Raw genomic sequence first — 72,089 nt, 5'->3', positions numbered from 1 at the left:
GTTTTAAGCTAAATAGTTCTAGTAAAATAACAAATATGTTCTACAATGACAATGATGTTATACTAGGCCTAATTTCATTTCCATCCAAGTCTCTCGAAGAGGAGGTCAAAGGGTTTCGATGTGGATGTGGCCTGTGGTCCCAATGTAAAAGGTACCCCAACCATAGCTTCTAGTCGACGTAGCTCATGTTCCCTTATCTTCTTAATCTTTTCTACTCCGTGTCGACTTGTTTTGAAGCCCAACATCCGAGGGTGTTTGGTTGTTCTTTGCATTCCTGCTTCCTCAAGAGAGAGGTCGAGCGGCGTAAGTGTATCCACATTCATCGTCTCCCCCTATTCCTAAAAATTTACAGTAGTTACATGTTGATGAATAGTACAAGGGTTATGGTTAACACTTTGTAATTTATTTTCCCTATGTTGTTTTAGCTCTAAGATATACCTACCTAGTCTCTTTACATCTGGGGTATCTAATAGTTTGGAGAGGGTGGGAGAGGGTCCTAATATGTCTTGGTATTCCGCCCGTATCTCGGCATAAGTTGGGCACTTGCATGTGAAGTGATAATCATCCTCTATCTCTATGTGGCGTAACCTACATAGCCTTTCCTCTCTAGGGACTCTATTAGCCCGACCATTCTCAATCTCAAGTTGGTGAGATGATATCCTAAGTTGTCCAATGGCCACCCTTACTGCATTTGATAAGAATGTATCTAGATATCTTGATCGTGTAATAAAACCTAACTTAGAGAAGTGCAAGAAGTGTTCCTTATAGTACAACATTTTAGATGGGAGTGGCTCTCATGGGGTGATCCATTTATATCGAGTGTAAATTTGCCATATTTCTTGGCGTATCATTTTATTACAGTCTTCATGAGAGATTAGAGTTTAATCAGTCCCATGGTTGTACTTAAGGGAGATTGATTCTTCAATTAAGGACATGAGATGCGTAAATTGTAATAATTGGTGGAATCATATGCCAAATTAGGCCTTGATAAGAGCTCCTAGCATGAGAAAATCAATAATACACATTAAATTAGCGGATGCATAAAGAAGAGTTACCATTGCTCAGTTTTATTTCACGACACTAAAGTAGCATTAAGTTTAGGAAAAAATTCAATAAATCAATATAGATGTCTCTCTCAAGTACTTGGGCTGAAAAAAGAAATGCAATTTCAATGTCATGTAGCATTTTCTCCATTTATATCTCTTGTTATATATATGTTAAATTTTCAAACCGCCGTATCATTGGTTGTGACGATAAGTAGGTCGAAAACACAACCTAACTTGCTAGCGTTACCGATAAAAAGAAATGGAACTCACAACAACAATACAATCTCCATTAATAGTTGGTTTATACTACAACGAAGAAGATGGAATACAAACAACAAACTCTTTTATATGACACTTGGAAAGGAGCTAAGCAATAATATATCGAATATGAAACAAATAAGAAGAGTCCAGTAAATCTTGTTTTCATGTAAGAGGGAGCCAAAAGCTACTTGAAGGCTAGCTAGATATATCTTGTTTTCATGGAGAGGGAGCCAAAAGCTACTTGAAGGCTAGCTAGATATATTGCTTCACAACGTAATTATAGAGGTTGATTTACATATTTTCTCATTTTCATTTCCTTTTCTAGGAGTATTCTCTACAAAAACAACTTTATATTCATTTCTAGAGCACAGGGACCACATGGAATGACAAATTGTGGGATTCGTTCCAGCTCTTCATGGTGATATAATGGTGATATGTGAGAAGCAATCTACCATGGAAAAATAGGAGTACAATTAGTTGGATATCATAGTTTCTTTTGTCATATCATCGTAAATTGTTCCGAGCTTGAGGATCATGTGGTTTAGTTTTCTAGTAGTAGCTTTTTGTCTAATATGATTTTGGGTTTAATGATGGATCAAGAAAAGTCTCGTGGGTGAGATTGGCATTGGAATGAGACATCTGCAGTGTCACGAGGATTCTCCTTGCCAAATCATCTCATTCTATGGGTAGGAGACTTTGGCATCCCTCATTGTTTTGTTCAACACACATCCTAGAAAAGACAATTATGAGTTTTTTGTCTCCCTCCATCTCAATGCAACTAACCACCTACACCCACATAAAACACCCTCCTCCTGTTGTCATCGAAATCTTGATACAAATATGTTTTGTTTCTTGCATATAAATAAAACTAGTTTACCATTTGTCGTAACCATGTATATACTCCCGTCAAACTTCATGCGGATGACCATGTATATGTAACCACTGATGTATGTAACACAAGAAGCTAAAAAGAAAATTCGTGCACACGTGTCATTGGCCTTGCCCATGTATGGGAAGTATCAAAGATCCTTCCCAAGGAATTCTTGAGAACAAAAGAACATGGATGTGGGGTCATGGATGTTGTCCCAAAAATGACGATGAATCATGAGGACCACACAAGGCCAGAGGCAATACACAAATGGAAACCATGGTGGTGGTGATGATCACTTAACATGCTTCAAAGTTACCAAATTGGTTCCGTTCGAAGCAAAACACTGGACTGTAAGCATGGGAATGGAAAAATTAGTTAAGCATGGGAATGGAAAAATTAGTGAGATGACCCTAAGGGAGATTGGAGTGAAGGTGGCGTTTCAAACCGTATAGTCATCGATGTGTGCATATGCTAGAACCATAGTCATTGATTTGTGTGTATATGCAAATAGCGATGTATAGATAACCCTCTCTCTCCAAACCAATTACGAACATAAAAATTATAATTGTTTGCATATGCAAATAGCGATATATAGAAAACCTTCTCTCTCTCCAAACCAATTACATACAAAAAACCTATCCATCTCTATTCTCTTGGAGAGAGGAGCCATAATGATAATATGCAAAATTCAATTGCACATAAAACCTAGAAAGCTTACCATTTGCCAAATTACGTAGATGTCATTAAGACAAATCGTATAGATTAAAATTCAAAATGCGATATAAATCTTCTATCAAATCTAACTTTTACTTTAAAATGCGATATACATCTTCTTTCGTCAAATCTAAGTTTTTACGTTAAAAACTTGTCATCATAGTCATTGCACTTATTGGAGTGACAACAGCTATCTATATTCAAGCATACACAAAATCCGATCAAAGGGAAACATGCACACTACATCCTTCAAGGGCCTAATTTACAACTTAATGGAAGTTCCTTTGAATTTGAAAATCCCAATCCTCACTTTGCTTACTCAAAACTTTTACTTTAAGTCAATCATAGAAGCACATATGTCGAACATTTTGGAGTACATATTCATGTGGTTTATGCAATAAAAACCCCATCAATGCATAAACCCCATGCATACCACTACAATCTTGTTTAAATTTTCTAAAGCAAAATTAGAATCAATTTGCAAATGGCAATCAAATGTATAAATCACATTACCATCAAACACTAAAATCAACATCATCAAACCAATCACTCACATTACCATAAAACACTAAAGTCAACAAAACCAAACTGAACGAATGAGATGTCGCTACGACAATCAAATAATCCGATCTCTTGAATAAATATCATTCACTTAACTATTACATCATTGCGTCCATATATATCCTTCTATACTCTTTACCAAAGTTCTTTTATGGATATATCTAAATATATATATACATATATTTGGCAAGTTGACATTGCATTTGCTTTCATGGCAACTATTCCTACATTAAATTCTCCATTATTAATACATTCATATGTAAAAATCTCTCGAAAATTTCACATCACATAAGCACGCGCCCCCCTTCAAAAAGATCATTAGCTCGATTTACCTAACCAAGGAGTTTTAGTTAATCATTCGGAAACAACCCAGAAACATTCAAGACCTGACTAATACCGAAGCATGTTAGGAAATCGGCAACATTCGGACATATGTCTTTGCCGAGGACGTGAGCGTTCTCTATCATGTAGTTGTTCCGGCTGTTGCTCGTGACGCGGAGCCTGGTGCCTGTGTGGAAGGTGGGGATTAGCGTGTTGACAGGCAGGGCTCGCAGGTCCGAGAATGACAAGTTGCTGGGGATCATGTGGACCTGGACAAGGTTGCGTAGCAACGACGGAGACGCAGACAACAGGGGCAAGCTCAAGGCAACGTTTGCAATGGCTTGGTCATTGGGGATCAGGAGTGTCACAGGCGGTCTGACTACGTCTCGGACGTATGTGATGATGAGTGCAGCCGTATTGAAGCCCTCAGCCCGAATCGCATTGATGAGCCCAAGGACCACTTGGTTGGGCAGGGCCCCGGGTGCCTGCTGCTCTTGTGCATGGGCTGATGCGAGAAGCAACATCCATACCCCCAAACCGAGGATCGACCAAGAAGTACTCCCTTTCATCATTGCTTCCTTTTCTTGTGAAGGCTCCTTAATTGTGGGAGAGAAATCTTATAGTGATGGATCAAGGACATATACAGATATCTATCTATTTGCCTATATCATTGCATCACCATGAACAAGAGATTGAATGTATCTTAATGTAGAAGGGAAATTAAAGCATCGGAAACCTAAGAAGATACAAGAGACAGAATCTAAATCAAGGCGATGGAAAACATAATAAAGAAGGAATTAATCAAATGAGGAAAACGAGTCAGAACATAAAAGATTGGGAGAGAATCGATGAACAGAGAATGCGGAGGAAGGGGCAGAGAAATTTACGTGGAAAGCTAAAGGCATTAAATTATGCATGCACAGAAACTTAGACACAATCCTTCTAGAGAAATTCAGGGCTGATTTAATAATAAGAACATAAATGTTTAATAAATAAATAAGTAATAAACCCACGCGGCTAATTTAGCCGACCATGCAATCTAAATCATGCTTACCAAATTTAGATACTTTTAAATTAGTAAAGAATATACGTAGCGAATGTTGTTCTTCTAGTTACATATACTTGTCTTTCTTTCTTTGGATCTCCTCTTTTATGTCTTAAATTTTAATCCTCCCTCTTCATTCTTGCCCGCCCGCCCGCCCATTTGTTTTCCGAAGTCCTTTCAAATCGTAGTGTCCAATCATCGATTTCGGCATATGACATCTCGACAAGACATCATGTGGTTAAAAATGATAATGCCAATGTGTTGTTGCTATCCATACCCCCCAAGAGAATCTAGAATTATAAGATTCAATGCATACCCTCGTGGTTTTTAGAGTTCACCCACACTTACTCATCATAAGATTAGGGGAAAATATCTACCTAATGATCATGGAGGATATTTTTCATGGAAAAAGAAAATTATGGTCATGCTCATTAACACTAGCTATGAGAAAGTTTTGTAAGGTAGGTTTGTATAACCCATGGATAAACCGATAACTTTTTTGTTGATCATGTTGTCACTTTCCTCGCACTTATTGTGGAGACTTTTCGTCTCATATATTTAGTTGTGGATTGTTTCTTTTGCTTCTTTTTTTATGGAGAATAGTGATTCAATGGGATTCCACTTCATCCCTCTTCGTTTGAAGTGAAGTTGTGTTGGAAACTCTCCCTTTATGTAAATGAAGTCATTCTAGACTTCAATTGTGACTAAACTTTCAATAAGATTCATCGTCTTAGGGAGAGGGTTGCCCCTTGAGGTCCGTTAAGGTCAACAACATTTGGATAGAATGGATTTTGGCAACTAAATTTGGATCAGGCATGCCAATGTTTGGGGCCACCATTTCCATGTTGTGGGTGCTCCATGCTTAGGTGAGCACTGGAGTTCTAATGGTTTGGATCCTTTTAGTGGTTACTCATTCCTAATAGAGTTGCTAATTAAGTTGAAGTTATTAAGTACATCATGATATCTATGAAGGTGTCAACATTTCTAAGTGGACCAACATGCTCTTATGAAATTCCATGCATTCTACTACCATAGACTAGATTGGAGCTTTCATCTTGTTAGGGCTTTCACGCTTGGTTATGAGAATCTCATCGTTTTTTATTATTCATGAGGTCTTCCATGTTTAACTTTTGCCAAATCTTCCCAAATCTTGTCAACCTCAAGAACCAACCCATTCTAAGAACCAAACCATTCCATGAATTGATTACTGTTTATCAGTTAGAGCCTAGGCCCTACACATTGGTTCTTGTTGAGTGTTTTGACCCTCTACACGATGGTTTGACACGACAAGAGTTGGTGTGGTTATCTATACCAAAACTTAAAGAGCTTTTGAGTGAAATCATGGAAGGGTACAATTGAAGCTCTTAAATGTACTATTATTCATTGTCCTAAGATTAGATCGTCTCGAGAAAAGAATATAACTACGTCTCTTAATTATCGATTAGTATTAATCAATAGTTATGGCTATATTTGTGATAGGTAAAGTGATTAGAAAAATGCTTAATCAACGAGACAAAAAGACAAAAAACAAAAAATGTTCCCAATCGGGCTTACTAATTGCAATTTATGAATGGAAATCAAGACAATAAATAAATAAATATCATAAATGATAAGGGTAATTTAAGATGAAGCTGTAGGGAGTTGTTCTTCTTCGCCTCCTTGGCACAAACTTAGTTGTGGGAGCTTATGGAACGCTCATCATTAGTTTCAAATGGTGGATCTAGTCTTGTTTAACATTGCCGAACTTGTAACATCTTTCACCAATCTTGTCAAAAGATACTTCTTACTCGAGTGTTCTTCTTCAAAGCCACCTCGAGAATGGTGCGAGGGGACGTACCATCGTCTCCCGTTTTTTGGGTTAGAGTGAGTGTAAACCACTCCCAAGCTACTCTACGATTAATCACTAATCATACTCTAGGCTTAATCACTTGTGGAAGATAAATTAAACACATAACTCATGTGAGACTTTACCACAACTTGAGCACCCGGGAGAAGAGTGATTAGGTGAGAGATCACCAACATCGCTTCGTTTCCATTAATCCACCATTGCGAGTTACAAGTTTATGATGAAATAAAAGGTTAGGCCTATTAACTTCTAAAGTTCGTCAAATGATTTAAGGAAAAGCATTGTTTGCCTAGAAGTTTTGTGTCTAATCTCCTCCATTGATTTCTCTGTGGTACGACTGTGAGTGATAATGAGAATGAGCTTCTTTTATGTCTGTTTGTCTCTGTCTACAGTCTGCCTGACTGTCTGTCTTCTCAGGAACGGTTTATGTATGTATATGGACACGACAACAAATTGCAGAGTTATGCCATAGCCATGTTATGAATCATCTTCAAACAAACGTTCTATCTTCTTCTTTGAGTGAGAGAGAGTAGGCGCAAGCGGAAGCAGGAGTTATGACAGGAACAGAAGCACGAAGGTTTTAGGGTTTCCAGTTCCTTCCTTACCTACTGAAGTCGAGGGCATCCTTTGTTTTCATGTCTGAGACGCTGCTGGAATAGACTCCATCAGAACCACGGCGTCCGGAACATGCTCAACAGCATCATGTTCACATCCTCTTGCCTAGTAATACACACACACACACACACACACACACACAGAGAAAGGAAGAAATGAATCCTTTCTTTTTCTGCGCGTGTCGTCTCCTGTCTCTCTTTTCTCATGGAAGTCTTACCTAGGCGCTCCTATGTCTTTCTTTTTTGTTCTCCTTCCCTTTTCGGCTCATCATTGTACACCATCTTTTGGCATCTTTCCTCATGTCTGCTTAACTCTTGCAGATGGATATATGCGACGATAAGGATCTCGTTCGACAGGATGATGTGGCTTTGTTGAGATGACAAGGTGCCGTTACCCAGAATGTGTCTAGCGTCGTCTATGATCACCTAAAAGAGGTAGGATGCATCTATAAACTGTGTTAGCAAATATCTGCAAAATATTGTATTAGGTAATGATCATGGCATTTCAATACGATGTGGTAGTGTGCATTCACTTTGATATAGATGTCTACCAAGAATTATGTTTGACAATGATGATGGACATTTGATCAGAAAAGGTAGGATATCATGCGTCAACAACTAGTCTTTAAGGCCTTTGCTAAAGATAATGTTTGACGATCATATTGAAACTATTATGGGGAAATCTTCATCCACTAGTTCATATATATGCAAAATGTAATCTTTTGCAATGATACGGACAAGATGTCAAAGAATCCTCAATGCTATTTGGAACAAAATTTCAAGAAGGGGTCCTCTTAAGCAAGAGGTTGAGGAAACAGCTGGAATATGACGGAATTGATAATTTGGAGAGAAAGGAGGGAGTGAGAGTTATATTCCATACTTGCCCGGAGGAGAGGATTTATACAGTAAAATCAGAAAATAAACATGCATAAATCTCATAACTTATGGTTTCCAGCTGGATTACACATTTTGATTGCTCACTTTCTTGGACCAGCATCATTTATCAAGCTCAGTGATACCATTTGCATCTAAATTATATTCATTTTATATTCTTCATTTTTCCTGAGGAGACTTTTCCAAACCAAGATTAATGAGAAAAGAAATATAGATTTTGTGACATGTGATTTATGGCTACATCATCCTTGTCTTTATGTTTCAATGGTCTTTCCTTCTAATTGCACAAGTGAAGAGTGATATTTTACTGGCCTTTTTCTGTAATCATGAGTTGGTGCAGATTTGTGAATATCATAGACGCGATCCTAATGCTAGGATGATCGACGCTCCATTATCAATTTGGTATAATCTCTGCCATGATTTAATAACTTTTTGTTTTCCTTCTTTCTTCTATGGATACTCAACAGGATGCTGAAAATGCCAATGGTTTGAAGTCATGATTTGGATCTACATTTCCAGATAGATAGATGAGATTCATAGTTCATTTGCCATTACTATGTTACTAAGAAAATTTAATTAGCTTATCATTTCCTACTTGTTTGTTAAAGGTTTTAGGTTGCACGGCCTTTTGGCATTTCATGGAATGCAGGCAGGTGTACTGGAGAGAGAGGAGTCTACTCTATTGATAGCCCTTGTCTTTGACAATCTTGTATGTTGTGACATAATTTCGTGGACATTGTTGGTTTCAAGGTATCTCAAAGATTCAAAGGTCTTGTTGTTGGCAGAGATCAGTTGAACCAAGCAGTCCATCTGAGCTTGTATCTGCAGTTGTAAATTGTATTATGGGGGGAGGAAGGAAATCAGCTACTGAGCCAGCTTCTTCAGGGTTTTTTTTCCCACATATCCTGAGTTCTCCACAGGTACATCAATAGTTTATCCTGAGTTCTCCACAGGTACATCAATAGTTTCTCCAAAACATATTACCTTTTTCTTTTGAAGCTTAATGTCTTCAGTGTCCGTCATTACTAGTTCGTGGTGTATGTAATATGTATCAAACTGAGTTTATCATGTTTGGCATGCTCTTACTAATATCATCAAGGATGCTCGATGTTTATCTACTTCCTTTATTTTCTCCTCTATAGAGAAGCATGTGCAGCACTGCATATTGACAAAATGGGGAATTGGTGCACTTATATGGGGAATTGGTGCACAAAATGGGGAATTGTCAGCATTTTATTGGTTGTATGTGGAAGGGTTGCCAATATTGCTGTAATTGGCTTCCATGCTTTCTTTCATCTGCTGAAGACTCTCTTCATAGTAGATTAACGAAGGTTGTATGCATACTTGTTTGGCTCCTCAATACACTTGTCCGTGCACCTTTTTCTTGTAGTCATTCAATGTAAATAATGTTTGGGCAGGTTCTTCTAGAGATTATCAAATAATTTGGGAACCACTACCTTTGGGATAATCGATTAGGTGAATATAAGTATACATACATACATACATAATTACATTCATACATATCATTTCATATGCAGGCATATATATACAAAAATGCACTTACATATGGACATCTGTACGATGATATGCACACATAAATCCTTACTTATAAACATGCACTAATACAAACAAGGATACATACATACGTACAAACATACAAGCATATATTTGTACAAATATACACACATGTAAATATGTCAATTATGATTGTGTTGGTTTCAGGAAGAACTCTTGCATATTTCGGTGAGCTTGTGACACCACCCCATTATCCATAGAGACATAAAATCCATGAATACCAACTACTCTGAGATAAGACCCTTATCCAATGGCCCTTCACCTATGAAGCAAATGAGCAAGCATAGCTACGTCCATACAAACTCAGGAAAAAGTTAATTCTTAAATGGTTTAAAATAATTTTCAAAGTAGTTTAAAAAATAATAATAATTAAAAAATAATATGTATTTTGGATCAATTTGGTTGTGGTGAGAAAATAGTGTTATACGACACTCCACTTGCATTGCTAAATGTATTGCACAATGACAATATGAAAGTGATGCAATTGGCGAGACAACTTTGCATGACTAATGTTTTCTTTAATAGTAGTGATCCCTTGTGAGTGCAAGGGTTGATTTTACAATATGGCAAATTCATTACACAAATTTAAATCTAGGCATAAACCCCCCTTGGTGCCACCACATCTTAGATCATTCGCACACTATCCATTGATTTTGACACCGATTCACACCTTATCAATTAAACACAACAATGAACATTGTTTTCTACCTCTTCCAATGATTGGCTTTATAACAATCATTAGAGGATGTGTCCCACCCTCCTATTCAATTAGCCAACCTTTCCACACCCTAGCCCCAGTAAACTCATATAGAAATCAATATGCTACAAAACAATGGGAACTTCATTGACGTCTTAGATCCTAACACTTAATTCCTTCCTTGACACTACTATGACTTCTCCTAAACTAATCTTTATTTGAACATTTTGGTTCCCATTTATATGATTATCCTAGTGGGGGTCTTGATTTCGACCCTAGTAAAGGCCTCACCAATTGCCAAATGATCAATCTTTAGATGAAGGTAACTATCCTATTGTCATCCTTTGAATGATACTCAAAACCATGTTCAATATAGTAATCATCCCACGCTACTCTAGCCACAAACACGCCATACCCTCCATGTTCATTCAGCACACCACCATCATTATTTTTGGGTTAACATGAAATTGTATTTTAAGTTCACCACACTCATGCAAGACATCTAGTGGACTCCCTTTATTATTCAATGTAGTCTCTTGCTTGTCCACCAACTTGATGTTACCGCTTACTACCCCTTGCTACTAAAAATAAATTTCACATCTTTGAACTTAGGATTACATGTTGAGCAATAGAGCAATTGTATGAGATATGAAAGATGGTAAGTTTCATTAGCATCGTATTTTTGTTTGTATTTAGAGTGTTGCCAAACAATAGAAGATGAATATGCACACGTGGCTTGAATCTCGTATATATATAGATTCCATATGATGTCCATTATATGTTATAGAGGGAGATAGTGTCATATTCTTTAGTTTAACCACCTTGAAGACTTAATATTCCAATCTAGGATATAATGGTCATAGGCCACATGTATATGTACAAAAAACATGGTCATGTTGTAATTTGTGGGGAGGTACCCTCTATGAGGTAGCAAATGCATAGTCGGCTCATAACGTGAAGGGACCTTTAAGGTTTTCAACGTTAATAAGAAAAGCAAGAAGTCTCATATAAAAAAGGACATTTGATCATTATTCTCTCCCCTTTGCATCCACTACGAGCCACTTTCTTTCATGTAGCTTTATCACTCTAATTAATTACGATATACATGTTTTTTTACTTAGCAATTATCTATTTATTGAGACATTTCTTATGTTTCTTATCTAGTAATGATCTATTTAACTAAGACAAACATATTTCATAGAAACTTAATTCATATGCAATGGTGTGTACTAGATAAAATATATTTCACATTTAGTTGTAGTCATTAAATACATGAAAAAACTAAGAAATTGGTGTTGGAATGTAATGAAGTAAATTTTTAAATGTTTGCACCACTGATTATGTTTTCAAATTCAACGAAGGTAACTATATATGTTGATTCTAATTATGCGAGTAATGTAGATAAAATATTAGCAATGCTTTAAAAAATCAAGAGACAATTGATTTCATGGAAGTCTATCCTTTTCTCTTTCTACGTTTAAAACAATTTGGCTATGCTTTAAAGTTTGAGGGAGGATTGTTTATCCTAGATTCTTTAGTTGCTCTCTCACTATGGAAGCGGAGTTTATGACAACCACTGAACTAGGAAACACAACTTCATTGTTGAAGTATTTGATTGAGGGACTTGCGCAGACAGAAAAGATAGGTTCTAGATTGATAGTCAAAGTGATATTTTCTTCCCAATAATAAGGTATTGAGATATAGATGTTTGATTTCATAATATTAGAATGTGGATAATGTGAAAACAAAATTATACAATGATAGTCATGTGCCCTAATAGCATACCAAAGCATTTTGCTACCATAATCATGGTCTAAGGGAAAGGTACCCTTTCTTATATGATATAAACTCTATGTTCGTAAGGTTCTAGCTATGTACAAGGACCGAAGGGACCAGATGTGAAGTCTATATATCAGTCTTGTGGCTCTTGATGAGCTCTCCACCTAGGGAGGAGTTCCAATAAACTCTAAAATGACCAAGGTCGTAATTTTGGCACCTCCAAATCCATGCAGGAAGTTATAATATGAGGCAACCAAATGGTGCAAGAATTTGCAACCAAATGATGTGGGGCTTCGTGCAACCAAACAAGATATGAGTTCATTCTACACAAGATGAATCATAATCCCAACGGAGTAAAAAAAAGCCAAAAGATCACAACAACATAGATGAATGTCCTAAGTTACACTATTTGTAATTTGGAGTATCTCATCATTTATGTTCACAACAATGATACTAGTGACCATGTTAAATGGTTATAAGCTTATATAGTATATAAAGATATCTAGCTACAAGATATTTTTGAAGGTCTAATTTATTATTCCAAAAAGGCACAATTAGGAAAATTTGACCCAATAATATTAGTTATCAAGAACTTTTTTGCACAATATTGTACAAATTTGCATGCAAGGTGATAGTCTCAAGAGTTAGGTCAAAGAATATATTATGATATAGATTTATTGTCATGCTCTCGAGGCTTGACCCATGGACCCAAAACGTGAAGATACCACCTCCTATCCATTATTTGAAGGGATCACATAAGAAAAGGATAAAGAAAGTACATATTCATGTATAAACGTCATGTATGGTGTATGGTAACATCCATATGAAAAAGTAGTTTATCTAAAAGAAAGCCTAGGACCGGGGGAGAGGCATCATCTACGAACATACAAATTTCAGAGCACTTTAAAAAAAAAAATTTGATGGCTCATGGAACTAGCATACCCATATGCAACCTCCTCCAGCAATAGCCCCATGCCACAATTACCCTTTATCAATAAACATCATGCTCCCTTTGTCTCACCGAGAGAGAGAGAGAGATGTTCCTGGAACCTTCCTTAAAAAGTATTCACTAATAAATTAGACATAACTATGTATTTTCCTCTTTGAAAACATCATCAAAGTTCCTTCTATAATGAGATAGAACCTTCAAAATAGTTTCATTTATTCGTTAATTTGTAGAGTAAATTGTCAAAATGCCCACTTTACACGTAAACATGTTCACAGACTTGTGCACACATACAAATGTCGGACTTGATGAACAATGAAGTGTAGTATGGGTACCATTTATGATATGGGATAATTGCCCATACATGTCATTAAGCATCTGCAATCCTACTCAATTGACTATAGAGTTCTTAGAACGCTTTTGATTATGACCTACATATTGCCCACACCTAGAACACATGTAACAACCTATTTATTTGAAGATCCTCGTTGTGAATCATCTCCTTGTGAGAGGTATGAAACTTCTTGTACGCTTTTTATTGTCTCCATCAATTATTTTGAGGACCATCTCTATACGAAATAGTGGCACTCACTTCTCTTTACCGTGTGGGTGTTCCCTGAACTTCTCCGTATATTTGGTCGCCAGAAAGGTCCAATAAGCTTCTTTAGTGCCCAATTGTTCAACACCACTACATGTCTTCTCTCTAATTGTACAAATTTCACATCTCTAAACACCATGGAACACATAAGCAAATAAATTCTAAGAACATTCAATGTCTTTTCATTACACTTTGAATCTACACTTTTCTGAAGCTATCAATATGAATTCATTGTATGATGTAATAGCATATATGTTAACAACATTCTTTAGATCAAGTAATGAATGAATTTGGTTTCCTTTTGCCAGTTCCATCACCAATTTAAGAAATGATGTAAACTCATGAGGAAAGCCTTCTCTATTAGATTGCGTCTTTAGGAAATTGAAAACGCAAAATTGTTTAAGGAAAGAAAATGTATGTTTGGTCAAGGAAAGAAATGACAACTACTTTTTTAGCAATACATCAAAAACACTGCAAATGGTGGATCTAATTGTCGATAGTGGTGCTTGTATGCAAGAAGGGTGTTGAAATTGGTGATGTGGGGCTAGAATGAAGCTCAAGTGCCAAAGGCTTTTGTGCTCAATTCATTCGATCATTTGTGTGTCGGTATCATACAAACGTTCAAAACTTAGGATGATTTACAATGTAAAAGAAAGTTTTCGCCTTCTCGATGACTTGATGAAGTACAAAATGATGATGGTCATAGATGTTATCAACACAACATCGTTTGTACCATAAGACAATTTTTTATCCCTATGAAAATGATCATATGCAATGATATGTATCATCTTTCTACAAATAAAGGTTTTGGTTCATGAGTTTCCTTTCAATTACAAAGACACGACACTTGTCTTGGTTTTAAGGATTCATTCAACAAACAGAGCATTGATTTGCTCTTCTACTTGATAAGATAGACTACCATTGACAAATCTAGTGAGCTCCTTAAATCACATAACATAACAATAGTCCAACTTTTCATTCTTTGCCATGTGAACCAACAACTCCTTGTCAAGTGTTTTTTCCATTTGTTTATCCTTCAAAAGATCTATACTATTCACATTAAAAGTTTGACAAGAATGGTCTTTACTTGCACATCACACAACATCCATCACACTATATGAAATATTGATACAACTCTTCAATTTTGTTTTCCACAATCAATGACCTCAGATTATAATAATAATAATAATAATTATTATTAGCTTAAAATCAACTGGAATTGCTGCCTAGAATCACCCCCTTCCATTGTTCCTATTATTTGATGAAGTCGCTTCAGACAAGGACAAAGTGCGTACAACTATAGTTTGTCAATGTTGACTATCATTGAACATTTTAATATTGGGGAGATATGATGTTGTTATGAGATTGTATAAGTCTCTAACTAATAAATTATTTGTTATTCATTATACCATGAAAAGAGCGTGAAGTAGATGAAAACATTGCTTAGCATTGATAATGCATTATGAGTGGGTACACAAAAATTATTAGTAGGATATGTAAACAAGGAGAAACCCGAAGTGAATGATGATGAAGACTTTGATTAATTGGCTTGTGCATGAATTGATGGAAGGGGAGGAGGCAATGCGAGGAAAAAATTCTTCAAGACCAAATGTATCTAGTTAGGTTTGTGAAGTGTAGGACGAGTAGTGGATGTTAGCTATTGAGAATGGATAATGGATTCTACATTCTCTACTCAATGGGATATAGAGAAGGGTAGAAAGAGAAAAAACCTTTCCTTAAGGTAAGGTACCACAAATTTGCTAAATTAGGACACATGGCTCAAGGTTGCAATGTGAGAAGACGAGAGGCTAATGTGTTTCGCTTGGAACCACCCTAGAAGGCTTCCTCGCCTTTGGTTGAAGATGAGACTGGAGATATGCTTAGAGGAGGAAGAGGATAGTGTAAGGTCCTCGAGCGCCAAAAACATTTGGTCATGTGTTAGGACAAACACATACTCTAGGTAATAAGAGCAAGCTTGTACATGAGATAACTCAAACAATGTTTATTCTACAACTTAAATGATGTTGAAGGTATATATGTCATAGGGAGAAACAACCATATATGTTTGTCAGAGGGAAATGGATCGATATGTAAGGAATATCTCAAGTGTGTCAAAAACAAAGTGCTCAGAAGATGTACTTCTAATTGTCAAAATCTACTAGAGTCTACTATAAATATCTAGTTGGCAAATTTGTTACAAGTTAAGTGTGAAAACCCACAACATTACATGGGTTTGTAAAAAGATGAGGAAATTTTGTTCAAGGTTACCCATTAGTCATGAACTAGTGTTAGTGTATCATATGCAAATTATGGTGTAGGGAATTTACTTACTTGAGTTTCTTGTATCGTTAAAAAAAGCCCATGGATCGTTGCATGACTTGTCAACATGACTAATTAAAGCGGCTTGCATTCAAGGAAAGCAGTGTCGAAAGTCATTTTTGTAGGGACCCAAGAGAGAGCAGTCTTCTCTAGAATTGATGACAAAAGCAATGCATGATCATCCTACTTATTAATTGTATTTGCATTTGGTTGCAAGTGCCATTGTGCATATAGAAAAGTCGAGATAAATATTTTCCTCACATATCCCAAATTCCTCAATGATCTAAATCTCAATGTCAAAGTAATCAACAAAAATCTTCTTCCCATGGCTAACCCATTCCACATCTGTTGTATTTACAACCTCGCAATGCAATTAGAGTAAACAACAATTCCACATACTTTTTCTAGTACATGCTTGTAAAGTACAATGTATTTAAGACACTAAAGGTCAACTTTTCAACTTGGTCACATCCTAATCATATCCACCAATAGTTGGTGACTTTTCAAAGAAGCTAGCTAGAAATTATGCTCTTACAATGCTAGTATATTCTTTAAGGTTGGTAGAGCGTCACTTCAAAGAAACCTATATTTGCAAGAGGTTTCTTGAAAGGAATCACAAGAGTAAAGATAAGTATTTGAATAAAATTGTAAATGATTTGTTTTACTCATATACAAGAGTCATGGCATTTGTAAAAGTATTCACACATATTTGTTAAGGTGAATTGATACTGCACAAATGGTGTTGATGCATTCATTAGAAAATGTGTGCAAGATTATTGGGATGAGAGACCATCCAAAGAAAATAAGAAAACACCCAATCCATTCAAAGTTTTATAAGAAGTCCAATATTTGTTTCCAAAGAACAAAACTTCCATCCGCTAAGATAATGTTTGGATGTTCAATAAAGAAAAGCATGAGAGAAATGAGTTATACTTATGAGATACAATTGCAACCAATGATGGTAGTTGGGTTGCCAATCATGATTTGCAGACTTCAATTGCATTGACAAAACATGTAATTATTTTAAGTTGAATTTAGCTCTATTCGTTTTACTAAATATATGTGGATGACGCACTAAGAAGTGTCGAATTATAGTGGTTATTTCTTGCTTTGAACTTGGGGGTTCATCTATGTAGGTATAATTAAGTGGTAATGTTTTGGGTTCCATTTACTCGTCTTGCATCCAACTCCTTGTTAACAATTCTACTTTCTTAATAGACTTTTGGGGAACATGTTGAAAGTTTTAATTTCATCCGTTTGAAATCCAAATTTGTTTCCCGTATGCAAGAAAGGGAGACAAAAGTGACCTAATAGCAAATACCTCTATTTAGGTTTTTTAGACGTCAAGAAAAAATTTGGTGAGATTGCACGAGAAAATATGTTTAAAAAGATAAACAAGCTAAAACTGCCTTGTAAGTACATGGATAGTGATATCAAAGCTCTATAAGAAGGCTCTAGGCTAAGAAAGCACGGGAGATGGGATATTGGAAACACTCTCAAGTGACATTGACGTCGAGAAAGGATTTCCCCTCTAACCTATTTGAACTATGCATAGATCATCTAGAGCGAATACATTGTAAAGATGTCCGCAAAGTCAAAACTATCTTCCTCATAAAATGTCTTAGATATCATGGAAAGTAAGTGTCAAGAGTCAAGACCCAAATATTTCACAAAAGCAATGTCTATGGCATAAAGACGATTAGCATCTCTAATGCTTGAGGAATGGAATATTGATTACTCTAAAAGCGTCTAGGGATTTTTTTATTATCAATAAAGTCTGTATGGAATGATTAACCATTACCAACTAGTGAGGAGTTTTTTTCTCTCTTTGTTGTTGGCTTGGTGGTTTAAATTGAGAAAACCCAAGTTCAATCCTTACCATGTGCTAGGCCCCATTTCATAGATCACAATCGGTCTTCCATGGAAATTGAATAGATAGATAGATAGACATCTATAAGTCACTATCCCTATGCCTCTTCATACCTTAAAGAAACATACATTTTTAAACTAAATACAACATATATTACAATTTTAAACCATCACAAAGTAGAGATTAAATCATCGTATCTGAATACAACATTAAATAGCAACATGTTCTTACTTAAATTGTATGTTTATGATGAATGTATGAGAGAGTACAACCTTAAGTTTGTAATGTGGTGAACAGATAAATCATCTTTTGATTGAGTACTACATTCTTCAAATGTTGGACGAATCATCCACCATCGTAACTAGTAATTGTTATCCTCCTCAAAGCTAGTTGTGATTGTTGACTTTGAGTAGTAAAGACTAACCATACTATATATAGATGGCACATGCTAAAGATGGAGGAGGTGACGATGCTGACGTGAAGAGCATCCAAATCTAGGTAGTCTATGATAGTGTTTGTATAAGTATATTGTAGGCCAAGCCTCTATCAAACCTTCTAGGCAAGGTCTTCATGTGCAGTTCTCATTGTAATGTTAACTAAAATAAATTGGGACAAGACAATATATTGTATATGTTAACCAAAATAAACTAGGGCAAGAAAATATATTGCATACGTTAACTAAAATAAACTAGTACAAGAAAAGATATTGTATAGGGGCATGTTAGATATGAGCCAGTTTTAAATGTACGGACAAAGGTAATCCTATGTAAGTAACGTGGAATAACCTCAAAGGCCCGTAGATGTTAGACACTTCTAAAGTACAAGCACATGTCTCGGTGTAATGTGTGGCCTATAATTACCTTTAAAGTATAAAAGATAAGCCAAATTACAGTTTTTGTATATCATACGGTTCTATGTAAACTTCTTGCCAATGTTTATTATGGCATCAAAGTACAGCAAGGTACGAAACCTACTATTAGGAACCTCATACTCTAATGTGCCTTGAGATGAATGTAGTGAACTAATAATGATCTCACAATGTCTGTCTCGATGTCACACAACCAGCTCAAGTATGGCTTCATCTACCTTTCTCTCCATCTATTATCAAAAAATTGAATTGATACCTACAATCACTCCATTAATCATTGTTATTTCATGTCTTATTATAATGAAGTAAACAATTAAAATATGATCTTTGCATTGCACATGCATACACTATCTCTAAACTCGAGGTTGGGTTTGAATCATTCCCGTTTATGGCTTGATTCCTCACTCATATATATGTGTTAAGACAGGTGGAAATTTTAGAACCTTAAAAAAAAAGTTGTGGTTTTATATGCCCTCCAAAGAATGTTGTTTTATTCAAGCTCCAAATTGCCCATGGATTGAAATTCTAGGAGCGTCTCACCAATTGCTTTCAAAAGAATGTCGAAATCCAAGGTCTCCTGTTGAGCGCAACTTAAAGTATCTACCATAAAAAACACCATTTTCCCTCAATACAAAAGTATACAATTTCATACATAGACTTCTTACAAGCCCTCATATTTCTTGATGAAGTGTGAATGTATGCTCTTAATTTTAGCACTGGGTACATTGAACCTAGTCATTTCCTCCGAACCACCCTTGATCATAAAACTTCTAAATATCAATGATCCATCCATGCACAACCATTGTCATGGCTCCCACATCCATCATCCATATGTTGATCGATAATTATTACACACATGTTAATTGTTTAATAAGAAAATTAAACATTTCTTAAAACATAAAGTAAAATTCCCAAAATGCCAATGTTATCCGACTCTAGATATCAATCCTACCAACTAGGGAGATAGTAAACAATTGGTCAACAATGATCATCTCTAGATTGTGAGGTGCGTTTGACGATGACAAGCTTGCGAGACAAGTGAGCCATGTAAGTTGATGTGTCATAATGTAAAAAATTGTGGTTGTCAACATGATATGCAATTCCATTAAGCATAAACGTGTTGATCTAGCAAAAGCATGCTCTTGTTGGAACTTATGATATGAAAGAATAGCCAACTCGCAAAGAAGGAATCGCCCAACTCCATCATCAAACATAACCAACTCCCTCTCTTCTGGCTCATTATAACTCCTCTATTGTAATGATGATTAGAGAGCCTCCTAAGAACAAATTTGCACCATGTGAAAAAACGTTTGGAACCCAAGTACAAATTTGCTTGCTCTCATCTTGGTGGGATAACAAACCCACAATGGTAAAACCATTGTATTGATGAGTTTTGGTTAACACCTCTTTTGCAAAGATCATTCATGAGCACAATTTTGGCCTCAATCTTGGGTGTTTTAAACATACAACTCATTTCATTTAAGGGAACTAACCTTAGGCCAGCCAACATTCTTGAATAATTCTCTGGAAACAATTAGGGAAGATGAGGCGATTGGGAACATGTTGGGCTAGTGTTGACAGCGTAGAGGTCAGGTCATGACTATATGATCTATCTCATCACGACCCGAAAACGGAGGGTTCCTTTGGAATTTCGAAATCCTCTCATTGAGATCTTTCCAAGCGGAGCTCGTAGGAGAACAATTTCGGTATACGAATGACGAGAATTCGGGTATAAATGGTAAGGCGACCAATGAGTGCAAATCCGAACCAAGCGCGAGAAGCTTCTCGGAAGGTGAATGAAGGAAGGTAGGAGGAGACTCCTATAAGGGGTAGTTAAAAGAGTGTATGATCTATCTATCTATCTATCATATGGTGTGTTATGTATGTATGTATGTATGTATGTATGTATGTATGGTAAGGCAGACACATGAATAGCATGGTATGTGTTTGTTTGTACACACAGAAATTATCTGCATTTATAAAGTTGTGGATAAGCTCACCATGTCTTCTTTAGTTTAAAAAACTATTTCATTTCTTCTAGAAAAGAAGAAGAAGAAGAATCATCTCATCTTTATCTTCATCCTCTTCTCCTTCTTCTCCCCCTTTTCTTTGTCTCTGTGGCTGTAGCTATGGCTTTGGCTATGGCAATATCGCCCACATCGCTTTGAACCCTAATTTCCCTGAATCTTTCCTTTTCTCTACCTGTGGCTATGGTTCTTATGAGCTTTTTGCCTCATTCCGTTTCATCTGACCTTAGCTTTCATCCTCTAGTTGAGAATATACTCCCCGCCTCTGCAAAGCTTGTGATGTGGAGACGCTTAAAGCTACAATTATATCACAGAGGGATCACGGATTAAGCATTCTTAAAAACAATTGTTGCGCCAATGTTACGCTTCATGGCCCCTTCATCGACACAGAGGCATGATGATGCCCGTGTCGTCTCAGGAAACCCTAAATTCTCTTTCAAATTCAATAACTATCCTATACTGAATCAGGACTGTGGTCTTGTTCCGGGCAATTCTAGAGAAGAGACTCAATATGTTGTCTGGGGTATATCATCCCTCTCATTGTGTTCGTCTCAAAAAACAGAGCCCCACGAGGCGCTTAATCACACTGCAGGCATCTTTCCGTCTGCATGCGCAGCTCCTCCTCTTGTGGGCGATGGATTCTATGGCCGGGCAAGTTTGCATGGTCATGATGATGATGATGTCCGGGAAAGATTGGACGGCCATTGTGATGAAGTGTGGGGAAGTTCAAAGAACAGTAGTTGTGATAACCTCCTTGGAGAAAGTCTAATGGCCATGGCCAATGATGGAAGGGCAAGTGTGGACTGTGGCCATGGCCATGATGTACAGGCAGGTGTGGACAGTATAAAGAATGAATATATTGATCTTGGGGCAGCAGGTTTGCATGGCCATGATGATGACAATGATGGATCTGGTAAGGGCCACACTCCATTGGCCTCCTCAAGCAGAACTAAACATGTGTATAGAGGCCCGGACCGGGACCGGGGTCATCTTCGGGAAGCCACTCTTCTCCCCAAACCTCCTTGCAGGAGCTCAAGTTTCACAGAAGATGTGGTTGACGAAGATCGGCCATGGGGCACCATCTCCCTAGGGTCCAACACTAATGTGACCCAAGTAAAAAAACAGGATGCCCTCCCCAACCCACCATGGAGCTCCTCACCTCTTGATGTGGTTGATGAAGATCGGCCATGGCACTCCCGTCAAGATCAGTCTTTAATATCTGATGGGGCTCGATCTCTTCGTAATGGTCCGCAGGTCACGGGTTTCTCAAAAACCACATCTTGGGGTTTGAAAAATTGCACCCATCTTGTTGTGGTCAATGAGGATACACCATTGGACTCATCCCAATGCCCCCCAGAGCCTACTTATACCACCATGCCGGCCATCTCATCCTCGTCTACCTTATCGTCCTTATCCATTGAAAATGATGAATTGCTTGATAGTGATTCCTTTGCACTAGACATTGAAGTTGAGAGCTCCTACACTGGAAGTATGTCAGAGCTCCCCAACGATTCTCTTCCACCACCTTCTCCCCCAAGGTAAGAATGTCGGATGAAAATTTGATGTGTCACTCACATGTATGCCAATGCCAAAGGAATGTGATGCTTTTAAAAGATGTATTTAACAAAATGCATATTATGCTCAATGCTTTTAAATTATGCTTGTGTGATTAGCACATGTAAAGGAACATGTACATGACACATGTTAAAGATCTTAAGCCATAAAGAAAAAAAACTCAGAGAGCATTCATATGATTCACAGAATTGTTTATGTTGCATCAAGGAAACTTGTTTAACAAGAATAGGGTTTGCATTGCACTGCAGGAAAGGATTATCTCGGTTTTACTCGGGGAAATCACGGTCATTTAGTTGCCTCGGGGATGTGGTTTCATTGAAAGAGATTGTGAAGCCGGAAAATCCATATGCGAGAAAGCGGAAACATAACTTTGGAGGCAGTGGTTTTGATCGGGCTTCTCGACTCCCTCCTTTACAAAAGGGTATCGGAAGTATTTCGAAGAGATCTCTACATAACAGCGGGAAGAGCAAGACAGCATTGGGTGTGGCTTTGAGTTCAATTTTGATGAATGAGGATGGGTCTGCACAAGAGTGTGAAGCTTCTTCTCCACCTTGGGGACAACGGAAGTCGGTAGCATCTAGATCTTTCTCTTTGTCGGACCTACAAGGTGTATGTGGTATCCATGAATCGCAGTGTCGTGGATCTTAATTAAGAAGCCATGTTACATAGTCATAAATGTATAGATCGATATAGTTATGTGTAGGACATAGCATGCATGTCATGTTACACAAAGCCATTGTGGATGAGCTAATGTGGGAAAAAATTTGAATTGATCTATACTATGGTCATGTGTATCATACATATATATATGTAGAGAACTAGATATATGATGCATATTAGATACATAATGAGGATCCTTGTATTCATTCTGGAGACCATATAAGACTCTCAGCAAAGGATTTGCCATGTAATGTGGGATGCACATGTTCAAAGGATCTAAGACACATGTTGCCGATAATCCTTTAATACATATTTTGTTCCTTCAAATTGGTTCGTTTCCTTGTAAATTTTAGGAATCCTCGTTAAATGCAATGTGCAATGGCTTCTATCAAGCTATTGGGTTCGGATCATAAGTTGATAGTCTCGCTTTAATGCCCATTATTGGGTTCGGATCATAAGTTGATAGTATCACTTTAATGCCCATTTTGGCTCTCTGGGATGAAGCTTTGGTGGTTCACGGAGAAGGTTTCTCTCACTTTGGTTTATTCCTCTAGGGTGTATTGAGGCAATGGTTAATCTCAATTCTATACCCATTCCTACTTGGTTTTGACATGGAACTTTCTTCATTTCACTCTTCAAAATTCTAGATCGAATATTTTTTGCTAGCACCAAGATTCAGACAATGAATTGTAGTTGTTACGTCCATATATGGCCACATCTCCTTCAGCACACATTTATCCCATGTGATGAGTGTATTGAATGGTCGTTCGTGCATGTCAACATCCCTTTATAATACAAACAATTATCTCCATGTGGTAGTGTCTTGAATAGTCTTTGGTAAAATCACACCTTCCATTCCAAAGCAATGAAAGGATAATAAATTGGACTTCGTAGACTAATGAAATTTAGCTACTTCTAGTTTTGGGATGTATGCTAGTTTATGAATTTATGTTTGCTTCTCTTGGTGGTTGATCCCTCTAGAGGAATTTATCTAAGCACATTGAGTAGGCAGGAAGATAGTAAATCATGGTATGGTAACCAAAATTGGCCTATGCAAAATGTTGAAGGTATTTGCACCACTTGTTTTGTAATTTGAGAACCATGTACATTTGATAGTACTGGCATTCAAGAGTAGATAAAACAATTATCCCAACTTCACCCACTTTGCTTTACAGTTGAAGTGTGCACCAAGTCCTCATTTATTTGTTTATTTATTGTAACAAGCTTTATAAATACTTTGCATATGCTTTTAAAGTTCTCGCAGAATGAAACCCCTAAAGTAAATGATAATTGAAATCTGAGATGACGATTAGAGGTTGGATCTTGCTCAAAATATCTTTTAAAGGATTGTGTCTTCACTAAAATTTATATGCATGTTGACAATAATGACCCGACGACATAAGGAGTATTCATTTAATTTAAGTTGCTACATGGGTTGGGTTGTTATCCAACCAATGTAGCGACCCATTCAATGGTACACAATTTAATCTTTTTATCTATACCTTATATTATTTTTAGATGAACGGCATGGAGGGTTGTGGACTATATGAGTAGAATGTAAAAATACCTATCATGGAGGGAATGGTAGCGAGTTACAATAGTTCAAGAACATAACACAAAACTGAAACATGAGTTCAAGATGGATGCAACATATGATCAATTAATTTGGAAGATTGGATGCATTATATTTGCTTGTATCAAGATACCCTTATGGATTTTCACAAGGCTTATATTTCAATGCTTGGGATAGATGTGAAGGCTAACGATTTACACATTATATTGCATATATTGCAAGAAGCCACAACATTAGACTTTTCACACAAGGATAAACCGCACTTACCAATAGATTCTAGAGCCCATACACCTCTTTATCATCTAGACCCTTGGTTGCATACAACTATTGATGGTTTGTCTTGAACAAATTCGTAAGTATGAGTATCAACGTTTATCGCAATATTGCATCTTCTATCCCATTCAATTTTGTTATCCCCACATTTCAACTCTAGCTTGTCCCTAAACACATGTCTCTCTTCATTATAATGTGCATTTGTGAACATTGAGAGTCACTTACGAAGCCCTAACATTCACTATGTTTTGTTTTGTTCCCATATGTCATTTGGTTGGTGAACTAAAGAGAAAGGTAGTTCTTGATAATAATTGGATCTACTTGAAAAGCTCAAATGCTTTGTGTGTGAAGATTGTATGCTTATATAACAAAATGCTTGTTGGAATGCATATAAGCAAAAACCAAAGTTGTAGGATCTCTCAAGAGCCCAAACAATGGATAAGGAGGCAAGGTCCTTAAGTAAACAGGGTCAATCGAGGCTTGAGCTACCCATTGAATGTAGGAACTAGCATAGATGAAATATGCAATGAATCAAAAGTGTAACTATTGTTAAAATCAGGGAACATGACGATTCAAAGGAATTAAGGTTTGGATCAATATAATGCATATTCATGAATTTTGAGCATAAATAAGTGATTAGCCTCAAAGTAAAAGTAAGTAAGAATTAAAAGGTGATTAGAATATATTGTTTCAAATGTCAGATATGGCAAGATAAACATTAATGCTACACTTACTTTGATGTTTGATGTTACATTTTTCACCATGTTTCTAATTTGTATGCATTTCCGTGTAGAAGAAACAACTTTTGCCAATCTCAGAGATGCAATGGCAATATCAAACGAACGCTACAGAAGAGGTTATTGCTTAGGGACAAGCCCAATATGCAAAATGTGTCAACACGTTCTTAATGGGCCGTAAACATTAAAGCGCACCTACACATCCTTCTTAATAATTGAAAATTCTCCAAACTAAGAGAAAGAACAACATATTTGATAATTTTACAAAAACCTAAAGGGGAAGTGCGGTGAGCATTATAGCAACGTAATTACTATACATCATCGATCAAACTTTCAATTGGTTTACTCAGGACAAATATCACTAAATCATCAACCAACCTGTCATTGGTTTATTCTAAACAAATATCACTAAATCATCAATCAACCTCTCATTGATTAAATATTCAAGACAAATATCACTAAATCATAAATCAACCTTTCATTGATTAAATATTCAAGACAAATATCGCTAAATCACAAATCAACCTTTCATCGATTAAATATTCAAGGCAAATATCACTAAATCATCATCTACCTTTCAGTGGCTTATTAGAGACAAATATCACTAAATCATTAATCAACCTTTCAATGGTTTATTCAAGACAAATATCACTACTACAAAAAGCTCACACATGCCCTATCCTTGTTCGCCATTGCCGTTGCAATGATACACCACCAAGGAAACAAACAATACTTGTATTTCCAACATCTTTTCAACAACCAAGCTTGAAAAGTTGGTAGCCACGCTTTTGCCATTAAGGCAAAGCTTTTGACAACGCCATTAAAATCATGTTTATCCTTTAATGACCCATAAATGAACTCCTGTGTCTATAATCAAAACAAGTAATCAGGAGGTTACTTGTGTTTTTCTAAAGGTTTGAATACTTTCCCAAAAGATGTATGTCATATGGACAGTTGATGGGTGCTGGACCCATCATAGGTGAAGAGTGGCTTCACCCAACATGTAAAGCATTTGATAGTTAGTACATGCACGTTACTGTATAAAGTTTTCATTAGAAAACTCCACTTCAAAATGACTACCCACTGCTATGATATGAGAATGACACATACAAAAAGCACAAATTAGGATTGACTTCACTGTACAGATTTTAAACTCCAAACTAGCATTCTTATAGTGTGGTGAGGAGAGAACATGCATGAAGTGGTGGTACACAAGTTTCTTCATGGAGGGACCGGTCCAATGGGCCATGATGCAATGGCCAGCTTTCAATGCAGTGCTTTCATGGAACAGCCAAAAACCCGCCCATTACCCATGCACAATGTATTCATGACCCATTTAGATGCATGCACCATTTTACATGGCAATGCATGAAACATCCATGACTTAACATCATGGAACACAGACAGTAGTGGTCCATCCCTAAGACATCTATGGTACATACAAGACATAAGCATCACCATCAGCCACCATTCATGCATTCCATGTTATTATAACAATCAAAAGCAAGCATATAAAAACCAATGTAACACTATGATACAGAGCATAGGCATCCAAGATCAAATCACCTACAGTTTAATTAATACTGAACAAGCTTGCAAATATCATGTGTGGACGAGACAGATGGATTATTATTGCAGTTCCCCGGATTACCTCATTGGCAAGAGCTTGAGAAAGAGCTTCGTAGACTATTTACAACCATTCCTTCGAACCAGCAGTGGAACGGTCACCCGAGAAAACCAAAGAAATGCTCGCCACAAAAAGCTTGAGAACAAAAGAGACTTGGAACAATGTGAAAAGAATACACGAGTGTGCTCAGAAATGAAAGACTTAAATATTTTAAAGGGCAAATAGCAATGCAATGTCTCATCCAGTTTGTGACCTATCACCAATGACAGAAAGGAGCCCTAACCCTAACCCTAACCCTAAATTCACTCAGGTAAGACATTAGGGCTACTCTGCCTGTCTGTCAGAGAGAAGTATAATATTATGAATGAATTAAACACATTAAATAGAATGTATATACGATGATGGTGCTGGCTTTCTCATCATTCTAATCTTCAGGATTTGCGAAGAGGTTGAATAAAGATATGCCTGATGTGAAAAGCAAAGCCAAGAAAGCAAGGAAGGAAGCGACCAGGCCAGCCCCAATTTGCTTGCAGAATTTGCCATAGAGATTGCAGACCATCATCCAGCCCAAGCCATTATTCCCCTGCTGTGAGAACCATGCCACCTGCGTTGTAGCTGCGGATGCAGACAAAATTATGTAGGCCAACACCTGATTCATGGCAAAACCCCATAAAAAAAAAAAGTCAGTACCCAAATCAATCAACCAAACCTAAATTCTCATACAAAGAATTATCGAATTCACGATTTGTGACATGCATAATACTCAGTGGGGCTGATAGAACCATAGAAGGAGTTTATACAGAAATCAACCACAGGCAAGGCTGGATATAAAGCAAAAATCAAAACAATAAGACATTAGAAAACCAGACTGACTGCTTCCGCAGAGAGAAACTAATACCAAACTGACTGTAAAATTAGAGGCATGAGTGACCAGCTACTAAACACAAAAGGATCGAATTATTCGTACATGAGTATTATGAATCGGATTCCTGTAACATCACAACAGGTAGATGCTCTTCAATAGACGCATGTTTTTTCAAATGTTAAGCATGATCATGAGAAAAAAATTCCACGTTAGAGCGAATCAGACAAGGATTTTAGTTATGAAACCTAATCAAAGCAAGATAGCCAGCGGTTAAGCTATTAGAGATTATCAGAGTCTTGTTTGTAAATGCAAAAGCTACCTGGTCACAGAGGAAGATGGTCCATGCTAAGGCTGATTCTGGAGCTATGGATGAGTAATCGATGATGATCACCTTCAGCAGTTGCAACAGGCTATAGACTGTAACTATTCCCAGAACAGCGACAGTATACCTGCAACGATGCACACATTAACATGTTTCTTAGAAACCCCTAACAAGATTAACATGTTTGTTAGAAAACCCTAACAAGACTCACTACTAGCTAAAGAAAGCCATGAAGGTGCACACTTGGAATCAGCAACCACAGAAACAGGTATGGAAGGGGCAAATACATCAATTAAATCAACTGCCTACATCCTACATGGGTTACACTGTAACCTGCACAGAGCAGCTAACTGTCCCATGACAGGGTAGCTGAACAACAGAAAGAACAGTGGCACAAGGGAACTAAAATACACAGCACAAGGGGACGACAAACAGAGGAAATAAGAGAGGAATGGGGATCTAAACAGGAAAGAAACCAACCCTAGGATCCGAAAGGAAGCAGATATTCAAAAGAAGGGAGTGATAGAGAGAGAGAGAGAGAGAGACTTACACGAGGGCTTTGGCATCAGTGAATCGAGCCTCTTGTACAATTGTGGCGGTGTAGACCTGGAAGGAATTGGTCTGTTTGTCTGTGATGAGGAAGACAAAGGCAGAGAGGGAGGCAATGAGAGCCGTTAACCTGAGGGAGAACTCGGCTCTCTTGAGCTTAGACATGGGAACTCCAGGAACAAGGGAGGCATGGCTGGAATGAGTTACGCCGAATGTGGAAGCTGCAGTTTGATGAGAGCTTCCGTTGGTGGCTATGGAGGATGCCATGTCTGGGGCCGTGCCCACATGTGGATGCTTCACAAACGCAACTTCAGCTTGAGCTCCTTCGTCTTCATGCTGCTCTCCCATGATATATATATATATATATGGTGCTTACGCCTGCTGGCTTTGTTATACTACTGACTGCAGATAATAGACAGACAGACACAAAGAAGGGTGAAGTGAGGAGAAGGATAGATCCACTTGGTTACAGATAGATTGAACCAGATGTGTGTTTTGAGTATGCAGGAGACTATGGAGTGAGTCAAAATATCAGTCTCGCTTCCTCTTCCTCTTCCTCTTCCTCCCCTGTTTCTGAGCTTGTCAAGGCAATGATCCAGATGATGATTATAACGATGAAACAGACCGAGGTACCATAGAAACACAGAGAGATTGTGTGTGTGTGTGTGTGTGTGTGTGTGTGTGTGTGTGTGTGTGTGAGAGAGAGAGAGAGAGAGAGAGAGAGAGGGAGGAGGAGAAGCGGGAAGGATTAGGTCACAGAGAGAGAGGATAGGTCTTTAAAGAATCAACAACTCAGGTAATGAAGGCGTGAAGAAAGAAAGAGGGAAGGAAGGGCTCCGGCGGGTGGGGGGGGGGTAGGTCCGTGTATTAATCAGAAACCTCTTTCCTTCCTCTTCTTCTTCCCTGCTTCTTGTTGTTTCTGAGGGCGAAAAAGGAAGAAGGGTAAGCTCCTACAATTACTCAAAACACACACACACTCTCTCTCTCTCTCTCTCTCTCTCTCTCTCTCTCTCTCTCTCTCTCTGCTTCTTTCTCTCTCCTCATAATTAGCTTATAGACTCCCTCTGTGAGTGAGTGGCAGAGAAGAAGAAGAAGAAAAAAGGAGGCGACTTGACCTAAAATCACGACACGTAAAAAAGGGTGTACTGGAGGCAGGGAGGGGAGGGCATCATACTCCTTCTCTCTCTCTCTAGAAACAAAAAAAAAACCCACCCCACCTCTCTCTAATGATGGCGGTGCACCTCTCTCATCTCTCTCTCTCTCTCTCTCTGCCACCAGCCTCCCCCTCGCGCGCATTTAATGCTTCCCAACTTGGAATTAAATGCACTCTAGACTCCTCTCTCTCTCTCTCTCTCTCTCTATCTCTCTCTCTAATCAAAAGCTACGCAGGCTAACCTGCTACACCGTTTCTTTCTCCGTCCAACTAAGCTGTGAGCAGAGCCAGAAAGAAAGCTAGAGAGCCAACCCTCTGCCGCCTAACCTGCTTGGCCTGCTCTGGTGTATGGTATGGTATGGTATGGTATGGTATGGTGTCATATGGTATGGTATGGTATGGTATGGTGTCATATGGTATGGTATGGTATGGTATGGTATGGTGTCATATGGTATGCTATGGTATGGTGTCATATGGTATGGTATGGTGTCATATGGTATGGTATGGTGTCATATTGTATGGTATAGTGTCATATGGTATGGTATGGTATGGTGTCATTTGGTATGGTTTGGTATGGTATGCATTTGGTATGGTGTCATATGGTATGGTATGGTGTCATATTGTACATATGGTATAGTGTCATATGGTATGGTATGGTATGGTGTCATTTGGTATGGTTTGGTATGGTATGCATTTGACCCCACTAGCAAGTATTCATATATTATTATATATATCTGTTGGACTAGGCAGCGTTTGACCCACGTTCACTATTAGTTTTTAATTGCCCCCGACTTATTTCGTTTCTGTAATGCAATGCCCCATCTTGGCATTCATCTTCGTGCGCTTCTCTTTTCTGAACTATACAATCGATTTGCGTGACTAGCTACCCTTTCCATGCACTAATATTTTGCATATCAAGACAATGTTAGTGTTGAAACTTTTTTTTTTTTCCAAAAAAATCACTACTTCCCATTAGTTAGCAAAAGAATTACATCGAAGAACAGCCATAATCAAAACAGCATAATCCTCACCTAACTATTTACAACAAGAGTAACCCACTGCCTCTTTTCACATAGTGACCACCATGGTGACCACATATTCACAACGAAGCCAATGGCGGAAACAGCCATCTTGGTGCTTGGTAATTCCATTTAGGACCAGACGCTGAATTAACCATCATAGGAGAGCGACCCCATTTCAGCAAAAACTTTGAGCGAGCCCTGTCTGCTGCATCCGAGTTCCCTTCAATTGAGTTGTACTGTCCGCGCAGCCAAGATACCAGCTCGAACCAAATGTTTAGCAACACCTCACCGCTTGGGAGTTTTCGCATCTTGGCATTCATCTTCGTGCGCTTCTCTTTTCTGAACTATACAATCGATTTGCGTGACAAGCTACCCTTTCCATGCACTAATATTTTGCATATCAAGACAATGTTAGTGTTGAAACTTTACACCGGTGACCACACAAAATAACACGACCATACAAAATAACACAACCATAGGCAATGTTACTTACTAGCCTAGGGTTGTGTTCTCTTTATGTGATTGCTGATGTAAAACACCTCCCATCAAACCATCAAACCATATGCCTAGCAACCACATTTTGGAGGATGCTCATATACGTGTTCTCCATTTTCAACCTTGTAAAATTTGAGAAATATCCCTTTTGTGTATCTTTTTAGCCACATTAGCCTATGATTTCCTATTGTCTCTCTTCTAAATCATCCAAGAACCAAATTATTGTCATTTTCTGAGCAACCCATCTTAGACCAACCCCTTTCATTTATATGTGTCAATGCTTCCTCTCGTTACCTCAACCATTTGGCAATGTTTGATGCATGGACACACGTTGAATCCTTCTAGTTTTATTCATAAAACTTCTCATGTTCCTCTATGAGTTTGTTACCCAATCGAACAATGCTATTGTAGGTTGAATCTTTTCTTGGCTCAAACTAGCTTCTACCTCTTTCCTCCCTTTCTAACTTCCCCACATTATGCTGAAGTATTACATACAACAACTACTTCCGACACAAACACATGTATATGTATACCCTCACATGTATGTACGTACTTGTTATCTCTGACCGTGAACACGTTCTTTGTCACAAGGGCATAAAGTAACGAGAATGTTATATATTGTGTTGTATATTTTGAATCAAGGAAGACATTGCTTCCTATTTTGAGAGGGGTTTGGACTATTGCACAATTATGTGTAGTTTGACAATAGCAATCGTGGGGAACCATGAGGATCAACTCGAGGCTCCTTAAGTACTCCGCCATAATCAAGATAAAGATGACCCACGAGTCTCTACACTTCAGGAAGTTTTCAACGTTACCAATTCTATCCTATGTAATCTCTTTTTATAGGTATTTAGGATATCCTATCTCTCATTTGTCGAATAAACAACCTAGCATATGCATATTGTTTTGGTCCCGTTGGCCTCTTCAAAGGTATTCATCCACTTCTTCACAGTTGAAATCACCAAATTTGGGACTTTTTTCAATCTACTCTTCTTTATTAATCTCTTTATAACTTATATTTATTATCTTGTTTTTCTTTCCTAGAATTCCTTTCAAACTCAATACATTTTTGGTATTTTCTCCTATACCTTAGCTTGTTGGACTGATTAATTTAATTCTTTTATTTATCTTTTTATTTTATAGTCCAAGCCCTTCCTCATTCTCTCACTACATTACCATATCTACTTCTATTTGAGAGGGCCCACAAAGTGGTCAATGTATGGTTTGAGTAGGTATGTCTGGTTTAAAAGTGTTAATAATTAATGCCTATACAACGTGGATCATGATCGAGTAATTGAATTCATAAAAGTTATTGCAAACATACTTGTTTTGGGCCTTGACTCGAGGGTTAGGTTTTCCATCTAGAATCAAAAGCCCGAGGTTGACATCCAATATATAATTTGTATTTCAAACTCATGGACACCGCTCAAGGTTCTACGTAGATTTAATCTTTTACTTGTGTATTATATGCGTACGTAAGCATCGTTGGTGCAAAATGACAACTAAGAACATTATATTTGGAGCATAGTGGCCAAACTTGTATGTGAACATTGTACGCCGTCCTACAATTGGCCATCCATCAATTAAGTCCCACATTCTTAATTAATCAAGTACCCAAGTGTGAGCAAACAATCCACAAAATTTCCACAAGTCAAAGAATACAACCAAGAAAATATATTATTGAGCAAAACAATTGTGTGCATAATTAATTCTCTTTTCTTTTCTTTTTCCAAAATAGTAACTTCTCTTTTCTTAAGAAGATTAGTCATGTTTTGATTCGCTTATCAAATTGCAATTAATAATAAAGTGGGGTGGTATAAGAAATAAGCAACCAAGACAATGACAAGTTTGCTACACCCAAAAGTGAAATCTTAAATAGAAGTCAAAATATTTATGTTTAAAATCTGTTGCGACAAGAAAAGGTTCCGGAGCATCCAAAGTTTAGGTCAAATATTAAATTGAATTTGTTGGTACACAACATATCACTAGTTTGGAGAGATGTTTTAAAAATAAAAATAAAAATGGGATGTGAAGCCTACAATTTGTAGCTACAATGATAATTGTATGACATTTGCTTGATAAAAAAGAGGACGTGAAACCAAATTACAAGCTCCTTGAGGATTCAAGACATTATGAGAGATAAGCGGGACAACTCAAAAAACATTATGATATTACTAAATGACTATAAAAATATTGAACTATCAAAGCGGAAGAAGGTGAGCACTATAGTGTATTTTGATGTTCTTGTTGGATGCTACTTCTTACTCAAATGTTCCTCTTGAGAACTGTCTCGATGTCGATGTGCATGTACGTACTATGTTTTTGTTGGAAAGATTGGCAAAAGTGGGCGTCAACCAAACTCGCGCTACTAGCGTATAAACTTACGACTTGCACAAACTCTAATCCTACTCTACAACATAATCACATTTATGTGATTAATGATGATCATACTTGTTCTTTAGAGTGCGAAGATACGCGTTCCATCATGACTTAGCTTCCATTAATCCAGTTAAATAATTACAAGGTTAAATAGGTATAAAGATCAATCCTAGGCTTGAGATAAGAAAAGTGATCAGAGAGAGAGAGGCTTTAATACTCTAGGGAATAGAATGAGGAAGAATCCTTACAAAAGGTTTGTAGTTTCATCTTTATAATCCTTCCTTATTGAAGATTATTATAATTATGTCCCTTTTCACAGTTGGGATTGTATAAAGGTTAATAGATACTACAGATTATACCTCAATTACAAGGTTTAGTTCATTCTCTTTGTTGCCCTATATCTCCATGATGTCCTTACAAGTGTATCCTCATAGAAGGTGAGATGTCTAGTGGATACTTAATGTCCCCTTTGACTTGATGCTTGTGTGTACACCACGTACAGTGCCATTAGGAGTGCTATAGGGGTGGAGATTTCTCAATTTTGTGGACATATCAATAAGACTAGGGTGTGGTTGAAGTGTGTGTTAGATGGAGAAGAGGGGTTTTCGGATGTTTAAGTAGGTTAGAAGTGTGAGAGGAGAGTGAATTTGACATGGTTGAGGGGTTTGATGATGAGGATGAAGAGTTTCATAGAAACTAGAAAGTTTCCAGGTTGGTAGGAGTGATGGGTTGTGGCAAAGGTGTGGGTGAGGCAAGGAATGAGACTTTGAAAAACCGAGAGGAAATTGTGAGGAATTGTGGGGTCTCATTATTGGGCCATATCTACATCCTTAATTGCGAAGAGAACGTTGATGTTACTTCCGAAAATGAGAAAGGTTTTTTTCATTGACTTAAAATTGTGCGGACATTTGAAAAATCTGAGCAAAATGCTTTAAGAGCTTCCTATTCCAAATATAGTCTCTTGACAAATGGGCTAACAATGATACTTTGTCTAAACCCTCACCACATGAAGCACGTAGAAATAGGGAGGCACTATCAAATCCTTACACACACCAATCCTAGGAACTACTCCTGTTGAACACCTGAAGTTAGATGTAACTTTGATCCAACAAGTCCAACACCTTTAAGAGTCATTGTCAAGGAGAGAAGGATGTCAAATGGTTGAGCCCCCCATGATAGCTCACTCAAACTTGAAGAAAATCCTCATTGAGGCTAGTGGAGCTCACCATAGAAGAGGTATTGAGATCAGATCCTATCAGTATGAGGTTGGGTTCACCGTGTCACGAACCATGTTCTTGAACCTTTGGGTGCTTAATCCTAGTGGCACCTCCCCTTTCTTTGCAACACTACCCAAGGTCAAACAATTTTGTTGTCACCTCACCACAAACCCACCCCACCCCACGCTTTGTCCTCTTCCTCATCATTGAGCTTTGTCTAATTTCCACAATGCAAAACAAAGGCGTGCCTTGCATATGTTCATATATTTGTCAACCTTCCCAAAATCTTGCCACGTGAACAACTACGAAGGAAGGTACGCATGTCGTGGATCATGGACGACTTCATCAATGATCGTCTTCATATTCTAGATCGCAACACCCATGCCTCCATTCATTTCTTTTCCCTCCTATAGTCTTCCTCCAATCACCTCTTTTTGAAGCCAAGTTTTCCATTAGTTAGATCATCCACACTAGGCCTTGTGTTTGATCTGAATCACGGCCCTACCAAACATCAAATGTCCCTACAATTTATTTTTTAGTTTTTAAATATCGTCTATTGGTATTAAAATTTAAAGTGGCCAAAGGCAATTTACAAAATAGTCCATTATTACATTGAATATTGCATATCCTATTACCATTTTCTATATCTATTAAGCTACCGCAAGCCTTCAAGTAATGAAGGTGATAATGTTTGGGGAAAGGCCCTCATTTTGCATCTGCTTGAAGGAACGAAAGCTTCATGAACTTGATTATGCTTAGTATACCCAACAATGAGCACGTTCCAAGAAACAACATTTCGATTAGGAAACCCTTTCAACACTTTCTCCGCTTTTGCAAGAATCCCACATTTGACATACATAATCCACCAAGGTGGTACCAAGTACAATATCCCCCTCCAATAACTGCGCACTCATGATTGTGTCATGAATTTGCTCTCTTATGTGCATTGTTTATGTGCTTCTACAAGCTTTCAATATACAAATGAAGGTGATTACATCTGGAGAAAGCCCCTCACTTTGCATGTGTTCAAACCGCACAACACTTCATCACATTGCCCTTGTTGGACAAAAGCAGTCCCCAGTATAACGTCTTTATCATGCAAGCCTCTACACACACCTTCCTCATGAATTTGTTTGCCCTTATCTAATGCTCCTATGTTTCTACACGCCTTCAAACTGCAAATGGGACAATGCCATCATTCTGAATCTATTTAAAACATTCCAACACTTTGTGGCCTTGACTCTCTTGTTTCCATTTGATGGGATTTGTGTAGTTTGATAGGTGGGGTGGTAGAATTACATTTGTTAGCATTTTGTTTGTGTTTGGAGGTATGTCACACTATTAGACTATGATCATGAATGGATGTTGTATGCTTAGAAGACATTTTAACTTAGCAAGGCTTTCACTTGCTCTTCCTCTTGACTAAGTTTTGAGCTAAATGACTACTTATACACCTACTTCCGAGACCACGACCATCAACACAATATACACTTACTTTCCCACTCTTTTATTAGAAACTAGGTTAGGGTCGCATGACTCCTCATACACTTACTTCTAAGGCCATAACCAACAACACAATTTACACTTAATTTCCCATTCTTTTATTGGAAACTAGGTTATGATGACATGACTACTCATACACCTATTTTTGAGGCCACAACCAACAAGATAATTTACACTTACTCTACCATAATTTATTTTATTGGAAAGTAGGTACCAAGTGGTCATGACTAGAACTGAGGGATGTGGTCTCTTGTTGGAACCATGCAAACAAGTATTGGGAGCTTGTTAAGAGTACATAGTCAATCTATTAACCATTGTTGCGCACCCAAAAGATCACAATATGGCTAGTCACCATTCTTGGCACAATAATGTTCTTTTGTAGGGAAGTCACAAACCATATGGGGGCCTTAAATTTAAACTTTTTATCTTGGATCTATGGGTCGCAAGTGCACTTCTCTTCATCTATATTTATGTGTAATGTCAGAATACCTTGTTATTATGTTGACTATCCTCTTGTCATAGTTCCCAATTGGCTTATGATCAATATTTAAGGATGGAGATATTAAACCTCATAGTGTTGTTAAAACCAATGAATAGGACATTATTTCCCTTAACATTCCATAAAGTGGGGCACAAGTTCATTTGGGTTGATTAGTTGATGTCATTAACATGACAATGAGAGGGGATGGCTCTCTACTTTTACTAAGGCTAATGAAGTTTGGTGGATTATAGATCAATGGTTAAATCTATAATCCACCAATCTTCGTCATCATTGGTTTTGTGCTTGAGTTTTTATCTTGGCCCTATTGATGTGATATTTGTAGGTGGCTCTTACTGATAAATTGAGTTGTTGGCAAAGTTAAACTTGAGTATGCTTATGGAATTTTTGAAAGTAGTATTGCACTTAACATCTTTAAGTTCACCAACAACAAAACCTTGTGCATTCTACTACCATAGATTGTGTTCAATTAGCATCTAGTTTGGGTGTTTACCTTTAGTTGGCTATTTTGACTAGAGCTCCGTGTCTTTATTGAAGTTCCTTAATGTTCATGATCATTTCTTCTTTAATACACATGAGGTCTTATACTCTTTTTAACTCTAGCAAACTCTTCTTGAGGGAGGGAAAAGTAGAAGTTCTAGTGGAGCCCCACTATTCTCATTTAAAATGATATTTTAAAACCCATGAACTTGTCATTGGTTTTTTTATTGTTGGGAAGTGGTGGAGGCACAATTTATGTACTTTTTGGGGGTTCTTAAGAATCATGATAACCAAACCCTTCTATGAACTTACTAATGAACATTTTCTACGTTAGTTGGAATTTGAAAACTCAAAAACGATAATTCACCACAATAGGAGTTGTTGGTAGTATCAAGAGGAGTATTCACCAGAATGGGACTTGTTGATGCTCATAACACATGCACTCACAACAATGATAGTTTTTTAGGGTCTCAAGTTCACAAGCACTCAACATGATGTGAGTGGGAGCTTATGAAAAGCTCATCACAAACATCATAAGGTGATTCTCTCCCACAATAAAGCCAAACATATAGTCTTCCAGTGTTATTACTTCATACTACATTGTTCTTCTTGAGAACCACTTTAAGGTTTAGGTGTGGGGACGTATCACCATCTACCATTTTATTGGCAAGATAGGTGAGAGCAAGAGTCAATTTCTTTTGAGTTACTTATGTACAAACTAACTACTGAATCAAACTCTAATAATTCTCTATAACTAAATCACATTCACATGATTAATGATAAAATCAATCATATAAAAGACTTTACCAAGTTTGATGAGTTTCCTTAGAGAATGACGATGACGGGAAATTACCGTCATGTCTTAGTTTCCGTTAATTTGCTTAAATAATTGTATATTTAATTAGATACAAAGATTAGGATTAGGGATTGAGATTAGGGAAACAATTAGAGGAAGCAAGTGAGAGTCACAACTAATTGAGTTCTAAGGTTTATAATGACAAAGAACCCTTAAAAGTTTTATATATTCACGTTTATAGTTCTTCCTCTTTATAAGATATTACAATTATATCTCTTTCACCATGGTGTTTGTGTTGTTAAAGCTAGTGGTTGTGATGGCAACTCTTGTGCTATGTAGGACCGCACATGTAGTATTCTTCGTGTGGGCTCTTCTCAGACCAAAGTATAAGTTTGGTGGCAAATTTCTTGTTTAGGCAGGCGATGAGTTGATGGCCATGCGTTGTTAGCTAGCCCATGCTTGGTGGACTCAATGAAGTTGATGATGCAACCTTTGGCATACTGACCGACTTGATGCAACAAACAATAATCAATGTAGTGTCGAGGTTTGTTGCAATAGAATCACCACAATTGTGGGGCTATTGAGAGGGGGGTCAGGCCCATGGAGGTTGTGGAACAAGAGGTTGCAATGGATGATGGAGACTATCCTAGGGTGGTGTGTGATGCCCATTGCCCATATTGGTCAAGGTAACCTATAGAGGTGGCCTTAGTGGATTTTGACAATCGTGAGTCAATCCTGAAGGTCACCATAGTTGTGAATTGTGATATTCTTGGAAAAGTGTGGTGTTCATGGTGATATATATCTAGGGAGACTTCCTCACTATTTGACAAGTTCATGCCATAATGATTGTTGAAGTGGGATTTGTGATGATTGTTGCAGTGGATACGATGTCTCATGCTTTTGGGAATACATGTTGTTGTGCAAACTTGAGTTTTTTTTTTTGTGTGTGTGTACTACTCAAGGGTGAAGGTTTAACCTTTACACCCACAAATTTTTTTACATAATACTCCCTTTCAAGTTAGGGTTTATAATGAGTGATTACAATGGAATAGTTGCTAGGGAATAGGAAAGTAAGCATGGAGGAATGGCTCTTGAGTTTCGGTGGCTCGAGCTCACAAGCAACGATCGTCACACCTTTTGTTGTCGAAGCTTTCCACACCCTTTTTTGCGTCCTTCTCTTCGAGATCCTCCTTTAGTTGTCTTTTTCCCTTGTTTGAGCAAGAAGAACCCCCTTAGAATAACCCAAATCCAAGATGAGAAAGAAGTGGCCAATGTCTAATCATAGTCCAAAAACTCTTAGAATAAAAAGAAGAGGGAAAAAAGCCTAAAATGGGGTAAATGTCATCTAATTACCTTGGGAAGCAAGCAATTGGGGCATTGATTGTATTTAAGTTTTAGAATGCACTACATGCAAGTTTGTCAAGCGATCAAGCCAAGGCGTGTGTGAGCAAGGGCTTGCTAATGGTGGACTCCAAGATAGCCTTCAAGTGGACTTCTCCCGATTACATTGGAAGGTAGTAGATTAGTTGTTCAAAAGTATCTGCAAATTATGTACGGATTTATGGAGAAATGGCATGTTGTGCAAAAGTGTCTAAATGCCTCTTAAACCGAATGGGTTCTATTGAGCATGCAGAAGGCAGCAAGTGTGTGTGTCACTGTGCAAGAATCAATGGCATTGATTTTCTAATATTTAATAGAGGGTTTAGGTTTTGGCTTTACCTGAAATAGGGGAGCAAGAAGAGTATCCTTAGACTAAAAGGGACTGAACTTGCATGAGCAACTAGAATTGGAACAGAAAGAGGTGCCTAAGTTTGACAAAACATGTAGGTTTCTAGCCTAAAACATGTCATCATTGAGCTAGCTAGATAAATTAAACCATTTAAATGATCAGGGAGCACGATAGAATGATAAACCAAAATGTGCATGTAATGAGAGTAATGTGTACATGTTTAATTAGAAGTTAGCAATCTAATGCATAGCAATAGCCTTAACAAGACAATCCTTTTGCTAATATCACATATTACAATATCGAAAGCACTATCAGTACATACATTAGAAGTCAAGTATTTGAAATACTTTTGAGGGCCATAGTTATCGTGCACCCAGATATTACAATATATAAAACAATCCATAAGCCCTATAAGGTTGTGAACATTTTCAAGGGCCAAAACACAACATGTTGCTAATATCACATATTACAATGTCTTAAGCACAATCAATCCATACATAGGAAGGCAAGTATTTGCAATATTTTTGAGGGGCATAAGTTATAATGCACCAGATATTACAATATACAAAGCAAAATACATAATTTCTATATGGTTGTGAGCATCTTCAAGGGATGTAAGAAACCCCAAAAAGTATGCTATATCACAAGGTTCAACCTACAAAATTGATGCAAAAATGTGCACACTACACAAAACTCCGAGCAGAAAAAGTGTCAGACAAAGGGACACTGAAGTATTGGAGGCTTATTTTCCACATACAAAACAAAACTCTGGAAATTGGTGCTCTTCGGTGCTCTTCCTCTGGAATTCAACCACTTTATGGCCCCTTCCTTCAATTCGCCTTTGTTTTAATGACTCTCTTCTTTGACTTCTTGGATCCATGATTGTTTGCTCCCAAGAAGAAGAGAAGGGCTCCAAAGAGCGAGAGGTTCTATATTGGAATCAAACTTTTAACTTTAATAATAGAAAATTGATCATACAATTAACTTAACACAATGGATCAAAACTTTCACATAAAAAATCTAGTTTTGGCATACAATCCTCAAACTCAAAACATAATGATTAAAAAATTTCAGAAACTATTGAAGAAAATGGAAAGATGCGAGTTAAACAGTCATTAAAAAAATTCAGAAACTATTGAAGAAAATGAAAAGATGCGAGTTTTCATATTCACCGTTAAAAACTTGTAAAATTCTTCAGCATATTGTGAGGTTGACGGTGCATAATTGTAGAAGTCGTGCATAATAGGCGTGAAAACCGCCAGGAATATCAACTGATAAGAGAATCACAAAACTAATCCACATAATTTAAAAAAGTGTTTAAAATAAAAACCTGATCTATGTTGTATTACAAACTGAATTTCCATTTCCAAATTCTTTTGACACAAATAAAAAAGGTCACAATCTTGAAACAAAAATCAAAATAATTTTTTACAATTCAAAAAGCAAAATTTGACTCAATTTACATATCATTTAAGAGAATAATTAATGGTTTCAGTGTGAAAAACTTTCGTGAAGAAATTAGTGCATTTGTTAAAGTACCAAAGTTCTTTTCTGGGAGGAATTATCTGACAAATGTAAAGAAAACCAGTACCAGCGAATAAGCTCCAAGACTAGATCCGAGTGTGAAAAGTATTCCGCCAAGACCTTCCAATGCTATCCATCCAATAACCATGTGTTTGAGCTACAAAACAAATGCTACCAATTGTATAAACAAAAGAATTGTCTTGGAATATAATGAAACAAACAAAAAAAATCCCCGATAAGCATTTGTAATTGTAAATCTGTCATTTGTATGGATTGCAATTGTAGATAAATTATTGTTTGGCGTTTCATATGGATTATGAATGCGTGCAAAAACTTTGGGATTGCACCCTCTCAAGCTTTTCATATGTCCACTGAAAGACCCTAACTTAAAAGTTCCTGTTATGTCTCCAAATGTTGCTTGTCAACCTCGAGAGACAGGGGTTGGCCAAGGGCATTCGGGAGTCATTTCAATTAGAATAATCGCGATTTTTATATATACCTCAATCTCAGGCAGTAAAATGCCAAAAGAATTAACATGACTCCGTAGAGTAGTGATCTTCGGCTCCATCGCCTTCAAAATGCTCCCTCCATCATGTCCAAAATCATTGATTCTGCTTGATACGATACAGTCGTAGATATAGGTTACAAAATATAAATTCGCACAAGTTTATTGATGTGGTATAATTCCTTCATGTAGCCATATAGAAATCATAGAATAATGTAATATCTCATAAAATATGATATTGCCACATAATACATTTAATCACGAAAATGCTTTAACAACATTTTGGCATTCACAAATCAAGCAAATAAAAAGAAAGCTTTATATTCCTTTGGCACAATTCAATCGCAACATAATACTTCTTTCAGAAATCATTGATCATAAGCTCACAATTATCTTACCAGATAATAAAAAGAACAAGGTAAAACCCTAAAAACAAAAACAATTAAAAACCGTAGATGAGTAAGACGCAACTTTGATTTGATCCATCACAGTCAGAAGAAAGAAGACAAAAACAACATAACAAATAAAATACGATAAACAGATAAAAGCGAAAAGCAATAAGGAAAAAAAAAGGCAGGGAGGACAGAGTTTACTTGTGCCAAGCCGAAAGGATGAAAATCGAAGAGAAAAGAAGACGGCCGAAGAAGGAGGTGAACCCCATGCCTGCAGAAAACCCTATAAAAATCCAAAACCCTAACCCTAACCCTAACCCTAACCCTAACCTTGACTCTTCTGTCTTGAAGAAGGGAGAGTAAATATAGAAAGCTTTTAATGCTTTCCTTCCCACCTTTCATTCCTTTTTTTCAAAATTTCTACATACATGCGTTTATGGTTTCACACCTTCAAAACGAGGTGGTGTCTCTCCATCTCTAAGTTCCAAAGTTTACTGGAACCAATGAACATACATATGCATATGCACATAATACATCATACATGCCTGGCGCAATGCTCCTCTCCTCGTTCGGAGTTCGAACACACGGATGCGACCATTGAAGAAGACAAGCAAAACATCCATTAAATTTCTCTTTTACTTGCCCTATGGCCAAAAGACACACACAGCTGCCCTCAATAGATTGCACTATGGATAGGATATCGATTAGAGTGGGCATGTGCCATGTGTGGATACCACATTAAGTTATAGGCATTACTCCTGGCATAGGTACCCTTATCTTGGGGTGAAATAGATACCCTATTGGAATCCATGAAAAATCATAGTTCTTACATTTGAAGCTTAGACATGCATAAGATCATTGTTGCACATTCTTGTTATATTTAAGAATTGTTGCTTTGATCCTCCTCTCCATCGTTGATCGTTGCATTGTCCTTATTCAAGTAAAGTTATTTTGTTTTACTTATGGTCACTCTTTTACTTGGAGCATGAAATCCATTCTCTATTCCCACCATCTTCTTTAATCAAAAGAGAGTCTGTTTGGTTTTTATAGATGCTTGACCTTTGCTAACACGAAATATAGAGAAGTATATTGTTATCCAATCAAAGTTCACTATTTGACCTTAGGATCTTTTGTCTTCAACACCATATTGCATTCTCCACTACAATTGGGGTTGTATATGGTGTACTCTTGTGAGTACCCTTGAATCTCAAAGCATTGGTAGAACATTGAGGCATTGTTTATCCTATACAATCCAAAATGTAATAGTGGTAAGATTGGAACTCACTAAAACATGAACAATTGTTTTATGAACTCCATGTTTACCTTTCCAAATATGAGCCTTGGTGGAAGAGTTAGAGTTTAAAAGAAGATTTTCAATTTGTGTGCTCCTTCAGACCCGCATGACACTCTAGTTTTGCACAACTCTTGGTTTCGAAAAGAATTTCAGTTGATTTTAGCAACACTTAGAGAACCTATATTGTATTCGTTTACAAAAAATGAAGACCATTAATCCAAAAAGATAGAAAGACACCTATTGTCCCTTGTTCCATTGATAAAAAAATCTAAACAACTTAGACGGATCATGTTACTCATAATGTAAGTACATTTAAATTATCAATCTAACCTTTTGATTTATTAATCAAACTCAAATAAATTGTTTCAATGAATTTAAGAATACACTAATTCTAAGTTTTTGTTTTTCTTAAAAATAAATTAGCAAGGAAAGAGATTAGACAATAGACTATATAGATTCCATAGGAGTAAAAATGACAACGAAAAAAAAACTTACAAATGCAATTGATGCTGGTAGAAACTCTACCAAAGCTTCATGATGCCATCCGATTTGTGTTTTAGATACCCTTGGAATGATATGAAATTGTTGAGGTGAATAATCACCATATTTTTCAAAAACCAAGGGGTAGGAAACAATGATAAAGAGAAAGGTGGAGTCCAAGTTCAATGATAAAGAGATATGAAGATATGGCAAGTGCTATCCAAACTAATGGATGCAACACAAGCTTTCCATCGTATCCCAAAAGTGATAAAGTTTGCAAAAAAAGCTAGTATCTGAAAAATATATCCAAGGGATGGTGAAACGTAAAACCAAAAAGATTGTTAGAACAAGACCTTGTGTCTATGATGTCATATAATCTAGAAATGATCATTTCCATTTCTCAAACTAAATAGCCCAACACAATCAAAAGTTCTAAGGTCAATCATTATATGGATAAGGGCATAGGTTATCATTATGTATATTCCAATGAAGATATAGCCAATTTGACTTATAAAAAATTGCTAGCATATGTTTCAAGATTGTTTGAGTAATGACAACTAGATTTCCTAAAATCATCCAAGACTAGGTAGTAAAATATTCAATTGACCACCAAACCATACAAAGAAACCTACCATGGAGGAAAATGTTTCCTTCTGAGAAGTGGATCATTATGAATCATTTTTAGAAACGATGATGATATTTTATTTTTCAGGATATTCTAGTTTCACCTAAATCTATGAATCTATGCAAAGTTGATGTCTCAAGTTTCAACTACTAACATTCACCAAAGAAAATGTGTATGTCTTTATTCCATTAGCTCGAGTGTTAGTCAAGGAATCATAATGAGATTGTGAAAATTATTATATCTAGAGTAGCTACTAATAGATATGTAGAACCCAATGCCTTCCAAGGATTCAATATACCATAAGCTAGTTTTCTAAAGATACATTTTAGATTAGTGATCTTTTTTTTTTCCCCTCAAAGATTTTCTTCAGTAGTATTAAGAAAAAACATTTGAATGCTTCAAATTGAGTTGGTCTACCCAAAAGCTTACAATTTTTCATGTACAATGATGTACATTAATCCTAAGACCAAAGATAGAACTTTGTAAAAGGTGTTGGCATTTGCTCCTACACTGCCATGATTCATTGGTATTCAAGAAAGGGTTCATGGAAGTTGATAGTTCCATTGAGGCCCTTGAGTTGACTTTGTAAACAGGGGTGACTTTTCCATAAGTGAAGAAGCTTAGTCTTTCTCTTGTTCACAGTCTTTGGTGAACCTTGCATGTTGTCATATTGGTTGCGAACTACTGCCAGCAAGTTCTCCCATATTGCAAGCAGGACATATGAGAGACGTTGATCTGCCACATATAAAGTCGGTTGCATCGACATTTCCATAATGCCCATAGCATTATTTTAGTCACTATTTTCCATACCTAGACAGATTGCACCTACTTTCGAGGTTGTTGAAAGGGGCTGACTAATATCAATCTTCTATTATGTACCATCATTGCCTCCTGAACATCGTTTGCCTCATACAACATCAAACTGGAATGTAACACTCCCCACATCGCTGATCCCCATGAAAATAGGCAGCCGACATTGATTGTTAAAAATAACAAAAGAACTTTATTCCATACTTGTTGAGCCAAGGGGCATCATGACCAGGGGGCATACTTGGTAGTCTCTTGAGCTTCATGGCAAAAGCCACATTGTCGAAGATTGGGTGTTACATTCCCTTTCAATGAGTGACCAATTGGTAATTCTGTATGCACTAATAGCCATATGAAGAGAATAAATTTAGTTGGCCTCTTCAATGACCAAATCCATCTCCAATAGGTTTTTATATGCAAAGTTGAGACCCCCCCAGGTGGGCCAATGTTTATGAGCTACTGGTATCCTTGCATTCCGAGAGAGCAGTAATGATCTTCCAAGTTTTACTAAGTACTGAAAGAAGGGAACCATTATGATCGGATCTCCCAAGGAATGTGATCAAAACCAACCCCTCGAATCCCATGTTAATCTTGCAACCGGGTCTTTTGCATATAACCACAACATATCACACATATGAGCAATTGAAGGATAAGGATCAAGCATCCATTTCTTTCCAATTTTAGTAACCACTCTGACTGGTGCACTTCCCAAGTGTTGTAGGTAACTTTTACCTACAATCAAAGGTGTAAGGTTGTAATGTATGATTAATGATCTCTCTTCTTCTTATAAATCTATGTTTGTTATAAACCAAGTGATAATACAACCCTTGCTACCCCCACTACTTCATTAGTAGCGATATGGCAAGGTAAACCCTCTCAAGTGTTGTATTACTAGATGACATAAATCTACCTCATCTCGAGACAATGTCCCCATACAACTTAGCTACGAAAATTGCCAAATCATCATTCCTTTTAGTTTAAGGAGTTGTTATGGAACCCCACAAAGTCCATCAAACAAGAACCCATTCTCATGGTCTCGTTAAAGCATGCCCCACAATACCTAAGGTGGTCAAACACCACATTATACGATGGGGTTGGTAAAGCTCTAACAACATCAATGAAACCCCACTTCTTGTTACTAATGCCCGAAGTTGTGATATAACCACCCAAATGGCTTTAATAATCAAGCATGTAATGAATCTATGTTTATCATCTTCACCAACCACTTTACAAAAAAACATGTCCCATTCAAAATACGACTTCCTTTTAAAGCCATCGCCAAAGGCAACCCACCGACCATCTCACAACAAAGAAATATCTTTGTACATGAGAATGCCATCTTGCATCTAAAACTCGACACCACTGCTTTACATGTCGAGTAATGTGCCATGTATCCAAAACCACATAATATATGACCGATTACTCACCGATCCCCTCAACAAATCACCTACTGGCAATGCATAATGAATCATCAACCACCGAAAATGCAATATCTTATTCATGCATTTAATTGATCAAAACTGTTTCCAAAACATCACCATATGAGCAGATGAAACATTACCTTCCTCCCAATACTTTTTTCTAGCAGGTATCACCTCGGTCTGCTTCAACATAAAATTCCTGCCAAATGCCACTGAATATGTGAAGAAAGGAAGGACATTAGTCGAAGAGTCAAACATGGACAATTTCCAACCATAATCCATTGGATCCCACTGCAGGTCATCAATTGGTTTAGAGTCTAATACTAAAATATGAGATGAGAAATTAGCAATTAGTGGACTAGGATCAATATATATATATATTTTTATCTAATCTAGCAATTACTCACACTGGCAATTGCTTCGCAACGGACATGATTGGAGACTCCTCATCCACTAGTATCAACCTACCATTGTCCAAAACTTCATAAAAATAGAGGCTGCCATTTTGATGATATAACCGAGCTCCTATGAGTATATTGAGTGTCGAGAACATATCGTACCAACTCTGAAAATGATCGAATTGCAATGTTGGCACTGTGACCTGATACACCGTGGAAAATTGTGATAACATGATCTGAGCCCCTCTTAAGTTAGATAACCTATTCCTTTGATCCTGTGTAGAGGACTGCATAAACTTTATCCAATCCGCAACCGTACGAGCTGGTCCATTGTCCATTGTAGCCCATGATACCTAGGGGGTAAACCCAAAACACACGGAGCTTCATCAATAAATAAAGGATTCCATATCAATGGTTGACGCATAAATTGATGATAGCTTTTCGGTGGCAAGAAAACAAGTGCTTGCCGAAGACTTTCCCATGCCCGAAAAATTCCATTGAAGAAACGCAACGATCCATCATTGGACTTAGGTAGCTGGAAATCTGCATTAAAGAACCATCTAAGACTATCCTTCCATTGACCACCTATTAAAGGCTTGACCTTATGTAAATGCTGAATCCATAGTTGTTTCCATAACTCCTCTCCTAGCAATAAACTCCTAACAACATGTTTAGTAAGTAAAGCTTTGCTTTGCATAAATGGATCAATCAAACCTAAACCTCCTTTTTGTTTAAGTTGTATTAGAACAGACCAAGCTACCTTTGCTACAAAATTGTCTGACCTATTGTTCCCCTAAATAAAATTCCGTACTAAACGTTGAACTTTCAACATTATTGACCTAGAAAACAACCATGTAGCTATATACCAAATCGAGGACAACAACACTGAATTAGCTACAACTACCCGTCCAGCTAAGGATAATTTTTCTTTATTCCAATAACTAATTTATTTCTTAATCTTAACAATAAGGGCACAATCATATATTCTGTCTTTAATCCCACACCCACTCAACAACCTAGATACCTAATAGACTGACCTTGAGGTATCCATGTGAATCCTAAGGAAGGTACATTAACTGGCAAATCTCCCGAAGCAACCCAAAAACCTGATGATTTATCCCAATTTATCAATGCACCTAATGCATCTGAGAAATCATCCACGGCCTTTTGCACCTATAACAAATTACAATGGGAGGCCTGAACATATAAAGTTGTATCATCAACGAATTTGCTATCCACACCAACATTTGCCACTGGTAGTGCTAAACCTTTAATATTTACATATTGAGAATTTAAATGTACAGAAAATGCTTTAGATACTAGCAAAAACAGGAAAGGAGCAAGTGGACATCCCTACCGTACAGATCTTGAAATAGAAAACCGCCTACCAATGTCCCCTGCAAATAAGAGAGAATTATTTGCATTACGATATAATGTTGAAACTCCTCGTATCCACGTGCTTGGGAAACTCATCCTGAAGAGTGTTCCCTCCATAAAATCCCAGTCCACTCTGTCGTAAGCTTTTTCAAAATCAAGAAATAACACCGCCAGATCTTGCTTTTGCAGTTCAGCGAAGGTCACCATTTCCCAAAAGAGAATAATATTATCAAAGATACTTTGCTCTTGTAAAAAACCAGTCTGGTTGTAACCGTCTAGTTATCATTTTTACTAATATCTTATAAATAACATTCAACAAGGTGATTGGTCTCCAATGGCTAAGCTCTTCTAACTGTCCACTTGTTTTAGGAATCATATAGATTAAACCCTCCTTCCATTCTTGTGGCATATTTCCAGAATCTAAAATATGTTGATAGGCTTTGGTCAACCCATCACCTATCAAATCCCAATACTGGATATACCATTGAACTCACAGCCCATCCAAACTAGAACAAACATCCTTTGCAAGGGCTTTTACTGTTTTAAAAACCTCTTGAGGACTTAATGGTTGTAAAAGACAACCTAAAAGATTTCCACAAACCCTATTATGAATCCTAGACGATATGATGTCCCCCTTAACCAAATCAGGCTTAGAAAAGGGTCTAGCTTTTAACAAAGCCTCATAATAATTAGAGGCTATTAGTCGCATCTGACTAGGATCAGTGGTATAGGAGCCATCAAGACATTTTAATCTAGAAATCCTAGTTGATGATTGATGATGATTATGCACTGCAAAGAACAACTTATTCACTTTATCTCCCGATTTTGCCCATGTGGATGATATATTGTGATAATTAAAATCAACAGAAATCTTTTCTAAGTCCAATATTTGATTCCCTACTTGTACCACTCGAGAACTTATATAACTCGAATATGATCTTCTCTCTTGCAAATGTTGCAGGAATTTCAATCCCCTACGAAGCCTACCTATTTTAGTTAAAGACGCATAAAATACTTGTTTAGCCTTACTGTTAAAAAATTGTTTTGTTTCACTAATAGCCTTTTGGACACTAGATAATGCATAATCTTAGGAGTAATCATACTTATTCCAAATATTATGCACAATAGGAGAACAATCTTGGCTAAGAAACACATGATTCAGAATTCTAAACCTTGAGTTCTTATAATGCTCCTGTAAGACTATAACTAACCAAAGCGGTGCATGATCAGAAAAGGAAAATGAAGGTATGATTCCAATGGAACCTCCTTTGTCCCATAAAAATTTATTAGCATAGAATCTATCTAACCTAGACAAATTTGCATGTGACTGTCTTCTATCTGATCTTGAATACTCTAAGGAATCTTGTATCCTTGCAAAAGAAGACACATGCCACAAGTCCAATAAACCTAAAGAAAAAATTAAACGTTCCCATTCATATAATTCTAAACCGGATATTGTTTGTGATGTGCCTCCTAACCTATCATACCCATTCTCCGACATATTAAAATCACCTGCAATTGCCTAGTGGTCAACAACCGGTAATTGTGCCATTAGGCTCTTCCAAAATATCGTTCTATCTTTAGTATGATTAGGTGCATATATATTCAACAAACCCCAATTTTTCAAACCAATTTGTAGAATTACATAATGACCTCTACCACAAGTCAAGACTCTGTAATGTAAGAAAGCAGAGCACCAAATGTCATTTATTGCAATGCAAAGTCCTGCCTTCAGATTATTATCCTCAGTTGCAAGCACCCAGAACTGTCTCCACTGGCCTGTCAACAAATTTCCATATCTTTGTATCCTTTGTTCATTTAAATGATGCTCTTGAATAAGAAGAACATCAATTCTACCTATCAAAGACTTCCTTAAGTGACGACGGAAAACACTCCTTACTTTAAGGTAATGTTTGCCTCCCAAGCCCCGTACATTCCATGAAATAATATTTAACCTATCCATCATTCACGTTTTGCACTCCTACTCTCCTTTCGGCAAGTGCAACGTCTCTACCCTTCCTTCCATCCTCTGAGGCCCGTAATTGTCTCTTATTTGACCAAATGTCTTTCCCAGTCTTTTTCTTTTTAAACTCTTCGAAAGCTACGGATCTATCAATTTGTTGTACTTGATCTAAAAATAGTTGTTTATCGTTACTAAATTGATTATTAACCTTAAAAACATATTCTACATCTTGTACCTTCGAAAATGTGTCTTTCGAATTATGTTGCTCTTTTGTGAAAATTGGGAGGGAAAAACTGCCATCCACTTTACTAATCCCCACCTCCTTTTCCGTTTCCTGCAAAGAGTGATAAGGGTTAGCTTCAAGTAATAACACTGGATTAACCAACTTACTAGTCGATTTAAAAACATGTTTAGCAGCAATTGTAGACTAGCCCTCATTATTAACATTCGGTCAAGTAGGTGCATGTGCTTCAACATTCGGCCGATGCTTCTAACAATCTCTACCTAAATGACCAAACCGTCGACACACAAAACATTGATTAGGTAAACCTTGATAATATACCTTTTGCACAACTGGTGATTTATTTATAAGTAAGTTAGGTAAAGCAAAGTTGACGACAACCGAACAGATATTGGTGCGATCAACCGAACAACAGGTACCCCACCCACCTGTCCCTCACACGTAACAATGAGCTTACCTAACAAGGTCCCAATACAAGGAAGAACATTCCTCCATTCCTTCCTTAATCCGGGGAATATCGCCATAAACACCATACTAGATTCCTGATCTTGCAATATGTCATCTACCTTAACATTATGAGACCATTTATGAAAAGATACCCATGCACCTTCCACGCCCGCCTCCTTAATTGCTAGTAGCCTTGTGACGGCCTCGTCACTTGCAAATTCCACATGGTAACATCCCGAGACATGAATTGAATATCGATTATCTTATCCGCTTCCTCCGAGAAAACCGCGTACATAGTATGCCGAAGTTCTGATTTATTTAATCTCAAACCCTGTACCTCGCCCAAAACTACAGCTCGATCCTCCTCCGATAACACTAGGTCGATTGTCTCATCATTGAAATGAGGCGAAAATTGGGGGCGTGCACTAGACTCCCCTGCTCGCGTATGCAATCCAGCTGCAAATGAAGTAAGAGGTTGGTCCACAATCGACCTCCTGCTCGTGTTGGGATCACATGTTTCTGTGGTCGCACTGCTTGCGCCATACACGACCTGTTCTTTTCCTGTTTGCTGCATCGTTTCACTATTCTATTATGTACAAATTGTATATTGCCTTTGGCATTGTTAATTTTAATACCAATGGAGTATAGTTTTTGTGGAAAAAAAAAAAAAAACTCATTTGCTAACCAAACTCTATCTTCATCCAACTTAACGTATACATCATTAGTGAGCACCATAAATATTGATTAATAACAATATTTGTGTGTGTGTGTAAACCACACAATTAAATTAATTGTATGTAAAAACCGCTACATACATTTTGACAAATGCTCGTTGCCATCATGACACCTCAACCTCCCTTACTAGGCCTAGATGACCTATTACATTGGTTGATAGATTAGTTTTTAAATTCTCTCTCTCTCTGTAAGAAATGTGAATCAAGGGAAGAATGTAGAAAGCATTGATGTTTGAGAATTGAAAGAATATGAACGACAATCAAAGACCATTGTCATTTGGGAGATTAAAGAGGAGAGTACATAAACACCCACATTTGCATGAATACAAAAGGCTTATTCAAGGAAAGAGAAGAGCATGGGAAGTTAATTAACAATTACTCGAAACACAAGAGAAAACTCATGCATGTGCTAAATTTTGGGGAAATCTAAAGGGGAGATGTGTTGAGAGTTATGGTCACTAGACTCTTCTTGACTTGTTTATAAATTGTAAGAATTTATATGAGTTATCTCTCGCCAAAAACATAATGTGTTATCTTTCACATATATCTCCCTTCTTTACAATTGAATATATAAAAGGCAAGCAACTTTCAATTATAACGACCAAAATGCTCAAATGGACGGGAAAGGAAGTACATGCATGGATAAGATATGTTTAATCATGCATAGCAACATGGCATGCAATACAGTTGGACCACAAATTGGATCAAACAACTATCAAACCACCATGGTTGGCTAGCTAATGGCAAAACTATTTGGATGTATAATGGAACCAAATATAAGTGTATGGGCTCAAAATAATGGTAAGAGAGCTTATGGACAAGCTAACTTTCACAAACATCATAACACCATTGATCACATGGTCACCCTTCGAGCATTAATCAAGGAAAGACATTTGAGAGGTAAAAATTTATATTGTTGCTTCGTAGACTTCAAGCAAGCTTTTAATATGGTACTCCGTGAGCATCTTTGGAAGTGAATATATGCTTGCAATTTCACAAATCTATGACAAGGTTATATGTTGTAACTTGTGTGTATATGGGTTTGTGTGTATATGGGTGATAAACTTTTATATTTTTACAGTAGCGCTATTGGTGTTAAGCAATGATACCTGCTCTCACCAACTCTATTTGGTGTATGCATTGATGATTTGGAAAAAATGTTTGCGAAGTTTGTAAGGGAATGTTTTTAAAAGAAGTTGCCACTATGAATGTAATCATCATGCTTTTATGCTTTTATGCTTTTATTATAATGACGTAACATTTTTTTACAAATACCAAGAGTTGCACAAAAGCTTATTTATGAAAGCATTTGAAAAGTTTTCCTTACGTATTAAATTAAGTGTCAATAGCTATAAAACAAATCTCATGCTTGTGAAGAGCCTAAAAAAGATCAACCTTACATTAGGTTTTAGTTTACCACAAATCATATTAGGGTTCCTTGCAATTGCAAGTTAGATGAAGGTTCTTATCAACTACGAGCTATAGATTAGGGATCTTATCTATGTAAATCAAGAATCCCATATTTTTAACCATGATTATTACCTTGAGCATCTACTATGCAAATAACCATTGAAGCTAGCCGGAGTGCATCAGTGAGCACAATCAACTATTCATTGTATCTTTTGGCCAAACCAGAAACAGAATTTTGACTTTTATTGGTCTATTTTTGTGTTGTCCTCTTCAACTATCATTACAATGACACAAGTCTTGGCAATGTCTTACAATTTGTTGCTCTTGGATCACCACCTTGCCTCTTCAACAAAATGTTCCCTTCCCCTTCTCTTTAGAGGGTTGTAGTTTTGGCATGCAATCTCACACATGTTATAAGTCTTGGCAACGTCTTACAGTTTGTTGCTCTTGGATCACCACCTTGCCTCTTCAACAAAATGTTCCCTTCCCCTTCTCTTTAGAGGGTTGTAGTTTTGGCATGCAATCTCACACATATTATCTAAGTTAATGTGATGTCATACTAAGTTCTTGAGTTTGCTACCAATGTAGGAAAATGGTAGGATGTGAAACCTCTCTTTTCAACCCTCATCTCAACCATTTCACTCATGGGTTGTGAAGGTCACCAAGCATGGATATCCACTCTAATTGTCAATAGTAGGGAAGCTGCAAAGTGTACTCTGGTTTATCCACAAACTAAGGTGCTACCTAGCCACAAACAATGCTATAAAAACAAACATGATTCCATTACAAATGCCCACTTCTCAACAACTTAGTATGCTACTAATGATGTACAACATTGTAAGGCTCCCTCTGGATATGACAAACATCACTAGATTAAATGACACCAAATTCAGGCATTAGAAGGGGTTCAATTGTTTGTAGACCACCATGGATACAAGGTTCTCACATACTGCGGTTCAGACAAAGGTTTTCATTTACAGCTGATCAGATTAGGGTTCCTAGCAACTGCAAGTTAGATGAGGGTTCTTATCAACACAGCTGTAGATTAGGATTCTTATCTATGTAAATCAAGACTCCAATACATTTAACCATGATTATTACCTTGAGCATCTACTATCCAAATCAGCTAGCCAGAGTGGATGGGTGAGCACTGCCATGCACTATTCGTATTTTTTGGCCAGACCAGAAACAAAACTGACTTTTCTTGGTCTGTTTCTGTGTTTCATTTCTTTCAGGGGCAGTATGCAATCATGTAATTCATCACATAAAGACACGTCCCATTGCCTATGCAGCTTTTCTTTATTGCTTGTTTGCTTTGTGGTTCATGGAGAACAATGCTGTAGCTATGTATGTGTTAACTACTTGGGTAATCATCAAGAAAAAAAAGAGATGCAAATACATCGTACAACACATTTCTATACAAATTCTTGATTCAACTAATTGTTTATTGAATCCAAATTCCAACCAAAGGGGACCAAAACGTTTAGACTCTGTATACAATTCCCCCAAAATGTTGAGATAAAAAATATTAAGCTACACCCACCGCTTTGAACTTTTGTACACAGTACCATTAAGTTTTGCTGCTGTAGCATCCAGAGGTACAACTGTTAACACAAAAGGATTGTAAATATGTATAACATGAAACCCACATTGTCATTATTTTTAATGTTATTTGAAAGAGTTCAAAATATGAAAGAATGATTACTCAGCTATACACTATTGTACCAACCCTACACAATGATCTCATGGAGGTGGTCGAGTTACTCAATGACATACATAACTCAATGTCCATGGTGACAGTAATACTAATCTATATGTACCATTGCCAATTAGCTTACACCCACATTTCCACGTGACACCTGTTCCCATATCCTTATGACAACGGGATATAGTTTACTACCATGATTCTAGGATTGCCAGATACACCATTTACAGTCACACTTTGAGAATACACCATAAGCACTCAGCATACATATCCCACCATCAATCTGAATAAAAGCAGTACCTTCCATAGTTTGAGTTTGTTTATAACAGTTTTCAGCAATTACCTACTGGTCATACCATCAAAACTCTGATGGGTGGGGATTCTTACCATCAAGTAGTCTACCCTTGACATCAATATTCAAGCCACGTTCCAGATTGCTCTTCCTAAAGAACGGCTTGAACAAGGTAACTTTATAGCTCAGTTTCAAGAAACTTGGACATTCCACTTGAAACAATAATTGGTCCTTTGACAAAATCGAAAGAACCATTCAGCCCAAATATTGGATTATGAGCAAGAACCATTATGGTTTCGAGTTTCATATTACTTGCAAGTCGGCTAATATTACTTCAGAGTTTGTTCCCAAGCTTTATACATTACAGAACTGAGTAAAACAATCAATATTGTGTACTTATCCCTTAGTGTCCAGCCTAAAAGATTGGACCTCCAACATCTGAGTGCAAATTTAGTTGGAGAGCAGTTAAAAGAGTCCTACAAATAGAACCCCAAGACTTCATTGTTATTCATCCCCGTGCAAAAGTTATAAACGAGTATCAAGAACCAAGTCATGTCAGACCAACCCTTGACATCCATCCATAAGAGAAAGATGCAAAATATAATCAAATTTGGCCCTACCCATTGAAACAATTATCAGACATCTAACTGGAGGTAAAGCTTATGAAAGACAAAAGAATCAGCAAGGCTTAAAATTATAAGAATGTTGAGGTGTGTGGATTTTCAAGCAACGCAACCATATCTAAAATAAAACTCAATCATCCATAATGAGTAGAAGATGTTAAATCTAAAACCATTTTGAAACTAGCTACATGACAAGCTATCGTCTTTATACTTACAGCTGGATTCAGCCCCGCGCTTCCCTTGAAGATGTTGCTTTTTGTAAGATGTACCCCCTCCTAACGAAACAGTTGACACAGACATGGTTTGCCGCCTACTCTGAGAGTTTATCTGCCCAAAACTACTTGGTTTCCTTTCACCCTTTGTCGAGGGCGGCCTTTCTGGTTGAGGTGGTTTTCTATGAGGAACACAATGAAAATCAGCAGAACAAAAATGATTTCTAACTAGAGGAAAGACAATATTAGGCGAAATACCTTAGATCCACAGAACTTTGTTGCTTCACTTTTTCAATGTATGTCGTATGTTCTATCATACTTGCTTGTGAACCATCTGTTTCTGCCTGTGAAACATATCCATCTGACTGCTCACTACCAGTGTCCAACTCCCTTGCCACGGGCCTATCTGTGTCAATATTAAGACTACTTTGTAGACTTGTAGTTCTGGTCATGGAAACCTTTTTCAGGCCCAAACTATCAACCTTTGCAAAATCAAACGACAGGGATTGACGATGTTTTGACTGTGATGGGCGACGTGTTGACTGAAGCGTTGTATTGTCTACAACAATGTCAGGTTTCATTGCCTGAATGCTCTCAGAAACAGATGTTAAATCATCTGTCCCACAGAGAGATGAATCTGTACTACTGTGCACTCTATCTCTCCACTCTTTTGATTGAACTTGAGCTTCCATTGCACATTCTTTCTTTTGCTTCTCATTGAGAAAACGTGGATCTGCATCATCACTTGCCAAGTCATAATCTGAAATCTCACTTTGGAATTGTTTCTTGAGATCTGCAATTTTATCTCTGTCTGATTCAAGATCTAAACATCTATTTTCTTTAAGAGATGCTGGTGGAGAGATATTTTTCAAATCCAGCATTTTAACTCCTCCATTTGGTTTCTTGACCATATTTTTCTACAAGGCACAAATAAAAATTCAAAAATTAAATCATACAGATAGTATGCCTGCCTAAAAGGAAAGAGAGATGTGTATCAGTACAATAAAAGGTACTAACCTCTTTATGCTCTCTTACGACAGACATTTGCCTGCGCAAATTTTGTTGCTTGACATCAATGGGTGGAGGTTTGGGGAAGTGATCACTTGATGTCCTTGATTTTGCCTTTTCCACTCCAGCCACAATTTCGTTGCTTATAGTTCGCATTGTTTGGAGGCGGTCAATCTCTCCATCCTTTTTAGCTATGGTTTCCTTGAGCATTGTCACCTAGTTTTTATACCAAGTATGATGAGCATGATGATAATAGAAAGTCACACGCATCTCTTAGTTTCAGAAACCTCATTGAATAGTGAGAAGAAGTACAAGGACAATAATATGCATGCAAGTTATTTAACACTGTTGCAGTCAATCTCTCTTTCTTTTTTAGCTATGGTTTCCTTGAGCATTGTCACCTAGATTTGATAGTCATTATGATGAGTTTGATGATAATAGCTACTCATACTCATTTTTTCATTTCAGAAACATTGTGGAACGGTGTTCAGCACAAGGTCATTAATATGCAGGGTATCTAACACATTATTACTGATTGGCATTTGCAAAGATTCACAATTTTTTTTACCCATGCATGATATATAATATTAATTAAAATTATTGGGTCTTGATTAGAAATATACATATTCATATTGCAACAGCACTTCAGTCAGTATGCATAACACCTTGCATGACATCTATTAGATTTGCTTTCAATTAATTCAATTAAATGTCTAGCAAGTAATCCTAGATATTTTGACAAACTGGGAATTATAACTATCAGAATCTCCAATCACTTGCTGCAATACAATAAAACGACAAAGCTCGAACCGAAGTATGAGCATTGGCATTCCCTTGAATCCTAAATGGTTTCCCTATCTCAGTAACAGTAATGCACTTTCTCCCAATGCCTCAAAAATATTACTAAGCATTTTGATAATATAGAAAGACCTTGGATCAGCCAAGAAAAATCTGCATCTTTTAAATTTATGTCACAACACCTCTGATGTGCAAAAAGCAAAATGAACCTATCAACCTCGAGAAGGGTTATAAACTTGCTTTTGCTATGTACTCAAAAATGCCTAGACCACCCTAATCTCTAATAAAGTAGTTCTAAACATGTGCCATAATTCATCAGTTTCTGTGATGCTAAACTAAAGATTGATCATCATAGCTGACAATATGGTAAAGCACAGACCAGTGATCAAAAGCTTCCAACATACAACCCTCTAAGCAGAACCTATGAGTACATGAGCCCTTCCAGGTGGCAGATGGTGTGCTGATCAATACATTCACTCCCAAGAATGAAGTTTCCTTTCTATTCAGTGGCAAGTGAGATTTTTTTATGGGATAAAGAGAAAAAGAGAAATCAGCAGACAGGGCCAGGCGGGAAGATGATAATGAGGATAGAGGTGATAGCAAAACAATGCAGGAGAAACAGATCATTACTTGCACCTGTGTTTACGCACATTTTCTTCCCTCTTTTTGCCTATATTTATATGAATAACTAGTAATTTGAACCTTACTTCTGCATTTTTCATCAATTCCCTTGGAACATTTATACTTTGCCACTCAGCTGCTTTTGCACACGTGGCAATTACCAAAAAGTGATGCCAAGACATGTAGATATTTTAGAGAAAATTTAAAACACCTGTTCTTTCAAATCACGAACTTCCTTGCTCTCCTTGTTGCTACGAGCAGCACCAAGTTCAACAGATGCAACTCGCTCAGCAAATTTTAGTGTGCTTATTGTTTCCCCATAAGATTCCATATCAGGGCCTATATGCACAAACATCAACGTCTTGGCTTGTCCAGCTGCATGGCCAATGGCAAAGCAGAGTGTTTAGAATATGCTAACAACCAAAATCAGCATTTTCAAATAAACAAATAAATAAAGCTAAAGCACACCTAACGAATGCTGGAGCAGCTGAGTAAGTTTGCTGTTCCGATAGGGCACATGATTGCTTTTCTGTGAAAGGGCAGAAACAACATCTCCCAATGCAGATAAAGACTTATTTATATGCTGGGCCTCTTTTAATCTATCTCCTGTTGCCTCTGATTTGTCAACTCTCTCACTGCCAGCAAGATCCACTAGATGCAGACACCCGCGCAATATGGCACCTGATCCCAAGTCGGTTCCTTGTACATGTACCGTTAAGACGCTGCAAGCAGAGACAAACATGCCTTCTTCAATGCATTGAGACATGTAAATAACTACATTATTGGCATATGGATCCAGAACCTCATCCATCACGGTGTCATCGTGCAAAGCATAATCCAAATGTACACACAATCATGGTCAACAACACCCACAATGTCAATATGTAAATTTTTCACACAACCATGTGAGGTACTGCCCACTAAAGGATCATGCTCTAGAAAATACAAATATTTAAAACATATCCAACACTTTGCATACCTGTGTGAGCGGCTGCTGCGTTCATTTAAGGCAGTTGCACCAACTGCTCGATTTTTCTGACCAATTTTAATCAATTCCAACACATCGGAGGTGCACGTAACAGGTAGCATACTTGCATCAGGTACATTAAGACCATTCAGTTGGGAATAATTTCTAATATCCAAAGTAACAAAAGTCAAGAGAACTTGGATGATTGAAACACATCACCTATAACTTTATAATTATATCTAGTACTTTTTTATCAGCCCATTTTACAAAGAATTTGTGACTTAACAAGGATATTTTTTTAATGAACCCTCTGTAAGTAGGAGATCTCGCACTTGTTCATTGTATATTTCTACCATTTGAACTCCTACTTCATATTTTACGACATCATCTCTGCTCTGGGATATTTGAAATAGATCATTTAGCGCTCGGTAATTCACACCCCAATCTTTTTCAGTCAAATTACTTGGACCTGTCTGCAGAAAACAAACAAAGAAAAAAAGGGGGGGGGGGGGGGGGGAACAGTGATCCTTCATTATAATGATACGAGTGAATTATGTCAAAATAGATAGTCAATAGCAAATCATACTCCTAACCATGGTGTATGTTTTCCCTGATCCTGTTTGACCATATGCAAAAATGCAGACATTGTATCCATCCAACACCGATCTAATCAAGGGTTGAGTATCCTTAAATACCTCCTCTGCAACCTCAAAGAGTTATGAACCAGCATAATAAACATATCCCAAAAGCTTAAAGACTAATGCATGCCAATAAAATGGTGTATTCTTGTAGGAGAGGCCTACCTTGAGTAACAGAAGGACCAAATGCCTTATTGAAACTAAATATCCTGTGGCCTTCTTTCCCTTGCTTCATGGGGTTAGCAATTAGCAAGTCTCCATTTTCCCCTACAAATTCAATTGAGCTTTGCTTTGATTCTTGGCCAGGAAAGAAAGGTCTCACCCTACAATAGACACGAATATTTCCTGCAAACCATTTGATATCAATCAACTATGGGAAACTTAATTTATATGGACCTCAAAATTCTTGCAACATTTTTAAACCAGACGCCCAGACTTTATTTTACCTTTCAGATCTTGAACTTCATTGTATAATTTACGGTTCTCTGCGAGTACAGTGTGATATCCTGATGCAGCTTGTACTAATCCTTGAAGTTGCCCCTCTGCAGTAGCCATAAACAACAAATCCGCCTTCTCAAGAGAAACCACATCAGGCATGCTGACTCTTAAAGGTTGTATTTTGTGCAGGCATTGTCATACATGCCATTTCTTATTTAAGATAAAAATACTCATTTTCTGTCGTAATGGAGAATTTTGTAAAGACTGATTTGGCATTCTCCCAAAACCTATCATTTATTCAAGAATTATATTCTAGAAAGGCTCTTAGCATAACAACCGGACAAAGACAAATAAAACATCTGAAGTCTGGAAGGATGTTACACAGATCTGGTTCCTACACATGTCAGATGTCTCATTATTTTACTACCAGCCTTTCATGCATTTACGTTCCTAATCATGTGTTAAGGACAAAAGTCAACTCCTAACATGCATGTACTCTAAAATCATGTAGATCCATTGTGATACTTACAGAAACATGTCAGATCTCTGATTACTTTACTATAAGTCTTTTATGCATTTATGTTCCTAATCACATGTGGTTAAGATCAGAACTCAACTCTTCAGATACATATACCATGAAATTATGTACAGCCATAGTGATACAAAGATTCATTCACATCAAATGGAGAAGTGCCCACAGTAGAAAAACCCCTAAAAAGAAAATCTCAATCATTGTTTAGGAAATGTGGTAAAATGTGATTTTGAGATCATGTGCAAGTTATTAGGAGTTCAGAATCTTATTGATTATATATATTCAATGTACTAGGTAATACAAACAAGTGGAAGTCAAAAACATTCAAAAAGATATCTGATTACCAAGAGCAGTTGATTCTTGTTGCCATGCATCTTTCATACTGATACAATCCTCTCTTGTGGCTTGCAGGACAAGTTTGAATTCCTAAAACAGAATAAACTTTAATGTAAAATTTCCAACTTATTTAGATGGATATTCAAAAGAAACTATGTTGATAATATGCCTGGAAAAGTTCCAGTCGAGAGAAAAGGAAAGTCTGATATTGCACATCCCGTTTCTTCAATGCCTGCATCTTGACTTCATATTCTACACGTAGATCTTCTAGCCTTCTATTTGATTCTTCATGAATAGCCTTCATCTTGTCGAGTTCTGACTGCATTTCATGCTTGATTTCTTCTTTTTCTGTCTCTAAAACCTGGATTCGTTCTTGATCCGTTTGTTTTACGTCTAGGAGCTCTCTTTCTAGGGATGCCAACATTAGTTGATAATCTTCACTTTCCTTCTGCAGCTCACACACCAAAAGCTCTGTGGCTTTCAAGTCCTCTTCTGCCTTTCTTTTGTCCATCTGCAGCCACGATTAGCACATTCTATATTTAACACCTGGAATAGAAATGCATCCAAAAAGGGAATCTTGTTCTGCCCTACAAAAATAAGGTTCGTGAATTGTACAACTAACATGCATATCATGAAGAACAATGGCATGACATATAATGCTAAATTTCTCTTCTATAACCTTCAATGATCTGCATTTGAGATTAAAAAATAAGTAACCATGCATCACTTCTCTCTGTTACTTCCAACCAACTGCATTATAACCTAGTTATGTCTACTCTTAATGAGAAGATATATCTAATAACGGTTTTCTAACAAGAATGAAATATAATATTATTATGTATTGGAGAATATACACTCCCTTCTTAAATGTAACATGGAAAACTTGCCTTCATCTTCTGGAGCTGATTATGAACAATCTGTTAACATAAAAGTAGAATTATAAATTATAATATGAACCAGAAACTAGGTCCTAAGGTATATCACATTACGCAGAATCAGTTTCAGTACCTTTACTTCTTCTCCTGTGCCTGCTGCCAAAGTCTCTAATAGTCGTGCTCTATAGGCAAGCTTGTCTTCACGTGCAAGATGCTCTTTTAAAGTGCTTTTAAGCTGCATCATGAAAGTATATCCAAGATAATGATGTATTTAGAGGCATAAAAGCAAAGAAGAACATTGTATATTCTAAACATGCACCCTTCAAGGACTACATGTGTAAGAACATACTATGCATCAGAAACCTCAAGTCTCTCGAGTCTTACATTTGCAATTTGCTCATTCTGATTAACCAGGCGTCGTTCAAAATCTTCTGTCAGCTTCTTAAGCATGAATTCTACGAGCTGAGAAAATGAGAAGAAGCATCAGAAGTAGCCAGTAGGAGCATGGACAGGATTCTACACATCATTTATACATCTATAAAATATACTAAACACGGAGTCAAATATATATCCCCAGGATTTACTTACTGCTGGGATCTCATCTGGTTGTTTATCCCCAAGGATAGCGTTGACTAGACCTGATACAGACTGTGATGAATTCTGGAAGGATTAGAAAATACTCATGTTTAGTAGGTTGCAATGGTAATTTATTAGAAGGAAAAGACAAAATAAACTAGATCTGGAGTTGTCAATCTTGGTTTAAATACTAATGTTACAGAAATAAAAAAAGTTTACCAATGCTTATAATAAGTAACCACAAATTTATTGCTTACATTGAGACTGTTTAAAACACCAGCTGGTTGTTCCTGCACTGATCCTCTTGTTCTCAATCTTAGCATTTCCCGTACCTTTTGACTAATATGGTGTATATGAACTGTGCCTGTAATCAAACTTGCAAGATCAGATAGGAACAGAATCTAAGTAGTCCAACAGTCAATGAGTTTTCCATAGAACAAACACAACATATGGCCAGTCCATGTCAACTGGGATGAACATGCTCATCAGTGGTGTCCTGCATGATAGTTTTCATCTTCTTACAAAAGGAAGCATTCAGTTTACAATGTTTTTAAAACTTGATAGTATCTCAAGAGCTTGCGATTTGAAAACAAGTGTGGCAACATAATAATAAGAATTAAAGTCACTAATGTTTATAAGTAGCTTGAAGAAACAACAGTAACCCTGCATCTTGTTGTGTGGCATGAGAGAACTGACTCTGTGAGAAGGAAACGGGGAATATTCACAATTAACATTAGAGTGTTAATGCATCTTCTGTATAGGAAGTCAAATGAGATACATCAACGCCCAACATCGCATCTAGTTCAGATCTGAAAAATATCACACGAATAACCCTGGGATTTTATTATGAAGTGACAAAAATATCTACCGTCAAGTATGGGTGGATTCCTGAAGTTAAAATGCATATACATTGTCAACAGCCTGGACTCAAAAAACAAACCAGCACACTAATAACCATGGTTCTTATAATGAGGTGCCATGTAGAGACTTTCTGATTAGATGCAACATAAGGTCTTTTTTATTTTAATAAAAGTTGAGTCAAGTTGAAAACATGAAGATAAATACTGTATTGAAGTAGATGCATGTTAAAAAAAATTCAACAAAACGAAATTCCAACATCCGAGGAGATATTCCAATTTAAACGTCTAAGAAGTTGAGACAGAAAACAGACTTGGATCAACTTCATCCATTGCCTCTTTTGTCTTCTATTAATAGTAAATCCAAGTTTCATGTCAAGCTTCGTGCAAGATTCTCATCAAACTTGAAACTCGGATTTACTATTGACAGAAGATTAAATCTTTCAAAGAAATCCAAAAATAATTCAGTATATAACATCACGCAGCTGTACAGTATGTCAAACGTGCATGGTCTGCTAAATCTCACAATCATTAGCAACCACAGCTTTCAACCCGCTTTCGAGGGGTGTAAATATTTACGCGTGTACACATCCAGGTGAAAAGGGTACAATCTTCTAATAATAGAGATTTGGTATTACCTGCATTGGGATGGGGATGATTAGGGATAAAATTCTCGTCATCCAAGCTGGAGTCTCTTCCGGGTGATTTGTGTACAGCATTATTTGGCTGTGAATTTCCAGCATTCTGCATTTCTAGAGATATATCAACCGAACTCACACTATCATATTCTGATGCAATCCATCGTTTCCTTTGCTGGCTAGGGCTTCTTGTTAGATGTGAATGTAATTTCATGCGTGACGGGGATGCCAATGTTTCGTTATGGTTCGGACTACTAATGTTTCCTTTATGGTTTGGATTACTTGTGTTATAGGCAATTGGTGACCCATCAAACTTCCTGGATCCTGATAGATCTTTACTTTCTTCTGTTGAATCATGATATGATTTCAGAGAAAGAATACAATCTACCACTCTATCCAAAGAATGGGGCTGATAGTTAGGCTGCTTAAACAAATAAACAAAATAAAATATCACTGTTTTCCATGGGTTTATATTGATGCCAGATGAAAGAATTATCAGAAGTTATTATGAATCCTACTTGTGCCAGATCCAGATTTTCAAAAGCCGGAATATTCAATAGTTCTACTGCTTTCAAAAACGTGCTCAGACAGTCTTCAGGTTGCAAGGAGGAATTAGGGTCCAGTACATGGCCTGACCTAAACTGCCAACATAGACACGATATGAAGTAAATACATTTGTTCAAATCACATACGCATGTATTTGTATAGATGCACATGGGTATCTCCATGGATATGTGGATATTTTAGATTTGCGATATATACATAATATATTTTTACAGCTCCTTTTGCTAAAGAGACTTTTGTTCCTTGGCAATTATGCTGTGTGAGGCAGACCCAAAGATCAATTTGATTGCTTTTCTTTGTGATTGCTTTTCTTTGTGATTCCTTTATCATTTAGGGTTGATACGCAATTTCTCAATTTGCTAAAACATAATCTTATCTAGACAAATAGGTTTGGGGAGGGGAACCCAGCAAATACTCTATGCTTTTCACTCTTTGGCATTCATTGACACTATAAATCAATAAAGCACCGCTATATTGAATAAAGATGGCTAATTTTCTAAAGATACCTGAGTCATCAGCTCAGGATCTAATTTTCTTAGGATCTTGCAAAGCACAGTTCCATCTCTTAAGAAAAGTCGTAGATCCTCCTCCGATGGATTGGGCTGCAGATCGAATGGCCCAATCATCCATTGCAACCATGCTGTTGCCTGATACCGTCTCGAAACTTCTCCAGAACAAATTGAGATAAAAGAAAGGACTTATAAGAGCCATGTATATATGCACACGTCTATATAAACACTACATTTTGAATCATAGTATATGTAGGTATATAAACTCTAAATTTTGCATTATATAAATTTTTCCCGAATTGTATGCATATACATACAAACCCTAACTTTTGCATCAAATCATTTGTATACATGATGTAAACCCTACTGTTTGCATCAAGTGTTCATATATAAACCCTAAGTTTAGCATCAAAGTGGATTTCTGCGTAAACAAATAGGCTCACATTATGGATGTATACATTAACCCTAAACATTGACTTAATGTAGCTGTTCCAGAATAAATATTTATATGAGGATGGATATGCACACACCATAAATTTCAAATCCATGTAGGCAGTATAATAAAAATGATATTCCAAATAATGGAGGAATATATAACCCCTTAATTTTGAATCAATGTAGGCTTTTCAGCATACTATAATGGATTAAGATAGGATAAATATAAATAGAAGGGCTAGATTCGCATCAGCATAGTGAGCTACATCCTAAAAACAAGAATTTCCACAACAATTGATATAAATAAACCCTACATTTGCATCAAAAAGAAATATTTTCAGCACTCAAACAAAAAAGGATTTACATGAGGATGTATGCATATAATTATGCACCACAAAGTGAGCTTTTCAATAATAACAGAAATACCTGCTTCAGCGGCCGCAACAACAATGTGATCAGATCCTTGTGAATCTCCCATCTTATAGGTAACACGAGTTTGCAGATCAAAACGAAGTCAAAAAATAAAAATGACAACAATTAACGGTGATCAACCAAAGAAACAGAGGATAAAAATGGATCAAAGGCCGAACATTACTACTTATTTACTGAGATTGGTATCCTCTCTCGCTCTAGGTCTTCTCTCTCTGGACCCTCTCTCGCTCTCTCTATCTCTATCTCGATGCATTCTGTATGTAGATCCTTTCCCTCTGGATCCTCATACTTATCTCTCTGGTCTTCTCGGCCTCGTGCGCGTATGTGTGTGTGTGTGTGTGTGTGTGTGTGTGTGTGTGTGTGTGTGTGTGTGTGGTGTGCGTGTTTACCTGATGACGCAGAGAATAACTCTGGTCTCCGTCTTCGGCGTTCTCTCTCTCTCTCTCTCTCTCTCTCTCTCTCTCTCTCTTTCAGTCACTGTGTCTCTGCGTGTTTTTGAATGCGAGCATGCACTCACGTTCGCGCGCCAAAGCCGGAACAGGAGAGAGAGAGAGAGAGAGAGAGAGAGAGAGAGAGTCTAGAGAGAGAAGGGGGCAATGCCCATCCATGATCCATCCACACTTGGTCTGTCTCACCTCCAGTGGACACTCAACCACCTTACCTTCAAATTCGCCTCACCACTGCACGCCTTCTTGTGGACATGCCTCCCTGATTGACTATCCATACTCATAATCCGTGTTCTCTTCTTCTCTCCTTTCGCTTGTACGCGATTATGCCCAGGCATTGTAAAGTCATTATGTTTCTTGTCCTCGCCGGTACAAAACATGTTTGAACCATGAGACGTAATTATGTCATGGGTCGACTGATCATTCTGCCTCGTCCTTGTTCATGACCTCTACTCTCCCCCCTCTTGGAAACTTCATATTGCTTGGGTTTGCACAAATGGTCCGCCTCTTATGCAAATGTTGTGGGGAGTGATTAAGGCATGACATCCATCATCGTTATTATCGTGAGTTTGGACCTCCACTGAGTTCAACATTAGGTGAGAGTTGAAACCATGTTGTCACCGAGAACGTGTCACGTGTGCAAACAAGCGGTGACACTCCTCCATTTGCAGATGTCTGATTCTGCAGGTAAACGGCCATCCTGACCGCTCCTTTGTGGTTGCGTAGTGTTGTCCAATTCCAACAACTATCAAATGTTATTTGAAGTGTAACTCCTTTGTGGTTGCAAAATGTTGTCTACCCACGGTTTCAAAAGCAATTTTGTGCCATCAACTTCAATAGTCTACCAAACAATAGCTTGACACGTGCAAGAATATTACTACAATGGTCAAATATCCTTCGACATCTACTAGTCCACAAAGCCCATAAGGTTATTGAACTAATTGTCTCCCAAACCACTCCATTCTGGACCGAATGAATAGGCATATATGGCGATACTTCCTCGACATGTCAACCTCTTGTATATAATGCAAAGTTAACCTTTTCTTTTGCATAATCTTATACCTCACCCTTAAAATCAGGCCACATCAATGCGTCCCATTTATATACTCTAGCGCCATACACCTCATGCAATAGACGTAAAAACCTTTTCCAAACCAATTTGGCGATCATACATGACCAGAATATGTGATGAAGAGACCCCACTTCTAACCCACAAAAATCACACATCTTATCCACATATTTACAATACATCCAAACCCTGATAGGAACCACATAATGAACAATCAACCATCTAAATAGAATAATCATAAATAGAGCCACAGTTGATATTATGCACTAATGACACATTGTAGTTGCGTAGTTACCAAGGTATAGAGCACATAGTGAAGAAAGGGCCACTACTTTGTGTGTGTGTGTGTGTGGGGGGGGGGGGGGGGGGGGACATTGTTGTTGAGCTCCACCCTATGATCATGTAGTGTGCACTAGTTAATAAAAGCACTCAAATAGAAACAACTGAGAGACAATGAAGCAAAGGCAATATACATCAATTAGCACAAAATTAATGTAATTAGGTTCAACTTTCTCTCTTGTATGTAAGGACATTCATAAAAACAAACTATATAGATTACTTCATACATAACTAATTTAATATCTATTCGTTGAACCCCCTAAAGGAGGCCCTTTTCTCCTCTATGACTTTTAATGTCTTATAACTTGTAAGCATCCTTGTTTACAAATTACAACATTGGGTTTGGTTAACCATATTAAAAGTTTACATATAGACGACAAGTTTATTATATCTTCGTTGGTAATATCGAAAATTTCAAACATTTTATAATTAAAACTTTTATTTTAAGAAAATTTGTAAACAATAATCTTGAGAAATCTACATGAAGTTCTATTACCCTTGGGTTTAAAAAGTTGAATAGACATCTTCAAGGTTCATGCATTACTTGGTTGGGATGTATGGTAATCTTTGATTACCTTTTGTATGCTTCATGTATACCTCCTTATGCTTTGTTTGTGGATGATAGCTTACATCAAACGATTGAATTCTTGAATTTGAACCGTCATTCCATGTCACCTTTCATAAATATTAGGTTTGCTTCTATATCAGCACATGTCGTGGAAGTGGGAGATTGTGTGATGATTATACATATGACATACTTGGTGCAAACGACACCCATTTTTGCTTCAATAATAGTATCACTTTTGTGCCACAAATGGTAAGTTGTGCTCCTATTATCATGGTGTTGTTGGGCCTCTAGTTGTTGATGGCTATTCTATTGGGTTTTTCTTTTCTATCTGTGAAGAATCGGATAGATTATGTGCGTCAAAAGAATTGAGTGTGTGTGTGTAAGGAAAGAGAGAGAGAGAGAGAGAGAGAGAGCTCGTGATTACAGAAAATCAGAAAATTGTATTACAGAGAAAGTAAGAACAACCAACGTTTACAACAAGAGGGAGAAGGTGCTTATGTAGTCACCTCCTCTCTAAGTTCTCTCACTAGTACAACCTCTTGGGAAAGAGGTTGTGTCTTAACTACCTAAGGAATATGTGTCATAGGACATTAACTTCTATGACACACTAGTTATGGTCGCGTGTAGTCTTGTCACTCCCCCTCAAGCTCGATTGGTCAATGGTAGAAAGACCTAGGTTAGTCATGAACTGCTGCAACTTATCGACTCCCAGGGCCTTGGTGAAGATGTCGGTCGTATGCATCGACATCCCTGGCTAGAACAAGCTCTCAGACGAAGTGATAGTGCACTTCAATGTGCTTAGTTCGAGCATGGAAGACTGGGTTCCGAGCGAGGTGAATATTGCTCATGTTGTCACAGTAGAGGAGAATCGGATCCTTGATGGGAATGCCCAAATCCTTCAAGATTCTCTTGAGCCAAACGACTTCGCAGGCGGCTACGGTCGCGCTCCTGTATTTGGCTTCGGTGTTCGATAGTGCAATTATTGTCGGTTGTTTATTACTACTCCACGATATGGCGCCACTGCCGAGAGAAAAGACAAATCCGGATGTCGATCGTTAGTCGGATCTGTAGCCGGCCTAGACGGCATTGGTATAACCTTCGAGTCATATCGGTGTGGCTGATTTGTAAAGGATGCCGAAATCCATGGTTCTACTCACATACCTTAGCACTCGCCTAACACAGTCGAGATGGATGTCTCGTAGAGTTTGCATAAATTGGCTAAGGAAGCTGACTAGGTAACTCAGGTTGGGTCAGGTAATTGTGAGGTAGATGAGGCTTTCGACTAGTTGACGATCATGCATCAGCTCACACTCTCCAGTGCCTAAGTCAGCATCTAGCTTTAGATTTCAATCGAGAGGAGTAGTGATGGGCTTACACTGTGTCATCCCAAACTTGTAAAGAATATTGAGGGTATAGTGCTTTTGAGAAAGCGTGATACCGTCTAGTGTCCGAATTACTTCTATTTCTAGAAATTAATGGAGCTCTTCATATTAGTTATTTCGAATCAGTTGGAGAGGAGCTTCTTGATGTGCTCAATATCTGCTAAATGATCTCCTCCTATGGCCAAATCATCCACATAAATGATGAGCAATCTTGTCCTCTAGAGTTACTCCGAATGAATAGAGAATTGTCGGACTTGGACATGTTGAAGCCGATTTGATGAAGATATTGTATTATCTTCGAATGCCATGCTCTCGGTGCCTGCTTTAGGCCGTAGAGAGGCTTTTTGAGTTGGCAGACAACAATCGTATGTGTAGTTGACACAAATTCGGGTAGTTGCACCATGTACACCTCTTCGTCTAACTCGCCTTGTAGAAAGGCGTTCTTTACATCCATTTGGTGGAGGTGCCACCCTTTTGTTGCTGCAAGCGCGATCACGGTTCGAATTGTAGTCATCTTTGCCACTGGGCAAAGGTCTCTTCGTAGTCGACACCATGCATCTGCGCGTACCCCTTTGCCGCAAGCTGAGCCTTGTACCGATGGACAATTTCGTCGGTGTTGTGCTTTATCTTGAAGATCCACCGGCATCCAATTGCCTTTTGGTGGTTTGAAGAAGGGACGAGATCCCATGTCTCGTTCTTAGAGAGTGCTTGCATCTCCTCATTCATCGCTTCAACCCATCTAGGATCCTTCGCGACTTCGGAGTAGTTTTTCGGTTCTCAGACTATCGACACCTTCATGATGAATGCATAATGATATGCCATGTAGTCGTTGTAACCGAATCGGTTGACTACGTTCTTTTCTCGAGTGGATCGACGTGGTTCTCCTGGTGTCCTCATGATGGGCACATCCAATCTACCAAACTCACTGTCAGATAAGTGAGTCCATTCATTTCCAACTGAGTCTTCGTACTCATGCATTTTAGCCTTTCCTTTGTCCTGTTTCGGACTCGGCTGTGACGTGCTTTGGTCGCTTGGAGGTTCTTGTGGTTAACTCAACCTGGTTAGGATTGGACTTTCCTCTTATGTGAACCTCGGTCGATCATCCTCCTCTACATCTGTGTTGAACTCGGTTTCGATTGTGTCAGATGGGGTTGATTTGATTGTATACCAGGACGTTGACTTGTTGAATACATCCCAACTCACTCGTACCTTCTTGGTGGAAGGGTTGAAGCACTTATACCCTTTTTGCTCGAGTGAGTACCCTATGAGTATGCATTTCTCCGACTTGAGATCGAGCTTCTA

General features: G+C 37.5%; 4 protein-coding genes and 2 long non-coding RNA genes across 6 annotated transcripts; 2 read left to right on the top strand and 4 right to left on the bottom strand.

Moving 5' to 3' along the window:
• Positions 1-8,446: 8,446 nt before the first annotated feature.
• On the top strand, positions 8,447-9,305 carry LOC147856610 (uncharacterized). Its single transcript, XR_015530697.1, has 2 exons — positions 8,447-8,882; positions 8,959-9,305. It is a non-coding gene; the product is annotated as an uncharacterized LOC147856610 (long non-coding RNA).
• Positions 9,306-20,912: 11,607 nt separating this feature from the next.
• Positions 20,913-23,414, top strand: LOC147856609 (uncharacterized). The gene is made up of 2 exons (XM_087329395.1): positions 20,913-22,390; positions 22,676-23,414. Exons 1-2 carry the CDS (start codon positions 21,210-21,212, stop codon positions 23,073-23,075), a joined length of 1,581 nt encoding a protein of 526 aa, XP_087185521.1. The 5' UTR covers positions 20,913-21,209; the 3' UTR covers positions 23,076-23,414.
• A 4,078-nt stretch (positions 23,415-27,492) lies between these two features.
• On the bottom strand, positions 27,493-29,416 carry LOC147856608 (CASP-like protein 2B1). The gene is made up of 3 exons (XM_087329713.1): positions 29,035-29,416; positions 28,482-28,611; positions 27,493-27,946 (listed from the first exon to the last, which is right to left on the bottom strand). The coding sequence occupies exons 1-3, from the start codon at positions 29,379-29,381 to the stop codon at positions 27,722-27,724; spliced, it is 702 nt and encodes a 233-aa protein (XP_087185839.1). The 5' UTR covers positions 29,382-29,416; the 3' UTR covers positions 27,493-27,721.
• On the bottom strand, positions 27,493-43,061 carry LOC147856606 (uncharacterized). The gene is made up of 2 exons (XR_015530732.1): positions 43,031-43,061; positions 27,493-27,581 (listed from the first exon to the last, which is right to left on the bottom strand). It is a non-coding gene; the product is annotated as an uncharacterized LOC147856606 (long non-coding RNA).
• On the bottom strand, positions 40,786-43,060 carry LOC147856607 (uncharacterized). Its single transcript, XM_087329714.1, has 5 exons — positions 42,932-43,060; positions 42,333-42,444; positions 41,901-41,990; positions 41,482-41,580; positions 40,786-41,238 (listed from the first exon to the last, which is right to left on the bottom strand). Exons 1-5 carry the CDS (start codon positions 42,997-42,999, stop codon positions 41,140-41,142), a joined length of 468 nt encoding a protein of 155 aa, XP_087185840.1. The 5' UTR covers positions 43,000-43,060; the 3' UTR covers positions 40,786-41,139.
• A 12,249-nt stretch (positions 43,062-55,310) lies between the features above and the next one.
• Positions 55,311-67,312, bottom strand: LOC147856605 (kinesin-like protein KIN-14C). The gene is made up of 22 exons (XM_087329059.1): positions 66,978-67,312; positions 66,114-66,271; positions 65,562-65,684; positions 65,044-65,464; positions 63,806-63,912; positions 63,561-63,632; positions 63,357-63,434; positions 63,106-63,207; positions 62,985-63,014; positions 62,267-62,608; positions 62,106-62,187; positions 61,238-61,333; positions 60,957-61,136; positions 60,747-60,853; positions 60,448-60,626; positions 60,166-60,330; positions 59,655-59,908; positions 59,398-59,561; positions 57,777-57,983; positions 57,018-57,676; positions 56,763-56,941; positions 55,311-55,531 (listed from the first exon to the last, which is right to left on the bottom strand). The coding sequence occupies exons 1-22, from the start codon at positions 67,027-67,029 to the stop codon at positions 55,461-55,463; spliced, it is 3,828 nt and encodes a 1,275-aa protein (XP_087185185.1). The 5' UTR covers positions 67,030-67,312; the 3' UTR covers positions 55,311-55,460.
• Between the last annotated feature and the right edge of the window lie 4,777 nt (positions 67,313-72,089).

This window comes from Azolla caroliniana, unplaced genomic scaffold (assembly GCF_043228905.1).
Source record: "Azolla caroliniana isolate FFs.n. ecotype wild unplaced genomic scaffold, voAzoCaro1.0.p SCAF_13, whole genome shotgun sequence".
Classification (NCBI taxonomy): domain Eukaryota; kingdom Viridiplantae; phylum Streptophyta; class Polypodiopsida; order Salviniales; family Salviniaceae; genus Azolla; species Azolla caroliniana.
Note: the sequence above shows the minus strand (reverse complement) of the source record. Positions and strands in the feature narration are given on the sequence as shown.

Excerpts from the sequence above, each read along its gene's own strand:
- LOC147856607 (XM_087329714.1), bottom strand. The coding sequence starts at position 42,999 with ATGGGGTTCACCTCCTTCTTCGGCCGTCTTCTTTTCTCTTCGATTTTC. Across the intron at positions 42,445-42,931 it reads ATCCTTTCGGCTTGGCACAA|AATCAATGATTTTGGACATG; the intron begins GTAAACTCTGTC and ends CGTATCAAGCAG. Across the intron at positions 41,991-42,332 it reads TTTTACTGCCTGAGATTGAG|CTCAAACACATGGTTATTGG; the intron begins GTATATATAAAA and ends TTTGTTTTGTAG.
- LOC147856605 (XM_087329059.1), bottom strand. The coding sequence starts at position 67,029 with ATGGGAGATTCACAAGGATCTGATCACATTGTTGTTGCGGCCGCTGAA. Across the intron at positions 65,465-65,561 it reads AAAATCTGGATCTGGCACAA|CCTAACTATCAGCCCCATTC; the intron begins GTAGGATTCATA and ends TTGTTTAAGCAG. Across the intron at positions 57,677-57,776 it reads TCGTAAGAGAGCATAAAGAG|AAAAATATGGTCAAGAAACC; the intron begins GTTAGTACCTTT and ends TGTGCCTTGTAG.
- LOC147856608 (XM_087329713.1), bottom strand. The coding sequence starts at position 29,381 with ATGGGAGAGCAGCATGAAGACGAAGGAGCTCAAGCTGAAGTTGCGTTT. Across the intron at positions 28,612-29,034 it reads ACTGATGCCAAAGCCCTCGT|GTATACTGTCGCTGTTCTGG; the intron begins GTAAGTCTCTCT and ends GCATCGTTGCAG. Across the intron at positions 27,947-28,481 it reads CCATCTTCCTCTGTGACCAG|GTGTTGGCCTACATAATTTT; the intron begins GTAGCTTTTGCA and ends GCCATGAATCAG.
- LOC147856609 (XM_087329395.1), top strand. The coding sequence starts at position 21,210 with ATGTTACGCTTCATGGCCCCTTCATCGACACAGAGGCATGATGATGCC. Across the intron at positions 22,391-22,675 it reads CCACCACCTTCTCCCCCAAG|GAAAGGATTATCTCGGTTTT; the intron begins GTAAGAATGTCG and ends ATTGCACTGCAG.